The sequence below is a fragment of the Eurytemora carolleeae genome, unplaced genomic scaffold (assembly GCF_000591075.1).
Source record: "Eurytemora carolleeae unplaced genomic scaffold, Eaff_2.0 scaffold254, whole genome shotgun sequence".
NCBI lineage: Eukaryota > Metazoa > Arthropoda > Copepoda > Calanoida > Temoridae > Eurytemora > Eurytemora carolleeae.
In genome coordinates this window covers 43396-104343 of record NW_019396145.1, presented here as the reverse complement: position 1 = coordinate 104343, position 60948 = coordinate 43396, and the positions used below count along the sequence as shown (strand labels likewise).

Here is a 60948-nt window from a genome sequence, read left to right as displayed (position 1 = left end):
AAACAACGGTATCCGAATAAACTTTATTTGAGTAACAATAAGGAAGATATCGTTGTTTTATCAGGAAAAGAGCTCAGTTCGGTCAATTTATTTCATTTTCTCTGCTGAAGACGACTTTTGTCTGTGCTATCTCTTAGAGAATTATTAAGTATCAACTTTCAGATTAAAAAATGTGGATATATCCATTATTTTTTCTCATTCATAGAATTAGAGGGTTTTGTTGTAAATCAGGAATATTACTTTCAGAGTGAATGATTATTTGAAATTACGTCGAGAGTTCCTTTAATTCAATCTGAGATGGAATTTAAAGAATTTGAGCCGCGGTTTAAACCGCCGCTCAAATTCTTTAAATTCGGCCACTGATCAAATAAGGAAATATTCATTAAAATTAACCGAATCTGTCGGAAAAAGAAAAATATAAAATCAAAATGATCAAAATTGTTGAAATATTAATTTTTAATCTACAACTTTTTTTGTTTTTTATAGGTTAACTCAAAATATAAAATGTTTTTGTGTGTAAATATAAAATGTCACACCAAATAATTTTTTCTATACAATTACGAATTTGACTAAAATCAAGTTTCACAGTTCTTTGGATAATCAGAGTAAATATTGGAATTGGCTTTTTTATTGATATTTGGCCGTACAGTGTTTTATTTAAATGATTAGTTAAAAGGACATATATAGTTTCAGAAGACGAATTGAGAAAATTCAATAAACCTGCAGTTGTACGAAGGATATAAGTTTAATAATAAAACTGATCAAATGAAAGATTATGATGAGAGTACTAATGAATAGTTAATGAAAAGACTGTGAATAAATAGTCTAAGTAAAATATCTGTAGAGATATGGTTGGTGCAGACTGCTTCACTGCTCAGTTCTCCAGTCATAGTAGTTTCAATCTTTCGAGCTAAAATATAAAAGACATATATATTCAAATTAGCATAATGTTTCTAAATAAATTACTGATGTCTCAATATATTCAAATTAGCATAATGTTTCTAAATAAATTACTGATGTCCCAATAAATGAGGAAATATTAAGAAAGTACTTTAAAATTGTCCTTGAGCAATTCATTTTGGGATTACATAAAACATGTTTGAAAAATCATAAAACTAATGAAATGATTTTTTCGCTTATTTGAGAATTCATAACACAAAATTCTTAATTTTTGGAATCAAATTTAAAGATGGCCCAAAAGAGAGCCCGAATCATTGATATAAAACAAAACAATCACAATGTCCCCCCCCCCCCTCCCAAATAAAATTGTTTTCTTGCAAATTTGACAGATTTTATAAAGGTTTACCATGTTTAAATCATAAATTCATACATATTTTAAAAGATTTCAATATTTCATCTCAACAATTAATGTTTACTATTTTAATCTACAAAAACAACATAAAGACCGAGTTATTGATTTTTCTAAACCTCATTTTTTTCAAATAAAATGTTACGACCAAGAAATATATAAAAGAGGATCCTTCGATGCAACAGATTACAAATCTATTTAAAATTTTAAAAAACATTTAATATTTATATACAGTTGTAATATTTCTATTTGAACTCTTAATTTTTAGTGAATCTCATTCAATAAGTTGGATGTCTGATTCACAACGATACCATTAAAAGCGTTATCCGATCAATAGTGAAAGTGATATTCCATATCAATGTATTTTCTCTTTGAAAAAAATTATTTATTTCAATGGTGGGTTCACTATCGAAAGTGACTTATGATTTATGCGATAGAAACAATATCATAATTTAACACTTTTAAAGTAAGAATAACACTGAGATTACGACTGTTCCTCTAAGGTTAAATTGACAAACTTAACATCCCTAAAATTCTATCATATCTAAAATTCTATCATATCTAAAATTCTATCATATCTATTACTACTATCATCAGTGATAAAGTGATTGAAGTAGAACTTTCCTCCTGAAAAGTTTACCCCTTGACTTACCGACAAACTCTGTATTTGTTTTCTCTAATATTAGATTTGACTGTTGGCTCCAACCATACTCGTTGTAAGCCTCAACCTTTATCTAAATATTTACAAATATAAACTATTTTAAGAAATCCGCAAAACATTTGGGATTAATAGTTAAAGTCAAATTGCATCGAGTATAAACAACTCACTGTGTTTAATAATATAATGTAAAAAAAAGAATGTAAATTTATTACTTTTTGAAATGATTCATTCTTCTTAAATTTTCTGATTTATCCCCCAAATCGTAATTTAGACCCATTGACGCGGTCTAATTTGATGTGGGACACCCTGTACTAATCAACATACTCACCTAATTTGGCTTTAATTTCAACAATCTTTTCTCCAAACTCTACAACCGAGTTACTTTCATTATGGCTGCAATATTTGTAAAGAATAGTGTAAAATTAAAAATGTTGGGTTTTAATGACCTTTCCTTTCCTAATTTAACGTCTTTTGATGATGGAATTTATGCAATTTATGATAAAAAGAAACAACTTTTGAATGTTTTATCGTTTTTTACATGATCAACAAATTTAAAAAATAATATCTTTTATATATTTATACATATTTTTTATCCGTCGAATTAACAAAGTTATCAAATTTTGCTCGTATTAGATCACAGTAATCAAACATTCATTTGTTATGTAGCTCTCTTATTTCTATCACCTTTCTTATTTTCGTTTACTATGTAATTGTGTATTTCGTACATTTTCCTGAGCAATTAAAAATAAAGTCTCCACTTTTAAAAATTAACTACCTTTTCAAATCTGGCGTCTTTTAACTTTTCATTTTTTAAATGATTTAAATGAAGAAAAAGTAGAAAGATCTTACAGAATGCTCCAAGAAATATTGAAATCTCTCTTTAATCTTTGCAGCGTATTTTTAGCGAACTCTTAAATTAATTAAAGTATGAGTTTTGACTACAGCGGGTGCTTAATTTTAATAACAAAATGACATCTATGATTTGAGACCCACATTACTTTAAGTGTATAATAAAAAGAAGATCCAAGTTTACGCACCAGAACCCGCGCCGGAAAAATATTTTCTATATTCATTGGAAATTTACTTTTCTTCATTGAATACATCAAGAGCTTAATATCCTCACAAATCATGTTTACTGCCAAACTCAAAATTCACTTTCAACCTCAATTTAATAGATCTTATCTTTTTAATACTGAACTACGAGAGAAATTGATTGATATTTCAAACTTAGATTGTTTGATCTGACATAATTTATAGTTTTAAGTATCTAAAAGTCTAAGACAGAGAGTTTCAAAGACAAAGGGATTAAAAAATAAGAGTTTGTGGCAAACTAAATAAGAACTTTGCTTCAGTTGAAAAAGGTAGAAATGATTTTAAAAAGATTTTTAAGAAAAAAATGTTTAACTCTACTTTAATAAAAAACTGAAAATTCTTTTTATCAAAAGGGATTATAAATTAAGTTTTCTCTCAACAGAAAACAAATAAGGTTTTTGCAGTATTTTGTTTCCAAAAACCTAACCAAATGGTTTGCATGATGGATTACTAGGTCCAAACTCAAATATATGTCTTACCCTGTTCCAAACTCATAGTTCATGTTATCCAAACTCTAAGAAAAGGTTTACTACCTCAACTTTATGGTTTACCTTGTCTAAACTCAACAATGTGGTTTACCTGGTCAAAAAAAAACTATATATAATATACCTTGTCCCAATTAAACTAAATAGGTTACATGGCCCAAACTATCATCAGGCTTACTTGATAATAAACCCAGAACACTAGGTTGTGAATCGTATGGTTTACCTGGTCTAAAATCAACTGTATAGTATACCTGGTCCAAACTTAACTATATAGTATACCTGGTCCAAACTTAACTATATAGTATATCTGGTCCAAACTCAACTATACAGTATACCTGGTCAGAACTCAACTATATGGTTTACCTGGTCCAAACTAAACTATATAGTATACCTGGTCAGAACTGAAATACATGGTTTACCTGGGCCAAACTCAACTATATGGTTTACCTGGTCCAAACTCAACTATATTGTTTACCTGGTAAAAACTCAACTATATTGTTTACCTGATCTAAACATAACTATATAGTATACCTGGTCCAAACTCAACTTTATGGTGTACGTGATCCAACTAAACTATATTGTTTACCTGGTCCATACTCAACTATATAGTATACCTGGTCCAAACTTAATTATATAGTGAACCTAGTCCAAACTCAACTATATTGTTTACCTGGTCCAAACTCAACTATATTGTTTACCTGGTCCATACTCAACTATATAGTATACCTGGTCCAAACTTAATTATATAGTGAACCTAGTCCAAACTCAACTATATTGTTTACCTGGTCCAAACTCAACTATATTGTTTACCTGGTCCAAACTTAATTATATAGTATACCTGGTCCAAACTTAACTTTATGGTGTACCTGATCCAACTAAACTATAGTGTTTACCTGGTCCAAACTTAATTATATAGTATAACTAATCCAAACTCAACTGTATAGTTTACCTGGGACAAACTCAACCACATAGTTTACCTGGCCCAAACTCAACAATATATTTTACATGGTCCAAACTGAACGATATATTTAACCTGGCCCAAACCTGATAACCAGGCTTACCTGATAATAAACCCCGAACTCTAGGTTGTGAATTGTATAAGACTGGTTTCTGTAAAGTTCCATATCGCACTCGTTCTCTAACCCATACTCTAGAGAAATAGATAATTACAGAAATATTTATACATTTGGATATATATTTGCTGGAAAACACATGCTTACATAGAAAGCGCCAATATTTTTATACACAATTATACAGGGTGTCCCAAAAAACATGGGAATTCAGTGATGAATTCGATATCGTCTTTGTTATGAATTAGCATTGTAATACCTAATTTCAAAAGCCATAATATTATTATGTCTGCTAGAGTTTATTTAATGAAAAGGGTAAAAGACTGCAAAGATGTGTGTATAATGTCTCCGCAAGATGAACAGTGAATACGGACAAGTTTACTCTGTTTGTATACTGTAATTTTCTTGTTTTACTAAGTACAACCGGTTGCAGTCAAAACATAAACAAACAAAATGTGAACATAACAGACGAAACTCTTACAGATTACAGCTTTCTCAGTAGGTATCACAATACTAAATCAAAGAATTATTTGAAAAGACGGTATCAAATTCGTCACTGAATTCCCATGTTTTTTGGGACACCCTGTACTAATCAACATACTCACCTAATTTGGCTTTAATTTCAACAATCTTTTCTCCAAACTCTACAACCGAGTTACTTTCATTATCCTAAGCAGAAATATAATTTATTATTTGGATACAGGGTGTCCTACGAAATATAATTTATTATTTGGATACAGGGTGTCCTACGAAATATAATTTATTATTTGGGATACAGGGTGTCCTACGAAATATAATTTATTATTTGGATACAGGGTGTCCTACGAAATATAATTTATTATTTGGATACAGGGTGTCCTACGAAACATGGCAGTATACGCAAGACGACTTAAACTTCGTCTTTGATTTTTGATTTGTTGCATTAATTTGTCAACCTAATTTCAGAAGTAAAATTCTGTAGATAACAATCACAAAATACCTCTAGTCCTGCCATTTCTAAAATGTGGTCTGCGTTTTTGTGATTTTAATAATACCTGAGTTTTTGGTTTTATTTAACAAAACTGAAATCTAAAAGAAATTCTAAATATCTCAAAAATGCGGACCACATTTTTGAAATGCCAGGACTAGGGTAATTATGCAGTTATTGTTTCAAGAATCATACATGTTAAAGTCACATGAAAATGTCACATATAAATTCCAAGATCAAAGGCGCGTCTTGCGACTCTTATATTTCGTGGGACACCCTGTATTATTAATCATAAATAAAAAAGTTCTTAAAGAAGCTAAATCTAAAATTCATTCTTCTTTTAAATTGAAAATGGATTCCACAGGTGCTTCTAGTGTATACTGATTAAGGACATAAAGTTTTCTAACATACAGAGCGTCCCATATCATATTAGACTTTCTCGACAATCTTTAACGCAAAAATACACATATAATACTCAAAAAATCTAGCATTTTTTGCAAGAAAAAATTTCCATTAGCCTTATTAAATTTTTTGAAAAATTGAAATGATTCATTCTTCTTAAATTTTCTGATTTATCCCCCAAATCGTAATTTAGATCCATTGACGCGGTCTAATATGATGTGGGACACCCTGTAGATGTATCAATAATCAATACTTAATATAATGAAAGGGAAAGGGAAAGCAAAAAGAAATGAAATTGGTGGAAAAGGAAAAAGAAAAAGAAAGTAAAAGGAAAAGAAGGAGGATATTGAAGTAAAATATGGGAGAAACTATAGGGTAAATAAGAAGACAAAGAAAAACAAAATGCACAATAATAATAAAGTGTGCACTTTACTATCGTACATTCTAGGTTGTACACTTTTTACTATTATTGCTGCCGCTGAACTTTAGATGGTTGATTTTAAAAAGTTGCAGATCGTCTTTAAAGTTGTTTTTGGGTAAGACAGGTGTGTAAGAGAATTTAATATGTTCATACAGAGCGTTCCATATCATACTGAATTATCTAAAAGCGTTAAAACCAAAATTACCACATAAAACTCCAATAAACCTAGTATTTTTTGCATGCATATTTTTAAATTAGCTGTACACAATTTTTTAAATGATACATTCTTTTTATATTTTCTGATCAGTCACGAAAATCACAATTTTAAGCCATAAACGATACAATATGACGTGGGACACCCTGTATGAAACTTATGTTCCCAGCCTGCAACTAAATTATGTTCCTGCAATGCCGTTAAATCTAAAGTAACTGGAATAGGAAAGGTTTGCATCTCTGTAAAATGGTGTTCTCCACTTATTTTAAGTGTATAAATTCATATCTGTTAGATTCACATTCTCATCGTTTTTAGGAAGGTGGCGGGGGGGTCATCCCAATATTTCTACATGATCTACCTCTTTGACAAGATTAGAAAAATTATTTTTTTTCTGTAATTTTTGTCTTACAATATGACCAGACTTTCGTTGTAAATTATATAGAACTTTAAAACGAAAAGAATATGCAATTTAATCGTATTTTGATAATTTAGCTTACTAAACAATATTTGCTGTCTGTACCTTGACCTGGCGGTAGGTTAGCCTGTGCTTTAATATTTTTGAGTATGCCCTGTATCTCCAGTGAACCATATATTCAGAGTTTCCCAGATATTCCAGTCTGTTGTACAAATATGGGCTCTCAGGTAAACCTTTAATACAATTTTGAAAAATTTAAATATTTTAAGAGTTTCTAACGTTGTGATAGACCTATCAAAGCAATCTAAATCTTAGTTTTCCTTCTAGTGAGTGTTCTCGATTCACTTTCTCTGTAGTTGTCCGCAAATCCAACTTATCAGAAACAGAAGAGCCTAAGCCCCACTTCCGATTCTAATGGTCTACCTTAGCTAAATGGGGGTTTAATGGCGTAGTAAAATTTTGATGTAGAATCAACTATCATTTTGTTGTAAAAATACTCTTACAAATGAGGGATCATTTTGATATTTTACGAGGACAAATTAATAATTTCCTTTTTTGCAATACAGGCCTAACAACCCCTCCAATATGTAAAATACAGGAGGGTTCTACCGGGACGACACCATGATTTTTGTTTTTATTTTGTTGTTCGATTGTTAACATTGGCAGCGGGCACCTTAAATTTTAGGTAATTTATAAAAACACTTAATTTTTGTGCAGAGTGATTATAACCGCTTATAAAGTTACTCACTCTGGTTAGTCCGGGGTGAAGCGCTCGTTTTTTTCGGAACGATGGGATCTTTCTTGATCATTCCGTTATTTTTTGGCAAAGAACGATCGTTCCACCAGGAACGCACCCAGCCCTACTCGAAGGCATAATTGAAAATTTAAAAAAAATAACTTTGTCGATTTTGTTGAAAATTCATGAAAAAAAACATATTTCTGAAATTCTTTGGAGTGTCACGACCAAATAGGGCATAGCAGAAAAGATATAAAGCATGGAAAAGATGCTCTGAGACATGGATAATGCAGTGCAAAAAATGGAATGGCAATAACTTGAAAAACGAAATGGAAAATGAGATTTTAGGAAATTATTTTTATTTTGCAAAAAATGATTTTTTTTACTGAAAACAGCCAGAAATGACAATTTAATTGAAGTTTGATCTAATGGGACCCACTTTCAAATATTTCTCAATTACTAAGAATGGAACGGAATGATGGAAACGTTCTTTGACTAAGAACGGAACAAGAGGGATGGAACTGTTCGTTAAATAAGAACGTCAAGAATGGAACGGAACGGGAAGACCGTTCTTCTACTGAGAACGGAACGGAATGAGAACGGAACTATAAAAAAACGATTTAGCTGAAGGCCCTCGTTCTAGAACGGAACGGAACCATTTCAAAAACGTCGAAACGTGCCCAGCCCTAGCACTGACCCAGGTGAGGGAGAAATGAGGCGGGGTATAAATGTAACTTTTGTCTGGGCAACAGTAGCCCTGCATACGTAGATTTTAAAAAAGGAATAGCACTTGTTTCTTCTTGGATTTAAAGAAGTATATGTTCCAAATCCAAAGTATTTGCGCAAGAAGGTCAATATGTTATATATATATGTAATGTATATGTATATTAATTATTTTGTTTTCTTTGCTGGAATAAAATTGATAAAAAAGAAGTGTAGAACTGTGTCAACATTACAGCTAACAATGTTTCTGAGATCTCACAGCTTTGATTGTACAATGGAGGACTAATGCTAATATTCTTCTGTCCCTAGATTCTTCAACAATTTGTTTCATACAAACCTTGGATGGTGTAATCTTATTTTTTAAATGGCACACATACCTTTTTTTACATTTTTTTCAAAAATAACACACCAGACTTTCCATTTTTTATTTACTATTGAATTAGCAAAAGTTTAAGAATTTTTTTAAGTTAGAGTGCGGTTTTGCTAATGATTTTTTGAGAATAAATCATTTTTTATTCATTGCTTTGATTTCTTTTAATATGAATACTTTTGTTATGTTCTATAGTTGCATGTATGGCAAATATCCAAGCGTTGTTGTGTTCTTTAAATCCCGAAAATAGTGAGGGATTTAAAGGCTTGAATTTTAACCTCAAAAAATAAATAATAAAAAAATTGATTATGTTTTTTTTTGTTTTTTTTTTGGGGGGGGGGTTATATTTTTTGGTAGTTATATTGTTTTTTTTATATTTTTGGTCCTTCTATTATTAGTGTTCTATTTTTCCCGCACATCACTTTAGATATATTTACATTCACTTTCCAAATAATGGTTGATTTTGTTCACACTTTAAAACTGGACGACTGAAAAAATCCCCCCAAAAATACAAAAAATCGTGTTACGATTTTACAGTTATGCTTTTTTTCTGCCTTTTTGTATTTAGATAAGGTCTAATACTACCTGAAATTTGTATCCTTTTTGTAGCTGTTGACACACTATTAGAAGCAGTACAGTTTATATACCTTCAACAACAAAACAATGCGGAACGGTAAAAAATTGATAATGTTGAAACTTCAACTTAAAATTTGTTTAATTTATATATTTTCTTTGTTTGTTTTGCCTCATGTGTTTGCCCTGTAAACTGAGAGCTGTTAGTTGAAGTTCATGTCGACTTCCTGAAAATCAAGTTTTCTTTACTTTTTGGAAAAGGAATTGAGTCTTTGCCACAAACTACAGTGAACCCCTTAATAACGAATACATCGGAAGAATTTATCAAATGTCGTCTTGACAATTTTTCAATGAGTTTTATACTATATTACGTAAATTTCAGTAATTGCGAAAATAAATAAATAGCCATGAATATGCGGGAACAGTTTTAAAGAGTTCAATATAATCATTTAATTAAACAACTAAATATCTGCAACATTCCGTTATCAGAAAGTGAAGAATACGACATTTGATGAATTCTTTCGATGTATTCGTTATTAAGGGTTTCACTGTATGATTTTCTAATTTGTATATTTCTGCAACCCCATGTCGTAACCTTAGATATTTCAAACTATGAATTCTGATAGATAAAGTAATCTAAGTTTAAAATATCACAAGTTTGTCCCTCCCTAGAAATGTTGAAAGTAGCTGTTAAAACTTGTTTCCTCACTGTATATACTTTTTTACTTTGTTACTCTTTATCTTCCAATAGATGTGTATGTACTTTTAAATTTTATTCTATAAGGGGGTGAGGTTTTTAGGAAGTTAAATTAAATTGATATTTTGTCATGTACTTATTTTAGATGGGTTTTAAATGCTGTTTTAAGCTTCTTTGTTGACAGTTTTTGGTAGTCTTATATCTTTTAGGCTAGATAGATACATTAGTGCTCTGGTTTTAGTCTAAATCTGGTTTAATAGAATATCCCAGAACCAAATTATTATTTAACTATCAGAAAGAAAATCGCAATTTTTTATTATCATTTTCTAAAGTCTTTTTCTGTCCCGTTATCTCCGTGTACTGCATTGCATGGGTCTTTTAAACTAATTTTAAATTTTAAGTACGCATGCAGCAATTATAATTTTAATTTAGAATAAATACAACGACCAAATTCTTTAAGAAACCTGTGGATTTGCTGATTATGTTTCCCGATGGAACTATGAGAAGTGTGTCTTGGAACCATTTGAGGTGAGGAGCAGGATATCCTGGATATTCAATATCATTTCTTTTCAAACAAACCGTTCATAAATAATTCAAAATATGCAGAAAAAGAAAAAAATAGAGTTACAGAGAACTTGACGTTATTTCACATAATTTATTTTGTGTAACTTTCTAAATTAAGAATAAGCAAATTTTACAAAAGTGTCAAGATATTAAAACCCTCAAAAAACCTAAAAGATAATTATTTAGAAATGTCGATCTCAGAAAAACAAGGTGTACAACCAGGACCTACAGTCAAGGAAAGTGTAGAACACTGTCGTCTTCGCTCTTCTACTATAAGATAAGGTGTCCCACGAAACATGACAGTAGCAAGACGACTAAAAAGTCGTCTTTGAACTCTGAATTTATTTGTGACATTCAGTCGTCAACCTGTTATCAGTCTTTCACATGGCTAAATCTTATAACAAAAACCACAAAAGTCTCCTAGTCCAGTCATTTTTAAAAAGTGATCTCTTTTAGTGCTGTCAATATTGCCGGAAATATTAAGAAATTCGTCCAGATTTAAATTTTATTAAACTAGGCTTTTGAAGCGCTTCGCGCCCCTCTGTGAGCATCTTCTCTTTGTTCGGTATAAAACAAAAACAAAAAGAGTTTGCGGATTTCAAATATATTTTTTCGCACATTTTTAAAATTTCACAAAAATAAAAAACTTTTGAACACAAATTTTTGAAATTTTGATCATTCATAAACCTTCTCTGGGGTCACTTGAGATCCTACACAACACCCAGACTAACAGGCAAAATAAATAAAGACTAGGCTTTTAGGGCGCTTCGCGCCTATCTTCTATTTCAACTTTTAATCCTGGCTTTATCTCTGAGCATTTCTCTTTTTACAGTATAAAAAAATAAAAAAAAATACGGATATCATAATATTTTTTCGCGCATTTCCAAATTTTTACAAAAATAAAAACTTTTAAACACAAATTTTAAAATTTTGATAATTCATAAACCTTCCCTGGGGTCACGTGAGTTCCCCCACACAATTTGGGCCCGATCGGTTCAGCCGTTTTGACGTTTACTAAACACAAACAAACAGACACCCAGACAATCTAAATTCATATATAGATTAAACCAAAATTGTTTAAATCTGAACGAAATTCTTTATACCTCTGGTAATATTGAAAGCACAAAATAGACAGACCACATTTTGGAAATACATTGGATATTTTGTGATTATTAACTGTAGAATATACTGTAAAAATTAAAATAAAAGCCTTAATCTCAATTAAAGTAAACTTTTGAATAAAAATTGGTTATGTATCGTCAAAATAAAATGTTATCATGTTGAGATTTTTCGAATTTTTTGTTTTTGCTGGATGTAATAGCCAAATATTTGTCATTAGAGATAAGCATGCTGGACGTGGAGTTGCGGAGACCTGGACTATGGAGACGTAGCTTGAGGCACGGAGATGATTTTGATTGGCTAGCGGTCATTCTGCGAATTAGATGGCAATGGCGATCAGTTCGCGGGGCTTGTTCTGAACGACATTTGCGTGTTACAAAACAAACAAAGTTTGCAGTACATTTACCTGATACAAAACAAACGAGGTGCGCAGTACATCCTTCTTGAGAGTAAACAACCTCTCTATCCACCTGTATCTGGGGTCCATCTGAACATTAAACAATCATCTAAACATGGCATGGACTTATTATTTGAATGATATTCTTACTTCTTTAGAGCTCAGTCGTATCATCTAACCACGGAGGTTTATTGCAAACCGTTTCCTCAACCCTTATATACTAGAGTCTTATTGGTTAACTTTTGCGGTTTTATCTAATGAGAGTCCAAAAAAATTCCGACCGCTACCAATCAGAAACGAGAAATTTAGCAAATTGGAATATTCTTTTGCAATGAGCTCAGATCATTGATAACTCAAAAGTATTGAGGCAGGGGCGTAAATAAGGATTCTGTAGGGGGAGGTAAATGTTTAGAATTTTTTTACCCCCCCTCGAATTTTTTTTACCCCCCTAGAAAAATATCATGATGTATATCAAATTGCTGGTTTTAGTTTGGTTTGATTTGCATTTTCCACTCATTTCTGGCATTTACAAACTCCATCAAATAAAGGCTTCATTTCCTACCTTTCACCTTGTTTTATACCCTTCATTATAGTCATTTGTTTTACATTAACTGCAAAGATCTATAAAAAACTGAATTTATTTTAAGTTACATAAAAAATAATAGTTTTACTCTAAGAGGAAAAAGATGTAACTTTTTTAATTCTTTAGAAAAGCTACTCTGCAAAACTTTGAAAATTTTTTTGTATTTGTTTATATTCTAATTTCTAATTTCTAAAATTTTCTTGTCGTCAATGCACTAGGTATATATGTTAATTTCACTATATTAAATTTTTTTTCTTTTTATTCTTAATAATCTTGATCTTTTCAAATTTTATCCCCCACAGGAAGAGCTATATACTTAATTTGACATATAGTGCAAGTACGCTACTGCATTAAAAACCTTGTTTTAAGTTGATTGAGTAAGATTATTTGCGCGAAGTGCCAAACAAATTTTTACATTTATTCTTTTAATGGTAATCATGGACATGGAGAATGGAGATCAAGTTACTAAACGGGGATGTTTGTGTCCCCAAGAATCTAGGGGTTGGTAATTACCCCCAAGATTCTAGGGGGGGGATTGGTAATTACTCCAAGGATTCTAGGGGGGGTAATTACCCCAAGGATTCTAGGTGGGTAAGTAACCCCAATAACCGCCCTTATTTACGCCACTGTTGTTTGTTTGTCCGTCATAACTCAGGAACACCTTGACCGATTTGCCTCAAATTTTGATTGGGTAACTCGGGAGAACCACGGTAATGTTCATAGCTATTTGAGATAATAAGTTGAGTGGGCCCCTTTTTAAAGGGAAATTAGTTAATATCGTAATTTACGACAAAGGACGGGTAAATGGTGGGACCAAAAGAACTATGTGTTCCAAAGCTAGTGCAAAAAAAGTAGATTTTAAAAAATCGTGATTTTGTTACTTTACACCTGACCTTAGTGCCCGCTTAAAGGTAATCCACAACTGAATTAGAATATTTGGCTGAATAATATTTTGGTCTTTCCCTCTGCGTAGGCGGAACATGTAAATAACGGGTTTATTAGATATTATGTATAATGTATATTACTTTTAGTTTTATTTTAGATAAAAATTTACAAATCTGCGTATGAAATGAGATCCATTAAATATGAAATATGTTTTTATGTTGTTTTAAAGCAATTACCAGTAGCTTGAAAATGTGTTAACTGCACAATTTCTTGTGTTTCATTTTAATTGGATTATTTTAAATCAAAACCTAAGTCTTCTTTCTATTCCTATTTTTGGGTTTTAAGAATTATTATAACTAATAAAAGAGCACTTACAGAATACTCTAAGCTCAGTCCGGCTGGAGATAGGTTGACCCACTCCATTACTAGCTGTACAGGTATAGTTTCCAGAGTAGCTGCGTGTCAGATTATTTAGGTAAAGGATAGTACCACAAGGACTAGTTGTATGCGCTAGTCCGTTTATATCTCTAGTCTCCAGGTTCCAGACTACTTTAGGGGGAGGACTACCCTTTACTTTACAATACAGTTTAACACTCTCCCCTGCCATACTTGTAATAGAAGGCTGTGAGAAGTATATAACTGCTGGGGTTTCTATCAGTAAACTGTGCTCAATCCAAACCAAATTCTTTTGATCCTTTGTCTCTAAAACAATAACATTTAAAACTGTTATAGTAGTTAATTTTTACTTTTAAATAAATGAAAATGGACTAAAAATAAAATTTCTGAAAAGTATAATAAAGTTATTTCAAGATAATTACAAGAACGAGACAAAATAAAATTTTAAAAAATTTAAAAAAATTCTTTTGAGACTTAAAAAGTGTTGTTGAAATATTAATTCAATTTTTCAATTGTTTAATTTGTAATTAAACACAAAGTCGTTCCATGTTCTTTCATCTTTGGATATTTAAAAAAATTAAATTTAGATAAATTCTAGCATCTTTAATTATTTTATAAAATAAATTAATTTCAAATAAATATAATATAATATATAAAGTTTAAGTTTATTGTGATTATTTTCTTACCAATTTGGCAGGTATAAGATCCTGCATCCTTAGCTTGTATATATGAGATAATAAGACAGGTTCCATCTTAAACAGTTTATATTTAATATTTACATGGAACAAGAAAGTACAATTATTTTTTTGTTGGTTCTTGTAAAATTATTTGATTTAGAATTTAATACTTTTCTTATTCTATTTCCTTCCATTCTAAACTTGTGTTCAATATCATTATTTTGTTTCAATTTTATTTAAGTCTGTGCTCTGTTATGATTAATGATTATTTTCCCCGATAAACAATTTATCTTTTCCCATCGGTTCTATTTGTCTTCAATATTCTGTGTAATTCTTATTGTTCATGTGAAATAGTGTTTTTTTACTTAAATCAAAATATATAATGACTCAAGCCAGGAATAACAATTTCCCATCACAAGAATTAGCAATGGGAAACTCTGGGAACCTCACGGAGGAAATGCAGCCATGGTGAAACCTCCTGAAGGTTATGAAACCAAGGAAAAAGGAGGAAATAGAATCAAAAAGAACCTTCTAAGGAAATAGAACACATCGTTTCTAAAATCTCTTTTAGTTATAAGTTTTAAAAACTTAAACAGACTTTCCCCATGTAATGGGCTTTATAAGATTTAGTGCATTCTGTTCCAGTAATGGGGGAAAAGTTGAAAAGAAAAGAAAAATTGTATTATTTGCCAATTCTTTTTCACAAAAATTGGACCAATTGTTTTTCTTCTAAATATATTTAATTTTTACATTTAACTTTATTTGAATTTGAAGTCCCAGTCATAGATTCAAAATTTGATTGCGGTATTTCAAAATTTTTTTACTAAAACTTAAAAGAGGAAAAGTTTAATTCAAACCTTTGAGTTGAGAGTAATGACATTTTCTAAATATTTAAAAAAATTTTAATCTTGTTAATTGAATTTATAGAAAAGAGAAACCAGATATAATTTCATTTCTATAAGTTTAGTCATATTCAAATGTTGCAGTGGTCCCTACATTTTTTCGTAATTATGAACAGAATATTAAGAACATCTCACATATATCAGTTGCTTTCTGATCGTACCTTCAAAAAGACAAAAAACGTTCGTAATCTAGAAATTCTTTTGGTTTATTTGATATTACTGACAAACAAAGTATAATATCATAAATGTAGACCTACACACCTAAAGAGAATCGTCTGTCTCTTCTAACTCTTAAACCTCCAGCAAAGATAACTCTGTCCCCGTGTTTCCAGACTAGAACACTGTCCCCCAGCGCAGTCACATTACAGGGCAGACGAACCTTTAATATATAAAACAATTTATGACTTTTCAATTCTCATATTAGCAATCAATTCTCAGATAACTGCAGACTTATTTCAACTCTCTATTCTCATATTAGCAATCAATTCTCAGATAACTGCAGACTTATTTTAACTCTCTATTCTCATATTAGCAAACAATTCTCAGATAACTGCAGACTTATTTTAACTCTCTATTCTCATATTAGCAATCAATTCTCAGATAACTGCAAACTTATTTTAACTCTCTATTCTCATATTAGCAATCAATTCTCAGATAACTGCAAACTTATTTTAACTCTCTATTTTAACTCTCTATTTTCAAAGAAAGTTCAAAAATATGGTTATTTTCGTAAATCTTCCGAATCTTTTAAAATAGTTTTCCAATATGTAATCTTTTTTTAGATTTTTTATTTAAAATAACGCTGACAACATTTTTCTCTCTAAAGGCGACCAAAAAACGATTATTTTCTAACTTATCTTTGTACAACAATTTAGGGAGTCTTTTGGGCTTTCTTGAAGTTGTTTTTGGTTAATGCTCAACTATACTGCGAAATAGAACATCTGTTTGCACTATAAGATACTTTATTTAAACTTTAAACCAAGGTTGGACATGTTTTATTCAATCATTTAGATTAAATCTATAGCAATTGTCGTATCAAAAGAATTCCATATTTTAAATAAAAATCGATAAACCTCCTCGGTATTCAGATACGCCGTGATCACATATCTGAATCCCTCCATTGCACACTTTGACAGAATTGCCAAAAGGGAGAAAAATATGAAGGAGGGTTAATATGGTCATAAAATATACAGTAATTCATCCTGGTGTTTTGTAATTCTGCTGGACGCTTATAATACCACTGGTGGAATTTAAATATGCTTCATGCGGTTTATAATTCCGCTGGAGGGATTCAGGTATCCTTCCAGAGGTTTATAATTCCACTGGAGGGAATTCAGATATCATTCCAGAGGTTTACAACTCCACTGGAGAGATTCATATATCCATCCTGAGGGATTAAAATTCCACTAGAGGGATTCATATATCAATCCATCCTATCCATCCTATCCATCCTCTCCTTCCTATCCATCCCATCCATCCCATCCATCCCATCCATCCCATCCATTCCATCCATGCATTCATCCGTCCACCCTCACTGGAGTGATATCCATCTCGGGGGTTTATATTTCTAGTTGAATTAAAAATCCCAGAATGGATATCTGAATCCCTCCAGTAGAATTATATACTTCCAGGGTGGATTTATAAAGTATATCCAAAATGTTTCTAAATTATTAAGAAAACTTTGAATTAAACTTTGTTAAAAAATTTAAAAATTGAAATTTTTTATCCTGTAGACCTACTGGAGTGTATACTACTTAAGTGCAAGCGTAAACTCGTCTAACTTATAACTTTGAATGGAGCATATCCTACCTAAGTTTACCCTATAGACTGAGTTGTATCCTGTAGACTGGAGTGTATCCTGTATAGACTGGAGTGTATCCTGTATAGACTGGAGTGTATCCTGTATAGACTGGAGTGTATCCTGTAGACTGGAGTGTATCCTGTATAGACTGAGTTGTATCCTGTAGACTGGAGTGTATCCTGTATAGACTGGAGTGTATCCTGCATAGACTACTGGAGTGTATCCTGTATAGACTGGAGAGTGTATCCTGTAGACTGGAGTGTATCCTGTATAGACTGAGGTGTATCCTGTAGACTGGAGTGTATCCTGTATAGACTGGTGTTTATCATGTATACACTTGAGTGTATCCTGTATAGACAGGAGTGTATCATGTATGGACTGGAGTGTATAATGTATAGACTGGAGTGTATCCTGTATAGAATGGAGTGTATCATGTATGGACTGGAGTGTAACCTGAATAGACTGGAATGTATTCTGTAGTGACTGGAGTGTCCTATATAGACTGGAGAGCATCTTTGCTGTAGAATGGAGTATTTCCTGTAGGCTTGAGTGTATCCTGTATAGACTGGAATGTATTCTGTATTGACTGGAGTGTCCTATATAGACTGGAGAGTATCCTTGCTGTAGAATGGAGTATTTCCTGTAGGCTTGAGTTTATCCTGTATAGACTCGAATGTATTCTGTATTGACTGGAGTGTCCCATATAGACTGGAGAGTATCCTTGCTGTAGTATGGAGTATTTCCTGTGTGCTTGAGTGTATCCTGTAGGCTTGATTGTATCCTGTAGACTGAAGTATATCCTGTAGACTGAAGTATATCCTGTAGACTGGAGTATATCCTGTAGACTGGAATATATCCTGTAGACTGGAGTATATCCTGTAGACTGAAGTGTATTTATTCTCACGGACAAATAGGGACAAATCCGGCCATACCGATACTGTCCCTACTTTCCAATCGGAGATTTGGTCAATTCTAAACTTAATCTATTTCTATTTATTACCAATCTATTCTTTTAATAATCAATCTATTCTTTTAATAATCAATCTATTCTTTTAATAATCAATCTATTATAGCTATAATCAATCTCTAGTTAATATAATATATGTGTGTACGGCATGCAAAATCAATCCACACTCTTTTATACGGATTTTTTTTCTTATTAAAATTACACTTTTTCAGATAGATTTGTAGATTTGTATTTTCTATTTCAAATGAGAACAGTTTCGTTTTGCATTCATTATAAAACAAAAACAAAAAATGTACGGATTTCATGAACAATTATTCATGGATTTTCAAAATTTTAAAAGTCAAAATTTGGTAGAAGCACATTTTTGAAAATTTGGTCATCCCTAAACCTTCCCTGGAATCGAATCACGCGAGGTCTCACAAAAAATTAGGCCCGATCGGTTCAGCCGTTCTGACTTTTATTGGATACAAACAGACTGGCAAAATATACATACAAAGCAGAAAACTTGGGAGGAAAGATTCAAAACTTGGGAGGAAAGATTCAAAACTTAAGAGAAAGGATTCAAAACTTGAAGAGAAGGATTCAAAACTTGAAAAGAAGGATTCAAAACTTGAAAAGGAATGATTTAAGTATTGGAAGGGAGGATTCAAACAATGGGAGAAATGATTCCAAGTTTAGGAGGAAGATTGTAAACATTGGAAAGAAGGCTATAACCTTGGGAGGTAGGATTGAATCCTTGGGAGGAAGGATTTACACCGTGTGACAGTAGAAAAATATGCAAAAGTTTGGAGGAAGGGATTTTAACATCGGGAGAAGGGATATACGCCGTGGGAGAAAGAATACATAACTTTGGAGGAAGGTATCAAAACTTTTGACCAATACTTGGGAGAAAAAAGAGAGAGAAAGAAATATACAATTTATATGTTAGCTCTCTCTGGTAGAAACATTAAGTTTCAAACAATCAAATGATTTTTGCTGCAAACTCAAATTTAACATTCCTACACCTGAAAACTTGCAAAACTTTGATTTTTCAAGGTCAGGCTGTTTGATCCAATATAGGATAATTATGAAATATAAATGGATTACAAGATCGAGTTGCAAAGATAAATGGATTATCAAAATATAGTTTGTTGCAAAAAACTCAGCCTCTTTCTCCAGATAACGTTATTAATAAATCCTAAAACCCAACCTTCGCCCAACTCTATCCAACTCTCAAGCCATCCGTCTCCTCAACTCTATCTAAATCTTAAGCCATACTTTTTCTAAACACTTCCTTCAACACAATTTTATCCATCTCTCAAGCCTTCCTTTTCCTAAACCAAACCTTCTCTTCAACTTTATCCATCTCTCAAGTCCTCCTAAACCAAACCTTCTCTTCAACTTTATCCAACTCTCAAGTCCTCCTAAACCAAACCTTCTCTTCATCTTTATCCAACTCTCAAGTCCTCCTAAACCTGACCTTCTCTTCAACTTTATCCATCTCTCAAGTCCTCCTAAAACAAACCTTCTCTTCAACTTTATCCAACTCTCAAGTCCTCCTAAACCAAACCTTCTCTTCAACTTTATCCAACTCTCAAACCCTCCTAAACCAAACCTTCTCTTCATCTTTATCCATCTCTCAAGTCCTCCTAAACCAAACCTTCTCTTCATATCCAACTCTCAAGTCCTCCTAAAACAAACCTTCTCTTCAACTTTATCCATCTCTCAAGCCTTCCTTCTCCTAAACCAAACCTTTTCTTCAACTTTATCCAACTCTCAAACCCTCCTAAACCCAACCTTCTCTTCAACTTTATCCAAATCTCAAGCCCTCCTAAACCAAACCTTCTCTTCAACTTTATCCAAATCTCAAGCCCTCCTAAACCAAACCTTTTCTTCAACTTTATCCAAATCTCAAGCCCTCCTAAACCAAACCTTCTCTTCAACTTTATCCAACTCTCAAGTCCTCCTAAACCAAACCTTTTCTTCAACTTTATCCAACTCTCAAACCCTCCTAAACCCAACCTTCTCCTCAGCTCTATCCAACTCTCAATTCTTTCTTCTCCCAAACCCCAACCGTCTCCTTAACTCTTTCAAACATTTAAGCTATCTTAACTCCTAAACCCAACCTTCTCCAACTCTGAAGCCTTCCTTCTCCTAAACGTATCCAACTCTTAGCCCATTATTCTCTTAAACCTTTACAATTCATAACACATTCTTCTCCCAAACCTTTAAAGATGAGCGAAATTAAAGAGATGAGATAGATAAGAGAGAATTGCAAGGCCAAAGAAAAATACGGTGACACGGAAACGCCTAAACAAGGAAATGCCTCATCACGGAAACTGGTGTAAAATTAGCGGTAACCGAGCAAATTATTTATTTTTTTTGATGCATTTCCGCGATTTCTTCGAATTTTACGTAAATCCCTCAAAAGTCAGATTTTGAGGAGTTTCCTGTTTTTTTAGATCGATTTAACGAAATTCTTGATCCATTTTCGCTTTTTTCAAAAACTATAAAAATCTCCATTTGTTGATCGGTTTCCTCGTATTTTAGATAAGTTTCCGTTTTTTCAAAAACTGAAAAATCTCGGTTTCCTTAAATTTAAAACCGTTTCCTCATATTTTTTATTCGTTTCCGCTTTTCAAAAACTTAAAAATTGATTCGTTTCCTCAAATTTTAGGTCCGTTTCCTTTTTTATCAAAAACTTTAAAGTTGATTTGTTTCCTAAAATTTTAGGTCTATTTCTCATATTTTAGATTAGTTTCCTCCACAATCCTTCCAAAACACAATTTGTTGATCGGTTTCCTCAAAGTTTAGGTTCGTTTTCGCTTTTTACTGAAACTTTAAAAGTCTCACTTTTCTATTTGGTTTCCTAAAAGTTTAGGTCCGTTTTCACATATTTTAGATTAGTTTCCGCTTTTAAAAAAAAACTTTAAAAATCTAAAGTTTAACAACTCTACTATCCAATATTACAATCTTATATTACATTACAATTATATTTTCTCTTTTTCCTAAATCAAACAATTGTATTCGGTCCAAAAAAAATTTTAATAAAGATACTTTTCCCATTCATAAACACTTTTTTATTTCTTTTTCCTTTCTCTTTCTTCGTTCTTTACTTATTGTCATCTAGTATATATTCCAATTTTAACATTTCAACCTTTTTTCTCCTTTTCTAAATTCCACCACCCTAACTCTCCTCTTCACAACGAATATTAAATAATGAATGTAGGCTGGTGTAGAATAACAAAAGTCTTTATACCCTAGGCTCAGCAAACTGAGAAATGATTTTAAAGTTCTGGTTTTTCTTAAAAACATTATTCTTTTCTATTATTACCTTAGTTTTTTTCTTCTAATTAAATTCTTTTGTTTAGGTATTTTAAATATTTTTAGATATTTAATCCAGCTTTTGATGGTAAATTTTTAGAGTATGTACAAATATCTATTTATAGCTGAAACAAAATGTTGTAAAACATTTAACTTAAGTTTTATATTTGAAGTGAATATGATAAATTTTGTCCTCATTGGTGTGAGTTTAAATTTTGTTCGAAAAAAGTTAGCCCTTCTTAGTTTAAATCAGATTTAAAAATCATCAAATGAAATATAATTTAACCCAGTGAAATCCTCGCAGTTTCTAATCATTTTCTATTAATTTATTATAACTCTCTTAAAAAACACTGCGGCATCCCTGCATTCTTTAGATTTGGAATCAGGTTACAAAAATATAGAGTTCAGAAAAACTGAATTTGTGGCACGTGCTCAAATCCATAGAAGTGGTACGGATAAGTTTAGCCCTCCTTGATGTAACGTGAGTTTAAATTTAAACATAACTTAAGCTTGTTCCCTGATAGTTATCTAAAGTTAGTTCTTGAATAAACAGTCTGCTTTTCTTTCATAAATTAAGGATCTTTTGTAAAAACAAAGTTTTGTTTCTCAATTTTCCTTTTTTCAAGGCAAATATTGTTTCCTTTCCCCGAAAAAATAACGCTATTAGATGTCATACATAAATTAATTCTGAAAAAATTCAACCTTTTTTATTTGAGGATTACATTAAGATCATTTTAAATACTAATTGATTATTTGATTGAAATTCAGGGTTGTAATATCTGAATGATTTGTTTGAAACTAAATTGATTTTTTACGGTCTAAGTCGTATGTTGCAATTTTCTGAATTTGTATATGGCTCTAGGTTATTCGGTATGAGACGTCTTTAACAATTTTCTCCTTATAGACGCAACAGATAGAAGTAAGATTAGTAGCGATCAAAAGCGCTGGGTGCTTGAAAACCAGGATATGCCGGGGGGCGGGGTCAAATTGCCCCCCCCCCTCTAAATCCCATGTTTGATGTCCAAATATGACAAATGATACATCATTGGAAAGCTCTTGTGCTCTGCTTTTAGAATCTGCAAAACAATTTGCAAATTTGCAAAAATTGAATTTTTTATCGCAAAATCCAGTTATATAGTAAAAATGTTTGCAAAAAAAAAATTGTCCAAAAAATGCAAAATTATACATTTTTGAAAAGCCCTTGACCATGCCATTTCAAATATGCAAAAAATTTTGCAACCTTCTAAATAACCTGATTTTCAATCAAGAAAAACTAAAAATGTGAAAGGTTGTTTGCAAAAAATTTGCAATTTTTTTTTCGCAAAACTTGTGCAATTTGTTTCCTTATGTCAAAGACTTTCCAAAAAGCTAAATTTTATCAAAATCTGGCAAGTGGAAGTGGGTCAAAACAGAGATTTAGTTTGTTACAGGCAAAAACAGTCATTCAGGCAGTGTGCCTGAGGACTCAGGCAGTTAGTATTAAAGCCCGGTTTTAGGCCTAAAGGGAGGGCTTTGGGTATGTAGGAAAAGTCAGAAAATTTCAACAGCCTCAGACCAATACTTTTTGAGTTATGTAAACAAAAACTACAGGGGGGGTCAAATTGACCCCCCCCCCCCAGCAGGAATTGGGTTAAGCCTATACCCCCTTTCATTTTTCGCGAACAGTCCCTTTAAATCAGGGTGATAGAATGCCGTTACCTTCAAATTTATGGACTTTACAAAAGTTTTTTTAAATAAAACAAAATAAATATTTCTATATGTTTTTTAGCTTCCATACATCGACTGCAAAGGTTTTTGAACTATACTACCACCACCTGCCGAAGTTGCACAGACAAACCAAACGTTCTATCCAGTTTTTAATTTAATTTTCTTTCTCCCCATCTCTTTAAAATTTTCTCAGTCTGAAGTGTTTGTATCCTTTCCTATATAAAACTAATATTGTCTTAGGTTCAATTTTACACTTGATGATTCTTCAAATATAAAATATTATCGCCTTCTAGAATAGATCGGTGTGGAGAATAGATTTGGAACAGGATTTACGAAAAGCTTATTCCATAACTATACTTATAATGTTTCTTTTCGATTTTTCCTACAAATTCTTCTTTAAATAATATTTCTGAACTTGAATTTAACTTTTCAACACCTAATCAAAACTTACTTGTCAAAGTCATACACTTATTTTGTGCTTTTACATTTAAGAAACTCAGTTATTTGGAATATGCAAAAGCAGCACGATGTCCCAAATTTTAGAAGAAGTAATTTACCTTAGCCTATCGTTCATATTTTGTTTTGTGAGACGTAACAATTCAAATTATCTTTATTTATTCATACCTGTTCATCTAATCCTGCTCTAAACCTTCCTCCGGAAGAAAGTAACCGAGGACTCTCCACTTCAACTAAAACAATACGTTTGTTTTCATGCACTTTATTTCCAACGTCCAATAAGCGAACTTCTTCAGAAAAGTATCTGATTTAAAGAGGTAGTTTGGTCTGCTTTTGCAATAAAATATCTCTGTATAAGTAAGTTACTTGCTTCAGAGTACACTGTACAGTGAGTAAATATACCCTAAACTTACTTTTAAAAAGACAATTCATTCCATTAGCAGACTAAACGTCCTTTTGAATTATAGATCATAAATACATATATGTTAATTTATTTATCTAACATCCATTAACCCATCACACTGGAATGGGATTTTTGTCGTAAATAAAAGAAAATGAAAGATGAGTATAGACCTTAACCTTAATCTAATCAATAATATGGAAGAACACGTCTAGTTTCTAGCTTAAAAAACAATCAATTCTGATAATTTCTCCATTATTTCTGAAAAGAAATATGCGCAAGACACTTCGTAGAGACACCACAAATGAAAATAATCAGTTTTCATAAAGGAAACAATGGAAAACCGATTCATACTTGATCAGACAAAGGTTAGTGTTGCCACTCTATCAATGGAGGTCACTTAAATTACATGTGCAGTCCCTTTAAACAAATATTGTTCAAGTTTAACAATTTTAAAGTTTTATTGATTAAGCAGTTAGTTTTAAACAATACTAAAAATTTTAGATTAAAGGAATTGACTCTTTGCAACAAACTCTGATTTTCTAATCCCTATATCTTTGGATTCCAACGTCGTAAACCTTTGAAATTTCAAACTATGACTTAGTTAGATCAAAAAATATAAGTTCGAAATATCAAAGGTTTACGACATTGGGTTCCAAAGATATTGGGATTAGAAAATCAGAGTTTGTGGCAAAGAGTCAGTTCCTTTACAAATTATTTTGAACGACAAAATATTCAGGTCTGTTTCAATACAAAGTGACAGCGTTACAAATTTTTTAGAGTCTAATTTTAATTTTTCCAAAGAGATAGATTTTTATAGGTCTAAAGTTGGTTAAAGTATCTTTATGTGTAAAAATCTAAATTTGATTTATTTGAAATTATTTCTTTTTGTCTTCATTCTTTGTAAAAGCAGAGCAATTGGATTTTTTCATTAATTTTTTATTTTAGAATTTGGCAAATCTCCCAAAATGCTACATTTTAAAAACTAAAATACAAATTACGGATAAATTATTTTTTTGGGGGGGAAACATCTGGTATTAATTCGATTCTACAGATAACAGGTACATTACTTTATAAAGTAGATTCTACAGATTACAAATAATGTTATTTAAACATCTGGGATATATGTCAGCAAGTATACTCTACAGATTACAGAAAAGGTAATCTATTTGGAATTTCTGTTAGTGATTAGACTTAACAGATAACAGATAACTCAATCTGTCAAGTAGATTCTACAGATTACAGATAAATTAATCTATCTAAAATACCTGGCAGCTATTGTACTATGAACATAACAAATAAGTTTGTATGTCTAGAATATTTTGCACAGAGAAAGTGTTGTCATTGTTTTTATTATTTACATTTTTCATGCAGGTTTTATTTCTTTAGTAAAAAATGTCATATTACGTTATTGTAGATTTAATACAGATTGTAAAATTCTTAAAACTTATTTTTTATAGGAATATCACGAAATTCTCTTCATCAAATATTTCTTAAAATAAAGGAAGAGAAGTTTTAAATTATGATAAAATAAAACTTCAAATACTGAGCTCTCAGAGCAGAGAATGTCACAAGTTTTTTTTGCACAATTAAAAGTTGCAGCTGCAACACTTCTGGTTTTCGCGAAAATTTCGTCTCTTTCGCATTTATCGCTTAATTCATTTTTGCTAAAAAACGAAATTTTGCGAAAAAGTTTATGAAATACGAACAAAAATCCCTCACTTAAAGTTTTTCCGTTAGGGTCTGCCCTCTTCAGGATTTCGAAGAAGAATTATATGGAGTTCTACATATGATGGAGATCAATAATTGATCGAGAGATTCTCAACACAAACGGTTTTACTTCTGGAAGACTTACTTTTCTTACTTTAACCCTCTCTCGTTAACTCTTTTGTCATAAAGCTTGCAGTTTTTTACTTTAAAACTTGGCATAGAACAGCTTATAACTATTTTTATTTTAACTGGATGAATCCAACATAGAAATATATATGTATATATATATATATATTGCTTCCCCACAATGTAATTTTAGATTGTTAAAAAACGTCGTTAATAATTTTATTCAATATTTTAATATTGTAAAAATATCAAGAACATTTTTTTTTTTTTTTTAAGGAAAATTACTGTCAAAGGGACTGAAAAAGCCATTTCAAGAAATCCCTTTTCCGGCCATGGTCCATGGAAGTAAGTAAATTTAATTCTTTAATGTGTTAATCTTAGACAAAAACACAAAAATAATTGCATCAAGTCTGAGAGGAAGTGTTGATGTAACTTCAAGTAACCCTTCATTTGAAAATAATGGCATTTCCAAATCACAACGGTACCCAAGAAACTTTTGTCTGAGCATCAATAGAAATTGTTGCGTGTTTTTTATGGAAATTTTTCTCAATCAAAAACTTTTTAAAGGGCATGCCATTATTTTTCTTTGTTTAAATGGAGGATTAAATGAAATTACGTCGCAGTCCCTTTATTGTTTTTTTTTGGTGGGTTTTCTTCATAACGTAAAATGACTTACTGCACTAGAACGCTTCGTGTTTAAAAAAATTAAAAAATAGTCCATGACTTTTTTACTAAATGGGCTATCGATCTAAAATTTTTTTTTTCAAAAACCCTTAAAAATGGATAAAATGTCATATGTTAATATTTTTTAAAAGAAAAATTAAATATTTTTCAACATTTTCCAGACGTTCTTTTTAAACTAGGACATTTCATTCTAAATGGAATGCAGCTTGAAATTACGTCTACAATCCCTTTAGCAATTTTTTCCGGGCTATTCTGTTCAGTTTTAACCATCAAAATTTTCAAAAAAATAAGGTTTTAGGTCACAGTTAAAAAATACAACTTTTTTATTTCTTTTCCATAATTTAAAATAAATGTTTCTGTGCATTATATTTTGAAATTTCAAAAAAAAAGACTTTGTCTGATTTTGCAAAAAAAAGTTTGCTTTATATTAAGAGTCACGAAAATTGAAAAATTGGTGTTTGCCGAACTCAATACATCCTGTAAAAAAAAATTTAATTCAACAACTCAGATTCGCAATTTATGATCTGGAAATCAGCACAAAGGCCCCGAACAAAATTTCAAAAAATTTAGTTTCATGTCTCATTTTTTGGAAATTTGATACTGGATTCAGTTTTAAAACTTGTTTTTTAATTAGCTGGCCTTGTAAAGTTGGACTACAAACAAGTATCACACTCCCCTTACTCAACTCTTAGACACAAAAAAAAACAATAGGATAAGGGTTAAAATTGATCAAAATTGTTTAATAATTGTTTTAAATAAACATCAAGTATTGCTCTTAGAAGACTTTTCCAGAAATTTAATATTTGCTCAAACCTTCAATACTCTTCAATCTTCGTCAGCCTATGTTGGTCTTAAATGGATTTAAATATTTCAATCTACATTTTTTAAATACAAAACTCATTTTTTACATTTATCACAGGGTTTTCATCCATTCCTTACTGCCGGGGATCCAGGGGGGGTCAAGGGGAAGATGACCCCCCCCCTTTTGAAAAAAAGGGGTTCAGAGTATCTTTTGACCCCCCCCCCCTTTTCTGGAGACTAACCTAAAAGTTTACTGTAATTTGTTATCCAGCAGATGCTTTAACAAAAAGCATGAACAATGAGAGATTTAATGATTTGGCCCTATAATGAACATTCATAGAGACATCTTAGAAACCGTAAAACTCGCAAAAGTGTTTAAAGCTTTTATAGACAAAAATCCCCGTAAAATTGAATTTAATTTTTTAACAAAAAATAATTATAAAAATGCATAACAAAGTTGACAGGCTTTCTTTATTCTGGAAGATTAGATCTTATATCTTTACACAACTTTGCAAACTTTACTTTTATTCCTCATGTTTAGTAGTTTACATATATAAATAGTTTTTTTTTTAAATTTTAATAGGGATGGGCAATATCCAGATTCATTTTACAGGAACTTTTAATGTTTTTAGACTTTTAAAAGGTATTACGACAATATGAGAAGGTTCCAATATTTTAAAACTTTATTNGTTCGTTTTTGCCTTATGTTTTCACCTAGGATAACAAATTTGCATGTTTGATAATAGTAAACTTCTACAGAAGACAATTTCAAATCGTTGAACCCGTAAATCTTTTAAAAATCCAAAAGTGTTAAAAGTTTCTGTAAAACGAATCTAGCAATTGCCCATCGCTATATCTAAACCTACAGGGTTAACCACAAAGAATAGGAGTTAAGAACAGATTAAACTCTGCAATCTTGAAAATCGCATCCCTTGAGGTAACCTGTAACTTAATTAGTCACATGAAAAAACACCCTGAACCTTTTGCAGTTAATATCTTAATCTTAAACAATATGTAAACTTGTAGTTTGAAATTATGTAATGCCAATGGAAATGGAAATATATTTGTTTTATAGAGTAATATGTCTAAGGTAGAAATACTTGTACATACTATAAGAGTAATTTTCTGTTTTGAGCACTTAAAATACTCACTTTTAATGCTTATTTCTTGACGCCCCCCCTCCTCACTCACTACGTTTCGCTCGATACTGTACCCAATATTATTCAGACTTTGACCCCCCCTTTTTAAAAGATTAATCCGCCCCTGATTCCTTTTTCTCATTTATTAAATGTTTCCCATTTAAGTTCTTCAGTTAAATTTATTTTTTTCTATTTAAAGAATAAAATTTGTATTTCCCTGCCCCCAACAATTTTGATTGTAATTTCCGGCCATTTCTTTGTCCCTGGCTCTAATGTTACTTCTAATGATGCTTATTATTCAACCGACCGCTGTATAACACAACATGAATTTTTAGAAAATACTTGCTTATTCTTATCGGTCTTTCATTTTCACTAAAAGGTGGAACGAGAATTAAATATTTGTGGCTCGTATAGAAAATGATATTAGCCTTAAAAAATTGTTTAAACAAATCTTCTAAGAATTCTAAAACTACACAAAAAGTATGGTGGTTGTATAACCTGCAACAGCTGCACTGACTATGAGAAGGATATAAATCATGTGGCTCGAAATATATAATCAGTCACAGAACACTAAACATTTTATCTGAAATAGTCAACAAGGTTACAAATACAATAACATAAAAAAGCAATAATAAAAATCCAATTAATCGGCAATCACAGTGATCCTTAGGTTGCAGACTTTCACGCAAAAATCAATGAGAATTTTTCCAATAACTTCTCAGAAACTGAATTTGAATTCAAGTACTTTGAAGATAACTTGTAGGTTAGAGAGGTAAAATTTAAGGCCAAGACTTTAAGACACATATAAGCCATTAGATTACTATGTCTAGGGAAGAATACATAATTTATCCTTGGGATCGTCATATTTTAAGAGTTTCCAGTCGTCTTTACAATCTCATCCTTTGTGGGTAACCGGCCCTCTGGAAGTGAATGAGAACCTCCTGAAATCCAAAAACCCGAAAAGACAAACTCTAGAAAGTGAAAACTTCTGAAAAGACAAACTCTAGAAAGTAAAAACTTCTGAAAAGACAAACTCTAGAAAGTGAAAACTTCTGCAAAGACAAACTCTAGAAAGTAAACACTTCTGAAAAGACAAACTCTAGAAAGTGAAAACTTCTGAAAAGACAAACTCTAGAAAGTGAAAACTTCTGAAAAGACAAACTCTAGAAAGTGAAAACTTTTGGAAAGGCAAACTCTAGAAATTGAAAACTCCTGAAAAGACAAACTCTAGAAAGTAAAAACTTCTGAAAAGACAAACTCTAGAAAGTGAAAAGTTTTGAAAAGACAAACTCTAGAAAGTAAAAACTTTTGAAAAGGCAAACTCTAGAAATTGAAAACTCCTGAAAAGACAAACTCTAGAAAGTAAAAACTTCTGAAAAGACAAACTCTAGAAAGTGAAAACTTCTGAAAAGACAAACTCTAGAAAGTGAAAACTTCTGAAAAGACAAACTCCTGAAAAGACGAACTCTTGGAAGTAACTCCTGAAAAGACGAACTTTATGAAATGTGAGCAATAATGAGGAAGACAACGAATTGAATTTTAAAAATGTCCTTTATTCTTACATCTCCAAGTCACTTATAAACAATTTTCAGCTAGAAAGTTAGGATGTCTTATTCATCTTTGATTAGAAATTTTTTGGAACAGTTTAAATTTGGCATACCACTCTATGTAGATTGTATATGCATTTTATAAACATTATTTATTTTTAAACCATGCTTTTCCAAAAGAATGCATTTTGCAAAGAATAATGGTTATATACCATGAAAGCTTGGAACATTTTTGCACTGAGATTATAATATTATTACTTTGTAAAAGGTCTTGGGGTAAAATGGAGATAATTCTGTTTTGAAATTCTATGCAGTTTAACAGCAATTACACTTACCAAAACATAATAACATAATTTCGGAGTGGGGGGGAAAAGGAATTTTTCTTGGCAAAAATATGGTTAAAATTACCAAGATTTTCTATCTTTTTGTATGACTAAAATAAAAAATAGTTCGTCTAATTTTTTGTTTTCCTTGTCCAACAAAATTTTCTTAAATAAAGATAGGAAATTTTCTCCACACAATTTCATAATCCAGAGATGTGAACTTTATATTTGATTTTTTCTACTTGAGATTTTTTTGTTTTTATTTTATTTTGCACACTGTTGTTTAGTTTCAGAGAGAATTGTTCCCTCTAGGAGAGACAGGGGTAGAACATAATCAATTTAATTGGTGCAATTGTGGAAACTGAAACCTTTAAGAGGTTTAGAGCAACACAGAAAATTTATAATTAAACAGAACACATGCACAGGATACGGATCTTTTCGATCCATTCCTGTTAAGAAAAAGAACCTTTGTAAAATTGAGAATATAAAAATGACAATTAAATATCTAAAGCGTAATGAGAAGATATCGTATTAAATAAATTTGAAAGGAATTTTTATTTTTCGTACAGAAATGTTCAGAACAAAGAAATGGCGAGAAAAAGATCAACCAAGTACAGACAGTTTTACTACTTCTCATAATTCAACTGTTTTTACTATTTCAACTACTTCTCTTAGTTTAGCTACTTCTCCTAGTTCAACTGCTTCTCCTAGTTCAACTGCTTCTCTTAACTCAACTACTTCATCTATTTCAACTGTTTCTCCTAGTACAACTACTTTTCTTATTTCAACTACTTTTCCTTTTTTAACTACTTCTCCTCAATAGTTCAACTACTTCTCTTTTAACTACTTCACCCAGTTAAACTACTTCCCCCTTTATAGTGCAATTATTCTCCTAATTCAAATGCTTCTCCTAGTTCAACTACTTCTCTAAGTTCAACTAATTATTTTAGTTCAACTACCTCTCCTAGTTCAACTAATTCTTCTATTTATACTACTTTTCATAATTCAACTAATTCTTCTAATTCAACTACTTCTCCTGGTTCAACTACTTCTTATAGTTATATAACTTTTCCTATTTCAACTACTTATCACAGTTCAACTACTTCTCCTAGTCTAACAACTGTTCCTAGTTCAACTACATCTCATAGTTAAATCACTTATCCTAGTTAAACTACTTCTTCTAGTTCAACTATTTTTCGATTTAATCAAATCCAACTTTTAGATGGTTTAAATGAAACTTTTTTTAAAATACCACAGGTTTGTGTGGAGTACGGGAATCGAACCCGTGAACACCAGCCTGGACACCAATCCAGTTACTGGCTGTGGACAAGTGTGCTTAACTTCAATGATCTCACGAGAACTGGTGTCACACACTCTCCACCCCACCCCTCTAAAAATAAAACTGATAATAAAAATCTTACCTTACATATCTAGCAAACAACGTTGCAAAGTTTTAAAGGACGCAATAAAACAAATTACAAATAAGTTTGCTGTAAACTCCTTTAAATTGAATGTAAGATATATCCATTCCAAATTTTTGGTTTAATAAAGTTTTTAAATAACTTTAATTAAACGTGTGTGTATTCGCTTTAGGTCAACTAAAATTAAGTCAATCCCTACAGAATTGTAAATCTTATTTGCTTCAGACTCTTTTGTATACTGCAATTAATAGCTTGTTTTAAATTTTCCTATTTCAAATATGGAGGCTTTTATTTTAATTGTGAACATTTTCTCTTTGCATATCATTGTAAAACAAAAACAAACAAGAAGTAACAAAGGTTTCAATTTTGACATTTTATTTTCTTAAAAATTTGGATGATTTCCGTAAATCAATGCAGAATACATACTGGCTGTCCCAAAAAGTAAAACAATTAGAAGACAACTCTAGCAAGGGGATTCTAGGATTAAGCCATGAGGGGGGAATAACATTTTTTCACTCCTCCCCCCCCCCTCATTGTTACTCAGATATCGAACTAGGTTGATGAACCAGTAAAGAAAAAATTTCGGATTTGAAAATATCAAAATATTTTTTTTAAAAATCCAATCACATAGCAAAAAATGCAAAACTTCCCTGCAAGATTTATGCAATATGCTTCGTTTTGTCAAAGATAATTTAGAAAGATATTTTGTCTGCAGTTTTGCAATAAAGTTTCTTTTTCTTTAAGCTATTTTTCTATATGAATGAGTTAACATCTTGCGATGTATACTAAATTACTTATAAGCTCACACAGAGCAAGCTATAACACGATTCACGAGACAAATACTTTATTGATACGAAAATAGATAGCAAACGATTATTATGTAGATTGTAGGAAAAAGAGTAATTATCGAGAAACTATAATGTGTAATGAGTCATTAATTTCTACCTTTTCTATAAAGGTTTTTTGGTCCAAAAAATGCCCCCCCCCCCACTAGCAAATTCCAAGCTACCTGCGTGCCAAAACAAAAGAACTATCTTTATTTGACTAAAAAAAATTTATTTATAAGTGTTCTACAGGGAAAATGTTTTTGATCCATTCTTAAAATAGAATTTAAGTATCTAATATATACATTCTACAATCCACATATAGAAACTTCCCGTAATTTTCTAGGGTTGTTTCCCCCCTTTCCGCCTGCCCCAAGCTGCCTCAGAGCCGTTTTACTTTCTAGCAAGACTTAAACCTTAGCGAACATAAATTGAATTGGTTAAATGTTTTCCTTCCATTTCACAGTTTTATGAGTCCCACTGTATACAAGTTATGAAATTGAAATTAAAGAGTTAATAAGTATTTACCTTCCTCATCCTCAATTTTAATATTTTGGTATCTTGCATGAGTATTTCAAAAATATTGGCTTTTACGGTTTGATTACCTCAAATTAAAAAAGATATGATTTTTACTAAATAAAAACATTAGATTGATTATTAGTGAAATGAACTCGGGAATGCATGAAGGCTATTAGAGAATTGATTTAGAGAAAATCAAATAATTTTCAAGAAAACTTTCTTATAAAATGGTGTTCCAGGGCCCAAAAGGTTATATAGCACAAATATGTGAAGTACACCTGCAGTATGGAAACAGTAACACAAAATGGCCGTTTTACATTTTTTTCGAGTAAATTCCACTCTATTCATAATATATTCTCTTTGTTTATATATTTCATTGTACTAATAAACCCTTGTTATAGTAATAAGCTTGTGCAGGAATAATGGAATATATTTGAAACTTAAACTATTTGTAAGAATTCACGATTTTGAAATCTAAAGAATAAAAGAATACTTTTTATACATACAGGAGTAGAAAGTATATAAATAGATGTGAGGTGTGAGAATAAACATTATAACCTCGATACTTGTGCAGGCTTCAGTCTTAAAAAAACATCAACTTTGACGGATAGAGATTAAACTATTCCCCAAACCTTCTTCCTAATCTTACTGACCCTTTCTTCCTAATTTTTCACAATCCTTGATCCTAATTTTTCACATTTTTTCTTTTTAATATTTCCAATCCTTTCTTCCGGATGTTTCAGAGTCCTTGTTCATCATCGTTTCTATGCTTTTCCATTTCTTCTACGTAATTTTTCATACTCCTACCACTTTCGAGCCTCTTCAAATTCTTTTCCTATTTTTTTTTCTGCACTGTTTTGCAATCCTTCATAAATGTTAATAATGATAATTTCCTTATTCTTAATTTTAACAATCATTCTTGGGTGTGGTAACAGTTCGCCCAATCACGTTTCACCCAATAATGTTTCACCCAAAACGTTTCACCCATTAACGTTTCACCAAATATAAGGTTTTACCCAATTCACGTTTCACTCAATACTACCTTTCACTCAAATTAAATTTCACCCAACTTACAATTCACCCCAAACTACGCTTACTTAAGAGGTTCACCCCCCCCCAAAAAAAAAAAAAATCCCACCAATTTTATTTTGAATTCATAAAAATTTTATATTTGAATTTATAGAAGTTGTATACATAAGGACACAGTTGATATTCTATTCTAGTACTGCTCAAGTTAGTCATCCTCTCGGAGTCAAAACATGAACTCCTTGATGAAGTTAGGATTGAAGGTTTGAAGTGCAATTTGCATTACGGGCTGACCGACGTTCAGTTCTAGATCGGTTTGGGTTGGCACATCTGACTGTAACCAGCTCTTGCAGCTTGGTCCTGGCCAAGTTATCCTCCGGTTTCAACATTCATGTAATTAGCTTCATGTAACTGCACGCCCCTATTGAGCTCAAATGCGGTTTGCAGATTTCAAGCACAAAAGTTGTGGATTTATGCATTAATACATTTGACTTGTTCGGGAACCCAGCTTTGTTTTCATAAATGAGTCGACCCACTCAGATTAGAATTTTTTAACCAATCTAAGAAGATTCCCATGATTCTCCTGATTTCCCCAATAAAAATTTGAGGCAAATCGGCCCTGGAGTTTATGAGTTATTCTTGAGGAATAAAAAAAATTTGGTGAAACTCTTTTGCAGGTGTAATTTGAGTGAAACGTGAGTTGGGTGAATCATAATTAGGGTGAAACGTTATTAGGTGAAGCGTTATTTCACCGAAAATTGGGTGAAACGTTTTGGGTGAAATGTGTTCTGGTGAAACGTGATTGGGTGAACTGTTACCACACCCATTCTTAATTAACCATAACCGACTTTCTTTTATTTAATTTAGTTATATACAGGGTGTCCCACGAAGCATGACACTAGCAAGACGAATTGAAAGTCGTCTTTCAACTTTGAAGTTATTGGTGACATTCAGTCTTCAACCTTCTTTTGCATGCATTATTCCTGAAACAATAACCACAAAATTCGTCTAGTCCTGCCGTTTCCAAAATGTGGTCTGCATTTTTCGTGCATTCAATTTTACCGGAGATATTGAGAATTTTGTTCAGATTTAATTTTTATTAAATAAAACCAAAATTGTCCAAATCTGAAGGAAATTCATCATATCTCCGGAAATATTGAAAGCACAAAAAAGGCAGACCACAATTTGGAAATGCCAAGACAAGGGGTATTTTGTGATTATTAAATCCAGAATTTTCCTCCTAAAAAAAAGTTTACGAAAAAATGCCGCAAATTATTTCAAAGTTCTAAGACGACCTTCAAAATCGTCTAGCTATTGTCATGTTTCGTGGGACACCCTGTATGTCAATTTTTAATATCTTATTTTCTTTTCATCAGGAGCCTCGTTTTCCTCTGGAGGGGCAATCTTCTTAGGACCACTTATTTATGGGTTCACGTCAAGCGACATATACAATAAAGAATAATTGGACATTTTATAAGAAGACAGTTTAGTTTACATTAAAAGTCATGAATAAACACCTCATTTGTATCAGACATGTAAACGAGAGGCGAAGACAGGGGGGTGGACCTTTCCTGGATCATTGAAATATTTGTTTTTCAGAAGGTTTTTATTTCCAAATGGTTGAGCCATCCTAGAACGAAAAAAAATGATATTAGTAAACCAAATTTATTTGTGTCAGAAAAAAAGATATTATTGTGAAGTTCTACGCTGTTTTCCTTTCTCAGTGAGTTCTTGAAGTATGCCCTTCATGCAGTTACTCCCTTTAGTCATTCTACAGTCGTCGTTGTATAAATCAATACAATAAATTCAAAGTTAAGGCATTGCCATACTCCAAAGTCGACCCAGTCTTGAAAATTGATGCCACTTTTCCTAGCAATCTGGATCTATGTGTCCAATGTTCCTCCTAAGAGGCTGTATTATTATTTTTACCCTAATCTATGTTCTGGGATTTGGAAGGGTGAAAGGGTATGTATATATATATATATAGTTAATAGTTTGTAGATTTCTATTGACTTTGGCTGTCTCCATTGATTCATAGATCGGATAAGTTGATAGAGGTTAAAGTTTGTGGCGACGAAAACTTATAGATAAATGTAATTATTATTTTTAGTCCAGAACTTATCAAATGTCCAATTCTGCAACCTTTTTATACTGGAGTGGCACGACATTCAATACACATATTATGTATAGTACAGCAACCGAATTTAATGAATTTGAGCTGCGTCGCTGAACCACCTACTGCCGGGTCAAATTTAAATCTTCCGATTCAAAGTAAAAGATTCAGAAATGATTGATTCAGTGATTCAAATTTGAACCGGGCAATCAGCAAACTATAAATAATTGAAATGTTGCAAAAGAATAGAAGGTATTTCATAAATGAATTCATAGAGTAATAAAAACGAAGAGGTGAAGCTTAGCTCAGATGTACACAACCAACCTCCCTATTAATTTATTAATAGAGCGGTCTGTTGCATTGCATGCATACATCACGATATGTTTACGTATCTAGCACTGTACACTTGTATATAGAGTGATCGTATTTCTAAAGGGTGGTTTTATGTAGATATTTGAATATTACTATTGAAAATTAGATAGACACTTAATATGGATTTAAATAAAGAAAGAAAATCTAAAAATTGGTCAATTCCATAAAATCCCCCTTAGAAATACGATCACTTTATAAACAAGTGCACAGTGTTAGATACGTGTAAACATATCGTGATGTATACAACCGACCACTCTATTAATCAATTAATAGGGAGGTCGGTTGTGTACATCTTAGCTAAGCTTCACCTCTTCGTTTTATTACTGTATGAATGAATTATTCTAGATAAAATGTTTAAAATATCCCCACTGCACAAGTTGTTTATGTCAATTAACCACACCTGTTCGGTCCCATCACCATTTTCAATTTTAGGAAAAATATAAAGAATATTTTTGTAAAACTAGAATATTTTAAAACATGCAGAATGCACATTGTAGTCAAATAATTTTAAATATTTTAAAGGGAGTGTGTACATCATTTCATCTGTCCTTTCAATTAAAGTATAATGGACCTTTTAACGATTCCAAAAAGTATTTCATTTTGATAAAAACGATAGAGATGTAGCAATTTCTCTGTCTGACACGGAGCATATCTATAGAAATCCAAGAGCTATTTTATACAATTCTACAGCTATCCAAGTCACAAAAGTACTTTTGAAATCTTGGTCCAACGGCTACTGCAAACCAAGATGTGCAGTCAGTGTGCACGCTTTCAAACAAAATCGAGCAGTATTTTCCCAATCAATCCTTAAAGTATAAACAAGCACGTTGCATTACAATTTACAAGTGAGTTGTTGAGGTACAACCAAAGGCCAAGGCGTTGTAACACTTTAAAGTCGATCCTGTCCAAAAATATGATGACTAAGTTTCAAAATTGTCTATATCTTAGTTCGGTACGGCTAAGAAATCCGGCCGTGTTTCTTTTACTATGGCTTGTGCTCAAGTCAGAGTCCCAACTATACCAGAAAACTGGAGTGTATAGGGAGAACTCAACTCCCTCAACATTAGCATTTTTATTCTTTTTGTTTATAATTGATTAATACTTATGGCACTTATGAAAATGAGGCCAACTGCACTGACCAGCCCCTGCATAAAAAATGAGAGTGAAAGATTTTTTTTAATGACAAAGGTTTCTTTAAAAATAGAAGCCACTGATTTTAGGCTGAATCCAAATTTGGATTTGAATAAGGAGAAAATTGTTAAAATACTTATCCTTAGAGTGGAGGGTTCATACGTACATAAGTTTCGAATTTTATTTTGGTCATTCGAACGCCATAGACAGAATTAAGTAAAACTAGTAGCGATCATCCAAGTTTAATTTGGATTCAGTTTATACTCCCTTTCAATTTTCGCGAACACTAGGATTATTAGGACTTTGATCGGTTTGTGCTGCGATGTTTGCAATTAAAACAAAGTTTAAAGATATAGTTTAGAGAACAAAATAATTTCACTTACTCAATATTTTCGGATTTTTATATTAAAGTAAAACTTTTACAATTTAATTACACAAAAATATAATTTATACATTTTTTAATGAATACACTGTAAAGTGTGATTATAATTGTGAATTTTGCATTTACAATTTTGAGCATTATAAGCATGCTGCATAGATAAATGAACTATACTCATGTTGCATAAGTATTAACAGGAACTAGAAATATGTTGCATACGTAAAACTAGAAATTAGAAACATGTTGCATAGGTGAAACTAGGAATTAGAAACATGGTGCATAGGTAACACTTGAAACTAGAAGCATGTTGCAAAGTAACACACGGAACTAGTATGTTGCACATGTAATACTATGAACTAGATGCTTGTTACAAAGGTAACACTAGGTAATAAATGCTTGTTGCATATGTAACACTAGGAACTAGAAGTATGTTGCATAGGTAACACTTGGAACTAAATGCATGTTGCATAGGTGACACAAGAAAATAGAAGCATTGTGCTTAGGTGACATTAGGAACTAGAAGCATAACCTAACACTAGGAACTAGAAGTATGTTGCATAGGTGACACTAGGAACTAAATGCATGTTGCATAGGTGACACAAGAAAATAGAAGCATTGTGCTTAGGTGACATTAAGAACTAGAAGCATGCCGCATAGGTGACACTAGGAATTAGAAGTATCGAAGTATGTTGCATAGGTAACACTAGGAACTAAATGCATGTTGCATATGTAACACTAGGAACTAGAAGCATGTTGCATAGGTTACACTAGAAAATAGAAGCATTGCGCTTATGTGACATTAGGAACTAGAAGCATATTGCATAGGTAACACTAGAAAATGGAAACATTGCACTTAGGTGACATTAGGAACTAGAAGTATGTTGCATAGGTTGCACTAGAAAATAGAAGCATTGCGCTTATGTGACATTAGGAACTAGAAGCATATTGCATAGGTGACAGTAGGAACTAGAAGTATGTTGCAATTATGACACTAGGAACTAGAGGTTTGTTGCATAGGTAACACTAGAAAATGGAAACATTGCACTTAGGTGACATTAGGAACTAGAAGCATGTTGCATATATGACACTAGGAACTAGAGGTTTGTTGCATAGGTGACACTAGGAACTAGAAGCATATTGCATAGGTGACACTAGAAACTAGAGGTATGTTGCATTTTCAGCTTTCCTTTGTTATGGAATGATTTTGATCCTAATATTAAACAAATTGAGAGCAAGCTCGGGTTTAAATTAAGTGTTAAAAAATTCTTGCTTGATAAATATTTAGACTTTAGATGTGATAAACTTTATTGTTTCAGTTGCTCAAATACTTAATTGATTCTCAATTATAGCTTTGTTTCTCGCTTGACCAGCCTGTGGATCTTTTCAGCCAGGAATCATATCTTTTATTTCAAATGCTTATTTTTAGACACCAGACTTCTTAAAGGAACCCTCACCTTTCACTGCCAGGAACTCCAACCTTTCTAAATCTATTTTTTGTGAAATTTTTCAAGTTAAATTTTTTGATTAAAGACTGATTGTACGGGAGACCGACTGAAAACAGTTTCGGCTAGTTCCGTCTCCCTGCCATAAACTGTAATTTCAACTAATGTTAATTATGAATATCCATTTTTACATGTATAGTTTGTGGCTAAATATATAATTTGATTTGATTTGATTTGATATGACACTAGGAACTAGAAGTAAGTTGCATAGGTGACACTAGGAACTAGAAGTATGCCGCATAGGTGACACTAGAAAATAGAAGCATTGTGCTTAGGTGACATTAGGAACTAGAAGCATGTTGCATAGGTTGCACAAGGAACTAGAAGCATGTTGCATATATGACACTAGGACGTATACCATGCAGCAGATTAACAGAACGTATACCATGCAGCAGATTAACAGAACTAATACTGTACATCAAATTAACAGAAAGTACACTGTACTGAAGATTAAAAGAAAGTCTCAGAATAGAATCGGAGCACCAAAAAAACACCTATGATTTGAAACCTCACATGACTTATTTTCATTGATTTCATATTTTGACCTCCCGAGGTTATTGATATCTGGATGCCACAACCTCCAGGATCATCTGAGGTCAAAAAGGGGTCTCAGAATGAATATATGTGTCAATATCAGCACATGATGTATGAATTAGCAAAAATGTGAGAACATGTCTGATTAACTTAACATTAGTGAATTAGAGAGAAAAGAGTATTTTCTCATATTTTCCGAATTCATGGAGGTCAAATGGAGGTAAATGACCTCCGATCTTAAATTTTCTTCGTGGTCCATGTAGACGACTAAGTTTAGAGGCTGTATGCAAAATTCTATCTCTATTTTTAGGAAGAAAAGCAGCCTGTACAAAATTTGGTGTCACAAAGTGTCAATGTGCACCCTCCCCCCCTTTTTCAATCATATCCCTCTTTTTAGGCAATTTCAGATACACACCTCTGTTATTTCGACACACATACCTATGATGTTTCTCTTATTGAATTCGTAGTCAGCTCTATCATATCCTTTTAAACTGAATTAATATTAGACACACAGCTTGTTATTTAAATTTTTTCAAACATATCCCTTTTTTACATTTTTCGACACACACACACACCTATGATGTTTCTCTGATTGAATTCGTTGTCAGCTCTATCATATCCTTTAAACTGAATTAGTTTTAGACACACAGCTCATTATTTAAATTTTTTCAAACATATCCCTCTTTTTCACATTTTTCGACACTCAGACTATATCGTTTCAACAAGCCGTAATCCTTTACGAACTACAGTTTAAATGTCTGTTTATTCTATTCAACAATCAACATATTGGAAACAAATCTAATAAATATAAATGCACTTCTTATTCGGGATGACTATAAAGTCTGGATCTACAAACATTATTTCATTCCTTCTATTCGATTTCTGCTCACTGTTCATACAATATCACAAAGTCATCTGAAGAAGTTAGATACATTCACTGATAAATTTGTGAAAAAATGGACTGGATTACCACCCTGTGCAACAAATGCTGCTCTACACTTGAAACCTGGCCTAGACATCACTTCAATATCCACCCTGTATACAAAACAACTATGACGCAAGCATACACTAGAATAAGAATACTGGGTGATGAAACAGTTAACTAGCTGCCTTACAATTTAAATTAGACAGGGAAAAAAATTGGCTCCACAAAAATTCCATCCCAGACTAGGCAGAAAAAATGTTTCAACAAGCCAAAACCTGTCAGTTTAAAATGCGATATCCAGAGAAAAGAGTATTAGTTTGTAAACTTTTATATTGTTTAATGTAATTTTGCTTTAGACAAATATAAATGATGAAGATTCTTTTATATACTACACTGTAAACTACACAGTAAACTACACCGTAAACTTCACTGTAAATTGCACTTTAAACTACTAAGCTACATTGTAAACTACACTGTAAACTGCACTGTAAACAACACTGAAAACTACAATGTAAACTGCACTGTAAACTACACTGTAAGTTACTAAGCTACATTGTAAACCACACTGTAATCTGCACTGTAAACTACACTGTAAACTGCACTGTAAAGTACACTGTTAGTTACTAAGCTACATTGTAAACTACACTGTAATCTGCACTGTAATCTACACTGTAAACTGCACTGTAAAGTACACTGTTAGCTTAAAGGCGTCGGGCGTAGCTTGCAAGAGGGGGGGTAGATATACTCCTTTCATTTCAAGTGTAGTTTACAGGGTAGTTTACATTGTAGTTTTCAGTGTAGTTTACAGGGTAGTTTACAGCGTGGTTTACAGTGGAATTTAAATTGTAGTTTACAGTGCAGTTTACACTGAAAACTACAATGTAAACTGCACTGTAAACTACACTTTAAATTCCACTGTAAACCACACTGTAAACTACCCTGTAAACTATACTGAAAACTACAATTTAAACTACCCTGTAAACTACACTTGAAATGAAAGGAGTATATCTATTTTCTGTGAGTTTAAATAGCTGAGATGAACATTATGTTGGCAAAAAGTTGTAACAGGAGGATGGATCGGAGTCAACTAGAGAGAGATTCCGAGAGATCCAACACGGCTGGGGTTCTCTGATATCCAACCAGACCAGTGCCGGGGATCCGCTCTCTTTTTTTCCGGACCATGCCAGAGATGTGTCTCTCTTTAACATTCTACTTCACCGGAGCACGGTTTTCTTGTATCCATTTTTTCTGGAGGCAAGGTCTTTTCGTCTCCACTTTGCCATGAAAGCAGTTTTATTTTATCCGATTTCACTAGAATTTATTTCTACGCACAATTTGGTTTCTCCGATTTCACCGGTAGACAGAACTCCTTTATATCCAATTTTATAATTTGACCGAAGAAACAGATTTTGAAAAAAATATAAAAAACACAGTTACAATTTTTCAAGAGAAAACGGTCTTTTGTTTCCACTTTTATTGGCGAGGCGACGCGTTTTTCTTGTATCCTTTTTAAAAATATTGTTAGGGGATACAATTGTCATGGGTTCAATCAAATGTTTACCAATACTATGGATGTTTTGATCCAATTTTGCCACAGTTTTTTTTATATTTTCTCAAACACGTGGTTTCTAGTTTTGCCGGAAAACGGGTTTTTGTGTGCACTTTAATTGAAGACATCTTTTTGTATTGAATTCTTCTGAATTCATGGTTTCCTTGCAATTGTTAAACTGTTCTAAAATCTCAAGATAAAAATAAATGATGAGTATTTTTTGCAATACTGATGCAATGATGATAATATTTAACAATCGCCATTTAATGCTTGTCCCAGAAATTAGAATTCTCTGTTGATTGACAATTTAAATGTTTTTAGCTCTAGGAGTAACTGATATTTAGCTTATTAGCTCCGGGAGAAGCTGAGGTTCAGCTTATTAGCTTTAGGAGTATAGCTGAGGTTCAGCTTCTTAGCTCCAGGAGTAGCTGAGGTTTTAGTTTATTAGCTCGAGGAGTAGCTGAGGTTCAGCTTATTAGCTTCAGGAGTAGGTGAGGTTCAGCTTTTTAGCTCCAGGAGTTGCTAGGGTGCAGCTGATTAGCTCCAGGAGTAGGTGTGTAGCTGATTAGCTTCTAAAGGGCTGAATTTTAAGCTTGAGATTGAAATCCTCGTCCAACTCTTGCGCTGTTTCTGACCAGAAGCCCGTGTTTTTGGCCATGATTCATTTTCTGTCTGGGGTCACCACTTTAGAAGTACATATATTGCTTCAAGATACAAATTCATTATGAATAACGATTCTATTAATGGAGAAGAAGATAAGTATGTCTTCTCTGGGTCCAGAATCCAACATTACTGATTTGTGGATTTTTATAATTCTCTTTTGGGGATTTCATCCTCTACAATGTGATGACGCATTCCTGATTTTAATGTTCTTTTCAAGCAATTTCCGAATGTTCCACGTTTGTTCTTTTAATAATCGTTTCAATATTTTGAACAATGCAATATATGTTTTTTTTCAGAACGATGGGATCGTTCTTGATAATTCCGTTTGTTCTCGCGAAAGAACGATCGTTCCCCAGAAACGACGCCCAGCCCTAGTGGCACTAATTTTTAAGCCAAGAGCTTGAAAATATTGTAAAACTGTAATTTGCAGTTAATGACTCAAAACTGAAATGTCAATGAGACTTGAATAATGTTTGAAGCTTGAGACACGTTCGAAACCAGTTAATTACTCACAAAACGTGAACAAAAATCATAAAAAATTAATAAAAGGAAATTTTAAAAAAAGATACTTAACTGAAATTAACGGGTTTCATACTATAAATTGATTAAAAAGTTTAAAATCAATTGATCTCGGTTCCAGAGCTGAAAACTTTTGAATTGTGGATATCTAGAAATCAAGTATAGCCCTTAGGTCCCTGAGTAAAATAGTACTTAGGTTCTGAGAGAATATTGGACTAAGGTCATGTATTACAGAACTAAGGTTAGGGAGCATAGGGCATAGGAAGGACCCTTGGGTGTACAAGACTCAGATCGCTAGGAAAGATTGGGCTCATGTCTCTAGGGAGTGTTGGACTAAGGTCCCAGCGAGAATAGGATATATATATATAGAATATTGTACTCAGGCCCTTTAGAGAGTATAGGAACTGTGTCCCTAGAGAGTACAGTAATCAGGTCTCGAGCAAAATAGGAGATTTTTAAATCATCGTAAAAAAGTATTTCAAAAGAAGGTTTCTATTTGTATTGTATGCGGATCTGTTGAATAAGAATCTGATAAGATTATGTATCTAGAATAGAGTATGGTATTCTGATCAGCACCAAATAGTGTTATACTTCATTATCTACCACTGTATTGTTGGATAATTATAGTATATGTTTATTCTCTCTATCTAACCTCATCTTCCATCTTAATTTCACTATATCATCCTCACCTTTCTCTCTCCGCTACACCTTCCCTTTGTCCCTACCCTAAACTAAGCTTTTGGTGCGTACTGCTATGATAAGCAGTACATCAAGCAGTGTAGAGTGCCCCCTCACTTCCCTTTATATTCCCTCTCCTTCCCCCCCCCCTTTCTTCCCTTAACCTGCCCACATCTTCACTTTACGTTCCATCGCCTTCTCTTAAAAACCTTCTTCTTACCCCTTTCCTCCCTCAAATAACTAATAAATCATATTCTCATGAATTCTTAAGCTCATATCATAAGACATGCACCAACCCGAACTGTTTAAAAATATGCTCAAACGCTACCGTTATAGCTTTCACAGAGGGTCACTCTTGCCCTCAGCAACCCCTTGTAGAAGTAATATTAAATAATGACATCAAAGCTAGATAGGACATTAAAACATCCATAAGTAAGAACAAAAAAGTAAACACCGAGTTGAGGTCTTTGCGTAACCACAACTACGTAGCTACAAACTTGCAAAGTATAGATAAATAAAAAAGTATTCTAACATAAACAGATAAGTAACACATTTCTCTTAGCTATGTAATCTAAATATAAATTTGGCTTGTCTGTTTGTCTGTTTGTCTGTTTGTTTGTTTGTTTGTTTGTATCAAATAAACGTCAAAACGGCTGAACCGATCGGGCCCAAATTTTTTGTGGGACATCTAGGGACCCCGGGGAAGGTTTATGAAAAATCAAAATTTCAAATATTTTGTCTCTATCAAAAATCGATCGTCATTAAATTTTTAAAAATTTTGAAAATCCGCGAAATTTTTTGTAAAAATCCGCGAATTATTTTTGTTTTGTTTTACGATGTACACAAAGAGAACATGTTCACAACTAATTTAGAAGATGGGCGCGAAGCGCCTTGAATTTCTAGTCTATATATCTGCGTTCGGATGTTTTGTAAGCAAAATTGTTCTTGGTAACATTAACTTCCCCGTAAAGTTGTAGATAATTAAAGGACCAATGAAAATTCAAATGTGTTCCTGCGTAGTCTTGTTGGAGTAATGAAAATTAAAGTTGTTCTTAAATGATTTTGGTTATTATCTTTTGTTTTTTGAGTTGGAGCGCAAAAATTTGCTTTTTAAACATTTTAGGCAATTATGCATGAAATATTTAGCAGTTAGAGGAAGTCGACAAATTTAAAAGAAAAGAATAAAAAATAGATACCTATTCATATCAAGTTTATGAGTAATTAATAGTTTTGATAATTCTAAATGATAAGTAGGATGTTCGTATGACATAAAGAAGGAAAAGGTAAAATTTAATAAAAAGATCTTAATACTCAATAAACTGTTAGACTAAAATTATTTAAATATTGAATTTGTCTGCACTCAGCTCTCAGAATATATAGAATTCCCCTATTAACACATGCATGCCTGTAATGTTCGACAGCGTGTTCTACCATGAAATTTATCTTATATCGGAAAAATTGTCAATTTCTTGGCGAAAAGGATGGGTTTTGTGAGACTAGGATATACAAATCCCAGGGGTATACCATCCTCAGAATTCATATATATAAATATAAATTTAAAGGTACATAAATATTCATACCAAGCTATTGGCCCAGTCCGGATAATTAAATCATTTTCTATCTCAACAATTATAGCATGCAATATAACATAGTTTCTTTCAATGCCTTGGGACCTAAACATTGATAAACAATATATTATCCTTTATTCATTTTATTTAACTTTATTATATATTATACTATAGGCTGTGGAACTCAGCTTTGCTTTAAAATCAAAATATTTTTCCAAATAAAGCTAAACTCGTATCCGTTTGTCTCACAAGAATGTTTGAAACAAATTTTAGGCAAATCGGTCAAGAAGTTCATGTGTTATGAACATTCATTACATTACATATAAATAAATAATGATGTTCCCAAATGTTTCATGTTTTAAAGATATGCATGCAAATAGTAATTTCTTTATTTGAATATATTGGTCTAAATTGGGAATTAATGAATGCGGTTTTTGTTAAACCGGGATGCGGTGATCACCTACCAAGTTCAAGTTATGGATTTAGCCGAATTTTGTTAATTTTTAAACCAAATAAAGGCTCCAAGAACTAACATAAGGTCAGAAAATATGTCATCTGTTGTTTCATCCAATGAGAAAGCTGGACTAAGTTCCCCATAAATAGGGTTTCCAGTCGTAATTATGTTACACGTAATTACTCGTAAATATGCGTAACACTTTCTTTCACTTACGGAGGAGCATTACGTGAAATTACTTGCTAATTACGTATACGAAAGAAAGTCTAGTTTTGCGTAATTAAGGCGTAATTACGCAAAATTAGGTAATACGAATCAATTCCGTAATAAGTAAAGTTCATATTAATTATCAGAAATGAAAATATGGGAAAATATGTGTAGGGATATGTGCAATACAACCATGTCCAACCTGATTGGATAATTTAAATACTTTCAAATTGAATTAAAATTCAGTGAAGGTGATGGATCAAACCTCTGTAGAGAAAAAAGTAGAAGTTAGTTCAACATTTTATTCCATATTTCGGTCTAGGTTTACCCTTGTCAATTCTATTGATATAGTAACCATCAAAATTGATGTTAAAACCCACAAGAAAATAAACAAAAAATAAGATTATTTTTAAATTATTTAAAGGAACAGTAAAGGAAAAATGAATGGGGGTATAGGCTGAAAGCTTATCACTTTAGCTCTTGATCGGGACCCATGAAAGTCATATCTGATGTTCCTGTCTCGAGAAATTGATATAAAACTGTGTCAAATATATACGAAAATTAATATATATATACAATTTTGTAAAAAAGTAGTAGGTTTAAACAGATCATATTCAGCAAATAAGCAACCAATCTGAAAACGATGATATCCCAGAGGAAGCTAATTGTAAATTAGGTTTACTTTTATATTTGTTATTTCTATTTTCATTCATAATATTATTTTTACATCCGTATTACTTGACCAGAAATTCCACCAATGGCAAAGCAGTAAAGTGGTCATGTGATACAGGCGGAGACACATGACCAGTATACTGCTCTGCCATTGGTGATAGTTCTGGTCATGTGATTTAAGTTTCAGATTTTCAAAATTTTACATATATGAATTTTCGTATAATTTTAACATAGTTTTATATCAGTTTCTTGAGACAGGAACATGAGATATAACTTTCATGGGTCGCAATCAAGAGCTAAAGTGATTAGTTTTCAGCCTATACCCCCTTTCATTTTCCCTTTACTGTCCCTTTAAACGGGCTGTCAAATGGACAAAACCAGGAGAAATTTCTAATCCAGGGAATCTCATCAAGTCTGGATATCTCGTCAACCCGGAGCATTCCACCAATCCAGGGTATCTCACTAAACCCTACCCCAGACCCAAAGATCTCATCAATTCCAGGGTGTCTCATCACCAAGCAATGATTGCTTATTAATCCCTGATCGCTCATCTCAGGATCGCAATTCATCTAGGAACCTTTTTGAGTCTTCATTATTTTCTGAATGTAACTCCTTCCATAACCGGTGACCATTTTATTCCTGGTTTTACTGTGTTAATTAAAGTTATCTCTTTTTTTCAATTATACACACAGAACCATGATTACTGACTTTTCCCTGGGTTAAAATAATGTTGTTTTCGGAAAGATTTAGCTTAGCTTTCTTTTTAACGGGTCTTGTGTCTGTACACTCCAGCAACTGCTCCACTTAGATTTGACTTGTTAACAGTAAAAAAGGTCAGATGGACTGCTGAATTTAGGGGAACAGTCCCCTCCACACCCCATGCTGTCTTTGCAAGCACAAGTACTTAGGTTATAGACCTGATGAACAGGATTGGTTTACCGTCCTCTCCAGTCACAAACTCCTGTATATGGGGGGGGGGGGGCTGTTATTTTGGGAGGAGAAATTTACTTGTCATGCAGTTCTTTTCTGTTTGGTTTTTGCTCTTGAAAAGGTGTGGGGTTTCAAATATAAGGGGGGGGGGGGAGAATGGTTTCAACTTTATCACCAAGAAATGTTTGCAATGAAAGCTTGACTTTGGTTAGAAGGAGTGTGAACTAATTTAGCCTCATTATGTGTCAAAAATGGGCTTAAACTGTTGTTCTTCAAAAAATGTATCCCTAACATAATTGGAAGCAAAAAATTTCTTGGAAAAATGGCTTTCTCTAAAAAAGTAATATTAATCCTACTAAAGACTAACTTAATATCTACTGCTCCTAACCTCAAAATTGTCACATTTGCTATCACCTTGTTTGGCGACATTAAAGACGACAGTAGTAATTTTCTTGGTCCCCCCTAAATGACTACAAAAAAATTCCTCTGAAATGGTGATACCACAGGAACAAGTGCTCCCATATTGATGCGAAGCTTATAATTTATAAATTTGTTATTACCTGTTTTTCCAATGCTAACTGCTCCCTCCAGGAATGAGGTTTCTTGTGAGCTGTAGACTTTAGAACACTGAAGTTGCTGAATCAGCATCGTTTTCTGATTGGAATGTCCTGACTGGAAGATGTGGGCCTTAGTCAGATGTCAGCCAGGACATTTCAAACAGACTAGTTGAGACTGAGGAACTTTAGTCAGCTTTATCATGACTTGCTCCGCACTTGTAGCAACTTTTGAGGTTGCCAGTCACAAATAAATTGTGGTCCACTGCACTTGAAACATTTTGTAAATGAGGGATTTACACAACCCAACTTTGCTCTCATTATGCAGATTTTCTCTCTGTTGGGCAGTGTTAATGAAAGATTCTGCCTTAAACTGGGCAATTAGCAACTTAAGCAGAAACTGTTTAACATTGTCACTTCCTTTTGGTTTGGTTTGATCCGACTTCCATTGCTTAAGATAGGGACCAAACCAAGGGGGGGGGGGGGGGTGGCCAGAGCCTGCTCCAGATGTTCAAGATCTGCGTCTGCCATACATTCACTGTCTGTATTTTAAAACGTTCATGCTGTCATGAATGTCCTTACTAACAACTAATCCAGAACTCCAACTTCATCCTTGTCCATACATATGATAAATGAAAGCCAGATTTGAGAAAACACATTATCCATAAAGTTAAACATGATTATATCTCTTTTAACACTTTTTTATCGTTGATAATTTAGTTTAATTAAATTTTACAATATTTTTAAATTTCAATATGATATCAGATGGAAACATTTGAGACTTCTATATTTCTTGTTTTCCATTCTTTGTTCTAATTTTCCTGTTCAAAGTTTTCTTCTTCTTTCTTGTTTATCTTGTTTTAAGCCCCCATCTCTACTGTCAAAAGATTTCCTTCCACTTTTTTTCTGTTCAATTTCTTCTGTTCAAGAAGGGTATAGGAGATTGTGCCCTATGTTCATTTATTTTCTAATGTTTTCCAGTTAGGGTTTCCAACGTAATAGATTATTCTCTTACGCGTAATTACGTGCAGTTTTGCGTAATAATTTTCATTTCGTGTAATTTCGCAGGATTATGCATAATTGGGGAAATATTCATTTGGCGAAATTATGGTGTAATTTTGCGTAATTTCTACAACGTAATTTCGCAAAATTTTGTAATGATTACGCGTAATAAGCAAAACTATAATTATGCTTAATTACTGCCTAATTTCGCGTAATTTCTATGAGGTAATTTCGCGAAATTTTTTATTAATTACGCGTAATTAGCAAAACTTCAATTTCTACAAAGTAATTTTGCGAAATTTTGCAATAATTACGTCTATGAAATTTTGAAGTTTTATAATTACCCCCAGGATTTTAGGGGGGGGGTACATAACCCCAATAACCCCCCTAATTTAAGCCACTGATATTTCAACCTACTTTCTCAAGTTTACCTTCCTTGTTTGAAAAAATTGTCAATAAAATTGTCAAAATATGTTTAACAGCGGGCATATCCTTACACATACTGTCCCGCTATAATTATTTCTGAGAATTAATATGCACTTTATTCATTATGGAATTGTTTTGTATTACATAATTTCGCGTAATTACGCCTTAATTACACGAAACTAGTCTTTCTTTCGTAAACGTAATAAATGTGTAATTACTCGTAATGTTCCTGAGTAAGTGAAAGAAAGTGTTACGCGTAATTACGCGTAAATACGCGTAACGTAATTACGACTGGAAACCCAGTTAGGGGATTAAGGAAACCGATAACTGCACCCCTTATGCAAAATGGGGAGTTTTGATCCCTGAAAGCTCTCTTTAGAGGAATCTTCCATAGCAGTCCAGTCCTCACATCTGGTCGAGTAAAAACCGGTATCGTTGTGCATGGTTTGTACACCCATGAGGGATTAAACTCCTCTTTCAGTGCTCCAAGCTGAAGATGAAGTTTTGTTTTAATCTATGAGTTCTTGCTTCCCCTGTAGGATACAAGATGCGTAACTTAACTCATAGGATAGGTCTGCTCTGCTTGGGAGCAGGCAGGCAACTGCTCTTTTAACACTTAACTTTTCACAATGAACAGGAATTAAAAAAAAAGAATTTATCAGAACTAGCAGTTGATAAGGAACTTATCTAAAATGCCATGAAAGGTTTACTGGCTTGAATTATACTCGGGTCCTGGCTAGAATTGAGCCGAAACACAATCACAAACCATTGTAAATTTAAACAAAGCAAATAGTTTTACTTGTAACTAGGGCTGGGCGCGTTCCTGGTGGAATGATCGTTCTTTCCCGAGAACAAAGGGAACGATCAAGAACGATCCCATCGTTCGGAAAAACAGAACGCCTAGAACCCATTCTTAAAAATATTGGAACGATTAGTAAAAGAACGGAACTGAACAGAAATTGCTTGAAAAGAACGGTTAAAATTGTTAACACGTTCTTGTTATCAAGAACTTGTTCTAAGTTGGGAACACATTTTAAATTAGAATGTGTTCTAAATCCTCTAGAAATAGTTAAAGATTTTTTATTTAATCACCTGACCCACCTCCCCTCCCCCCACTTTTAAACCAAAACCAAAGCAATACTCTGGCAATTTATCTGTACTCCGACAAAAGGAAAACACCAAACAGTAAAACGTGTTAACTAAGTGAATAATCAAATCTACAAATAGCTTTGCAATCCATAGTAATTAGACTTTAAACAACCGGGTTTATATTTTCACAAGTATTTAAGAAATGTTTTAAACTACTACATCAAACGTTCCAATCCTTAATCACTCCATTTAATCTCGACATTGCTAAATAGTAAGCTATCTAATTAAAAATTCGATAACATTTATAAATTAACATTTATTTTTACTATATGAGTTATGTTCATTTGACTGTTGAGTCATTACTTGAGTCTAAAAGTTGAATTTCTATTCCAGAGTTTCCAGGTTCTCATCTCATTGCAAATAATTATTTTGATATCTTATCCCTTAACTTTAAATAAGAATATTGTCGTGTTTTTCAGTCAGCAACAGATGGTTTCATTGTCTAAAGTTTCCTAAAGTTATGTAATGGATCTATATTTAACAATATTAGATTTACTCCGCATATACATTATACATTTACATTCCTTTCACTATACATTCCATAAATCCTGTATTATCCTCTCTTTGTAAAAATACAACCAGAAATAAAGTCAACCTAAGCTAGTAAACATTAAATAGTGTGCTGTTTAACATTTTTAGAGATTTTCGTCAAAAAATATCAGTGAGCAAGTTGATTAGCTTGTTGAAAATATTATCAAAATTAAAACTAAAATCTTAGAGCACTCACTCAAAAATATTCCTCAAGCACTAAAATAGTTATCTCTATTCTGACAGCTATAGACTAGAGTGATCAAATATACAATTATGAAAACTATGGTTTCAAAGCTTAAATTATTCATCAAAAGCAGCAGAAGGTTTCTAGAAAAATGTTACAAATGGAATTCCAGGAATATATTTAAAACATTAAATGATATTCTAAATTTTTCAGTCAAGATTAAAGTTTAAAATTGAAATAAAAAAGTCAGAACTGCAAAAAAACTATTTGTATGCCAGAACTAAAATTTTAATTTTTATTTAAAAAATTAAAATTTTGATTTTCTAATTATGATTAGTAAAGCATGGATTATAAAATTTGAAACATTTTTTATGCATAAAGGGAAACATTCAGAGTAAAAAATATAAAAATAATTTATTTGATATTTTATCGTTTATGATATAAGTGTTACCTTTTTTGAATTTTTATCCGATTTAGATATCAAAAATTTGACATTGACAAATAATCTGTATCTGAAAAAAATTCCCAAAAAAGTATTGCTTAAATTAAAGATTAAAACAAAATAAACCAAGTTCAAATCAGAAATGAAATTCCAAATAGCCTCCTTACTGCGAAAGAAATGCTTTATTGTAAATCTTTATGAGTCAATATTAGTAAAAAACCTTCACAATCAATAAGCAACATTAATCTAAACAAAAGCGGAGGCTCTTTGATGCATAGCGGAAGCTCTTACTGAATGGCGGAGGCTTGGTCTGCCTAGCAAATATTGAAGGCTCATGTCTAAATGGTGGAGGCTCATAGTGTCTAGGGGTTTCCCCCCTTCCCCAGCAAACAATAACTCTACTTAAATTCGACTTTTGCCTTCCAGAAGTGGAGTTTTAATCGAGTTTCAAAGTGGAGTTTTCTCCTGTAAAAGTCATGCCATATCTGGGTTAGAACTCGAGTTTTCACCAAGTTGAGGGGTTGTACCCCACAGTACCCCAAAGTACCCCAAAGTACCCAACAGTACCCAACAGTACCCTGCAGATATGGGGATTACAAATTGGCGTTGTTGCCATCCCTCCCTCCATTAAGTGGTCAGCTGATTAGTATTAAACTAACTTTTTTGTCCATGAAAATAGTGCAAAACTATAAAGAAAACATCCTTAGAAGTGCTTACTTATATTTTTTTATTAAAATAAAAAAATCTGTTTGGTTTCTGTACCCCCTCCCCCCAGTAAAGCCCAGTACTTTGCAGTACATTGTAGTACCCTGTACCCTAAAGCACTCTGTATTCCCTGTTACAATCACTTTCCATTAAAAGATTTTCGAATTACAATTTGGTGTTTTTGCCATTCCTCCCTCCAATTAATCATCAGCTATTTAGTTTTAAACCATCAACATAATGTCTTTTATACTGTTTTACACAAAGGAAAATAATGCAAAACTAGAGTAAAGTGCAACCCAGAAAAGCTTCTTTAAGTTCTAAATATTTTTGTTCAAAATGAAAATTCTGCTTGGTTTGGCAACTTTTTTTTGCAGAATCTTTCCTACTTTCTTAAAGGTTTTACATCGGTATGTTTAAGGATATCTACTCGATATAAAGCAATATTTATTAATACTTATTTTGACTCAAACTCTTAACTAAATGAATATAGAAAAAATATGCCGGTTTAAGAAAGTTTTAGATAGATATTTGCAATCATCCAGAATAAAAAGTTTTATCAAAAATTAAACTTTAAAAGTTTTATAGAAGTTGTTAAAAAAATGCAAAAAAAAATCATTTCTGACACCCCTAGGCTTTGTACGCCAATATAATTCATCAAAACCATACTGCAGTCCTCCCGTTATCATACAGGGAAATTTTCATCTTTCTAAACATCCCAACGAAAGATTTGACAGGTTCTTTTAATAGTTTTTGTTAAAAAACATTTCTTTAAAAAAATAGATTTCAATTACATTAAAATAATGCTTGCATAAATATTTTGAGAATTCTTTAAATTTACTAATCCCATCCTATTTAATATAAATATGCAATATCAAAGTGCTGTGCATCCCGTGAAAATCGGCACGAATCGCCCTAAATCCTAGTAAATTCATATTGGTGTAATATGTTCTTCAGAGTATCTTGGATAGACTCTTATCTGAACTGAACAGGGCATTTATTCTTAGAAATGGGGGTAATAAATTAAATTGAATTCTACTAATTTCATCCTAAATTCTATAGAACTATTGAAGATAGAAAGAATTAAAAGGAAAAGAGAAATGAATTGTTGTTAAATTATATTAAATAATTAGATGGGAAAGCTGTAAACAGAATATGATGATAATTGAATTTATTAATCCTGAAGAGAACCCTTTGAAAAGAGTGGCCGTGTTATGGTTAAATAAATCATCAGTTGAACTACGTGAGTTACATGGTAAACCACTTCTCTTGAACTTAAATCGGTGCTCAAGAGAAATGGTTTAACGTAGTCTAAATAGTTTAACTTTAGTAATTTTGTACATTGGCGGTACGGTCCAAACTAGGTCCGCAGGTTGGCCCAACTCGGATATTCAAATGTACACCGTTTGTGCGTGTTCTTGCTATTCATTAAGTTTGGTCTCTGATCTCTAACAAATCTTTTTCTAAATCTTTATAATTAAAAACTTTTTTTAATTTTTACCACTTTACATCGCAAACCATCATATATTCAGTTATATTCTTATTTTAATAAGAATGTTAATCATATTATAATATACTATTATGATTTTAATTTATCTCTTTAATTTAAATCTTACCTACTTCTTTTCTATATACAGTGTCCAAAATAAGAATTTATAGATTCTTCACGTAGTTATAAATTGTTTTGGCTGACCCTGTTCAGAAGAATAATGAGAATTGTGGAAGCCCAGGAAGAAAATTGTAATATGTGGCCGGAAATGACCAGGCGCGCAACTAGACATTTGGTTAGAGGGGGGCTAGGGGGAAATATTTCGCGCGATGCGCGAAAAATTTTTTGGCCCCCCCCTAAACATTTGTTTGTTATACTTAAACAATAAAAAACCAACCGGATATTCAGTCATAAGTCAACACATCTGATATAAAATGAAACAAGAAATCTATTCTGGTCAGGGGCGGATACAGGGGGGGGGGCGGGGGACATTCGCCGCCCCTGAATTTGGAATTTTTTGTTCTTATTTCAGAATAGCTTCTCAATAGCATGCTTAATTCGGAAAGAAACTGCAAAACAGGAAAAATATCTGTCTTTATAAACTATAATTTTTTTAGTCTTTAGTCATTAATTTTCACTCTTTTTGAGTCTTTTAAGTCAAAAAAAATATCGCCTGCGCCGCGATTTTTGGTTCCTAATTATGAATTTTTTTGTTTCTGATTCTGGTATAAATCACAAAAATAATTAATTTTCAATACAAATTACATATAAATATATAAATTTTCATTAGTTATCCATAAATCAAATATGTACATTGTACTCAAAAACTGACAAGAAATGCCTTTTATTAAAAATTCATGATTTTACATGAAAAATATTTTTTTTTCAATATGACACATCACACAATATTTGCGGTGAACATGTAGGATTATAATTGAATAGTTGTACTACAGTATTAAAGCAATATCATAATAAGTGGCAGAACTGAGTGAAAATATCTAAAAAATACTTGATAAACCCCCTTTCCCTTTTCCAGGAAAAAACAGCATAATGAAAAAAAACAAAGATTAAGGCACATTGGAACCTTGTCAAACTGTTTTGATCTACGGCAGTAGTTAGGCTCGGAGACGAAGGGGGTCTGTATGTGTGTATATGGTGTATTAAGTGCTATATGGATTGAACTATAAGCTCAATAAACTAACGTACAATTATCTTTTTTATTTTACGATAAGAGCTCTTAAATTTCCTCAGGGTCTGGATTCATGAATCGCTAAATTGCAAAACAGGGTGGACTTCGTCATTTCTTGCCCCCCCCCCCCTACAGGGGGGGGCAAGACTTCTTATGGGAGGGGCATGCCCCCCCTTAATCAGGCTAGGGGGGGGGGGGCCCCCTGCCCCCCCCCTAGTTGCGCGCCTGGAAATGACTTATGCAGTACACTTTAACGTACACAATTTGTACATCTTTGTTATTTCGATTCAATTTTTGTTTTGACAAAGAATGCAATATATATTCGAATTTGTTGTTCTTTTGTACACAAATTTCGACACAAATGTTTAGATTTAGTATTTTCGGAAAATTATTTTCATAGCTCATATTTTTTCCAAATTCCAAACAATCGAAACACTACAGAGACATTCGGAAAAAAGAGCTGAACAGATTTTGTTCTAAAAAATGTTCGAAGTGAGAGAATTAAAATAGTTTTTTTCCGCTCTGCAAAACTCAAAAAGGAAAAAATTATCATAATTAAGTGTCATCTTTCAGATCATCCTTGATCTCTTAAACAGCTGCATGATATTAAATCTGGATCTTAGAATTTTTAATGTTGTCTATCTTTTTTTAGTTATTTGTATAACAACGGCGGAACACAAAATGTTCGGATATACATTATACACATTTTAATCAATCTTGAGTAAAACAAAAAATAGAAAGACTTCAATAACGAACTGGAAACAGGCTTATTGATATATCGTATTTGCTTTGAATGCCTGATCTTTTGCCCACCATCCTTAATTTAAATAAATTATTTTTGAAAGTTAAAAGAATTTTTGTAAAGGAATTTGGTAAATGCTCCAAATACGGATTTTCTAATCTCTTTTTATTTGCAACCCTGATTTTGTAAACCTTAGATATTTCAAACTATGAATTCTGTTAAATCAAATCTAATCTTAAAATACTAAACGATCAAGTTGCAAATCTGTAGGATCACAAAATTTGAGTTTTGTGGTAATGACTCAATTCTTATCCAATATCTAATCACGGAAGCACGTGAAGCTTATCTTAGACACAAGCTTTGACATTTCTTGGTCTAACATTCGGGAAAAAACGATTTTAAGTCGTCTTTCAATTCCACAAGACATTTGTTAGATTTATTTTTTTTTTCATTGCAGGCTAGAGTGTGGTTGTGAATCGGACACACCAATCTACAAATGAAAAGTCACTTGAAATTATGCCAACAGTCCCTTTAAAGGACAAAATAGATACGTTGGGTGTTTACTCTTGTCAATATTATTTGATTAATTTGTCTCCATCAACATATTTTTTTCCCCATCTGAACTGTTAAAGCTGTTTTTTCAATTTTGTGTTTTATTATCAAAACAACGAATATAATTACATTTTTATTTTTATCTTAGCTAATAAGAAATTACATGATCAAGTTTAATATAAATGAAGAGAGTGAGAGTAGAATAGTGCTCCCTAGGGGTGTATCAAGTGCCCCGCTGCAGGTACTAAACTTACCATTGCATAGATCAACGTCACAGAAAAACTCAGTCTGGAAAGAAAAATATGTTAATATTTTCATTTATTCGATTAGTTATTTTTGGATTGGTAAGTATTAAATGAATCCTTCCTATCTTATAAAAATTTCTGAATTTATTAACAATAAAATACATGTTAAAATGCCTGTTTATTAAAAACATCCAACGTTAACAATCTACAATAAAAATTTTCAGCTTTCTTTTAATGGCTTTTCAAAGCTGTAAACTTTTAAATCTGTAATTACAGCAAATTTTTTTTTAACAAATGTTTCAAGTTTTACTGTACTATTTTGATAAATATGAGTGTTCAAAGCTAGAAGGACGGATTATAATTATTATTAATATTTTAATTTTCGCACGTAAAAAACCCTTTAGTTTACAGAAAATAAAATTTGCTCGTCTTTTTATATTTTATAAAAAATATATTAGAAAGGTAATAGAACTTACGGTTCCATTAGATTCTTTGCATCCTGTAGGATGTGACGATTCACCACAAGTTCTCATCCATTGATCCTCTGTAAATTTACTGTTAGAAAGACATACATTGTACTAAGGTTATAATGCAAGGAAAGGTGTACATATCTCATGTATTAAAGAAGGTGTATAAAATTCAACCAATCATAAATATAAATAAAAATAAATAGAAAGACGATAAATTTGAAATTTTGCGGGCCATTTAAGATTATATAGGGAAACAGGAGGGACTCTTATAATTTAGAAAAACCGGTTTTTTTATTTTTCTCTACTATATAAGAAGAAAGTCAAAAGTGTGTCCATTGGATACTCAAGTATTTGGGATTAAGAATATCTCATTCTAAAGTTTTCAGCACAGATGAAATAAAAAATCTAAAATAAAACTATGTGGTTCTATACTTGGACTTCAGTGAATTTTTTTAAAAGATCTAAATATTTATTTGTCATGTTTAAAGGTAAAATTTTTCATTATCACAGAAAAAAAAATTAATTTTTAAATTTTAAATATTACATAGTTCTATTTATTCACAAAAATTTGTTTTGTCTAATTATTTGTCTAATTTTTATATTTTATTTTAATTTGAATAATTTGAATTTGCATGCAGCAGAATGCATTTAACAATGTTCTTATTTAAAATATAAGAGAAATAAATAAAAAATTACAAACAAATATAAATTTATCCTATAAAGAGATAGAAACTGTTTTGAATTTTGCATATTTTATACATGGAGTACCTGGTCTAATATTATTACACCAACTTGCCTATTTTGGGAACATAAAAAATGAGTTGCAATTTCGTTATTCTCTATAATAAATATTCTAAACTATAATAAATGTGACATTTAAATTAAAAAACCATAAAGTACTGGGCAAAAAAGAAATGAATAAACCATCACCATGGTGATATTATCAAACAAATTTCACGTTGTATTGTTCTTAATTTTAGAAAAGATTGTACATATGTAATGATTTTTATTAAATCTAGAAAAGATGGTAGAAACATAACTCAAAAATTGATTGTTCTTAAAAAATGTAACATACATCTAGTTGATAGATCTCAAACCAAGTAAGGATGGTACATAACTTAAGAAACTATTATTTTTGGACTTAAAATTGATGGTACATAACTTAAGAAATGATTGATCTTAAACCTAGAAAGGATGGTACATAACTTAAGAAATGATTGTTCTTTAACCTAGAAAAGAAGTTAAGGAAATCAAGAAATGATTGATCTTAAACCTAGAAAGAATGGCATATAAATACAGTATTGATTGTTCTTTAACCTAGAAAGGATGTCATAAAAAAAACAAGTAATAATTGATCTTAAACCTAGAAAGAAAAATACATTACATAACATATTTATCATTTCAGTTATTACGTTATCATCAAATCCTTCAACATATAAATTATGCATTCTTGTATTTAATAGTTAACATGATGGTTTATAAATCCAGAAATGATTGTTCTTTAACATAGAAAGGATAGCACATACATCAAGAAATGATAGATCTTAAACCTAGAAATGATGGTATATAACTTGAGAAGTTATTGTGCTTAAACCAAGAAAGAATGATACATAACTTAAGAAATTATAGTTCTTGTACCTAGAAAGTAGGGTACATAACTCAAGAAATGATTGATTTTAAACCTATAAACAATGTTATACAAATGAAGAAACTATTGTTCTTAAACCAAGAAAGGATGGTAAATATCTCAAGAAATGATTGATCTTAAACCAAGAAAGGAAAGTAAATATTTCAAGAAATGATTGATCTTAAACCAAGAAAGGATGGTAAATATCTCAAGAAATGATTGATTTTAAACCAAGAAAGGGTGGTAAATATATCAAGAAATGATTGATCTTAAACCAAGAAAAGATGGTAAATATATCAAGAAATGATTGATCTTAAACCTAGAAAGAATTGCACATAACTCAAGAAATGATTGATCTTAAAACAAGAAAGGATGGTAAATATCTCAAGAAATTATCGATTTTAAACCTTTAAACAATGTTATACAAATGAAGAAATTATTGATCTTAAACCAAGAAAGGATGGTAAATATATCAAGAAATGATTGATCTTAAACCTAGTCAGAATTGCACATAACTCAAGAAATGATTGATCTTAAACCAAGAAAGGATGGTAAATATCTCAAGAAATGATTGATCTTAAACCAAGAAAGGATGGTAAATATATCAAGAAATGATTGATCTTAAACCTAGAAAGAATGGTACATAAATAAAGAAAAATACATTACATAACATATTTATCATTTCAGTTATTACGTTATCATTGAATCCTTCAACATATAAATTATGCATTCTTGTATTCAATAGTTTTTGTAAAATCGGAACTTTCCATGCATAGTCTGATGAGACAACAAAATATTTCATTTGTTTCTTAACTAACATTTCATTAAGATAAGATAGATTTACAAAACAATCATTTGCAAATTGCAATGGAAAAAAATTCTGCCTAGAACTGTGTTCAGGTCATTTTTGCATAATTTGGAAAGAAATCCAATGCAAAGCTTAAAACTTGCTTCAATAGTCTCATAGAAAGATATACACATCTACTGGCTAACATAAGTTTTAAATGTAAACATTGTTATGCGTAACTACTAGTTT

At 32.0% G+C, this 60948-nt stretch overlaps 2 protein-coding genes and 1 long non-coding RNA gene across 4 annotated transcripts in view; 1 reads left to right on the top strand and 2 right to left on the bottom strand.

Moving 5' to 3' along the window:
* Positions 1-485: 485 nt before the first annotated feature.
* Positions 486-29337, bottom strand: LOC111696308 (limbic system-associated membrane protein). Its single transcript, XM_023465879.1, has 14 exons — positions 29251-29337; positions 24061-24125; positions 15920-16037; positions 14766-14831; positions 14059-14385; positions 12225-12305; positions 10600-10680; positions 9611-9665; positions 9451-9512; positions 7142-7269; positions 5223-5286; positions 4609-4697; positions 1962-2043; positions 486-910 (listed from the first exon to the last, which is right to left on the bottom strand). Exons 1-14 carry the CDS (start codon positions 29288-29290, stop codon positions 774-776), a joined length of 1395 nt encoding a protein of 464 aa, XP_023321647.1. The 5' UTR covers positions 29291-29337; the 3' UTR covers positions 486-773.
* LOC111696309 (uncharacterized) lies at positions 9453-12218 on the top strand. Its single transcript, XR_002764049.1, has 4 exons — positions 9453-9538; positions 10596-10663; positions 10886-10981; positions 12039-12218. It is a non-coding gene; the product is annotated as an uncharacterized LOC111696309 (long non-coding RNA).
* A 28353-nt stretch (positions 29338-57690) lies between the features above and the next one.
* LOC111696312 (uncharacterized) overlaps positions 57691-60948 on the bottom strand; it is an 8300-nt gene continuing 5042 nt past the window's right edge. For both annotated transcript variants that reach the window (XM_023465883.1, XM_023465882.1), the window contains exons 6-7: positions 58292-58359; positions 57691-57858 (exon numbers count right to left, since the gene is read on the bottom strand). In XM_023465883.1, the coding sequence (XP_023321651.1) occupies positions 57730-57858; positions 58292-58359 (197 nt within the window). In that variant the 3' untranslated portion in view covers positions 57691-57729. The remainder of the gene's footprint in view (positions 57859-58291; positions 58360-60948) is intronic.

Bases quoted from the DNA above. Each gene is read 5' to 3' on its own strand.
- LOC111696308 (XM_023465879.1), bottom strand. From the start codon at position 29,290: ATGATTTATATCCTTCTCATAGTCAGTGCAGCTGTTGCAG. The intron at 14,386-14,765 runs GTAAGAAAATAA...TTATTGTTTTAG, and splicing joins ATCTTATACCTGCCAAATTG to AGACAAAGGATCAAAAGAAT. The intron at 2,044-4,608 runs GTAAGCCTGGTT...GTAAATATTTAG, and splicing joins AGTTCGGGGTTTATTATCAG to ATAAAGGTTGAGGCTTACAA.